Source organism: Candoia aspera, chromosome 5, assembly GCF_035149785.1.
Source record: "Candoia aspera isolate rCanAsp1 chromosome 5, rCanAsp1.hap2, whole genome shotgun sequence".
NCBI classification, from domain to species: Eukaryota; Metazoa; Chordata; class Lepidosauria; order Squamata; family Boidae; genus Candoia; species Candoia aspera.
In genome coordinates this window covers 108,205,474-108,277,562 of record NC_086157.1, presented here as the reverse complement: position 1 = coordinate 108,277,562, position 72,089 = coordinate 108,205,474, and positions in this window count along the sequence as shown.

Sequence of the window (72,089 nt, the reverse complement as noted above, 5' to 3'; positions counted from 1 at the left end):
TTAAAACCTCATTGATTACAGTGGTTCTACTCTAAAACATGACTAAATCTGTCTCCAATCTGTCTCCTTTCAAAATACATATATTTTCTAAAATATAGTTGTTCTAAAATATATACTGTAAGTTGCATGGTATTTTGATTAGGTTTTAAGCCAAGACTGCATCAGATCATTCGGAAACTACCAAAGTGGGTAAATAATTAAGTTGCTGCCAATGATTTAATCCAGAAGCAACAGATCCAGGTTATTTCATAACAGAATTCATTAAAACCAATTTTTCTAAAGACTGCAGCCCCCAATACAGAAATCAACATAGGCAGATATAATTATCTTTTATATTTTTAAGCACAGTGGAAGTCTTGATGAAATAATGCTCTTGATCATTAAAAATATCTATATAGATCTATAAAGCTTTATTTTTGTTCTTTTTCCAGTGAATGATTGAACTTTCTCAACGTTGTTATATTGACATTATTTTAATCCTGCTGCTGAAAAAAGGAAAGGGAAAAGGGTTCTATTATGAGATTTGTATTCATGTCCAACTCTTTGTCAATGCTTACATAGAAGTTTAAAGAGGGAGAAAAAATATGGGAGGGAGAGAGGGAGAGAGAGAGGGAGGGAGAGAGGGAGGGAGAGAGGGAGAGATGGAGAGAGAGGGAGAGGGAGAGAGGGAGAGAGGGAGAGAGGGAGGGAGAGAGGGAGAGAGGGAGGGAGGGAGGGAGAGAGGGAGAGAGGGAGAAACCCACAACTTCATGGAAAAGAAGATGAAAACAGCAGCTTCTGTGTTGATTCTGTCAATGAACACAGGATACATTAGCCATTGAATTTATTCAACAGATAGAAAAAAGGCCAGCAGGGGAATGTTCTCCAAGGAGAAAGTTTGTTTTACAATGTCTCGGGAGAATAAAAGATGGGTTTATTGCGTATTTTCATTGTCAAGTTATCACAAAACTCTCTGGGATAATGAACGCCATCCTGATAGCCTGCTGAACAACTAAGGCTGCCATGAATTACAAGAGACACTGCATTTTCTACAGCTGTCCGTAACCTTAGGCCTCCTATCCATCTCAGGGGCACCTGCGTCCCAACATCCTGTAATGTCTAAACTGTTCAGCCATTATAAAGCATCGCCCTTCTCTTCCTGGGTGTCATCTCTCCGTGGATCTTATTGGGCAGAGGAAGATATATGTACCAGGGTTAGCTTGGAGTACCACCATAAAACTTAATGTGCCTGAAATATCCATGGTTAATGACCAACTTGACCCAAAGAGAAATGGTTTGGGGAGAAAGACGTTTCTTTATGATCACTGACTGCCACCATTTCCAAGATTATTCAGGTCTGAAGTAGCCAAGGAAATGGGAATTTCATCCAGTCTTTGGCCTTTGTTTGCATTTCATTTATCTTCGAGGCCCCGCGTGCTTTCATATCTATATATTTTCTATACCCAGCTCCTAGTATATGCACATTTTCCAAGCAATGTTATAAATTATTAGTAATAATGTTTATTCGGTCAATGACCAGCAACATAAAATTAATAAAAATAACAAATAAAATCGAAATAGGTCAAATGAGCACAATTATATATAGACAACTGTAAATTGAAACAATTATAATATAATCTATAGATCCCCATTACAAGAATGACATATGTATTTACCTAAACATTAGTAGATCCAATATATTAATACTGTATTGCAATACTATATTGTAAAATATAGTCTCAAAACTTCATTAAAAGATAACTAAACAAAATATTGACAAAAAGAGAAAAGTAAGCAAAAATCCCTATTTCTTTAAACAGCTTTGCCTTATTATCATTACTAATAATACTAATAATAGCAATGTTATAAACAGTAACACACATTAGAAGTATTACATTTTTAAACAGCAAATTCCAAGGATTTTCAGCAGGCCCATGCATTTTCCAGAATGGGTGTTTTGGTCTACACTTGATGGATGGAACTTCTCATATTTCCCCTCTACTGCAAAGTAGAAAGTGTATGAGAAGTGCAATAAAAGTGCTTAAGAATGGTGGATTCTGGATAATTAATTCACACTGTACTCTTAAGCTGCTCCTGTCCTGTGCTAATGCAGGCTTGACTCAAGTCAGACTAAGAAAATCCTTTCTGGATTGAGAAACTGGTTGCAGATTGCAGGATATTCCGTATTCCTACCATACAGTTCGAAAACATGCAAATGTGAGTAGATCAATAGGTACCGCTTCGGCGGGAAGGTAACGGCGTTCCGAGTCGTCATGCTGGCCACATGACCCGGAAGTGTCTATGACAACGCTGGCTCCATGGCTTAGAAACGGAGATGAGCACCGCCCCCTAGAGTCGGATTCGACTGGACTTTACGTCAAGGGAAACCTTTACCTTTACCTTTACCATACAGTAGCCACCATATCCTCTTACTAGTCTCCTGGCTTTTTAAAATATATATTTCTCTTGATACCTCCATTGTTGCACAGTTTTATAATTTTTCCAATGGTACCTCCAGTTGTCCTATTAAAAAAAATAATCACAGCCCAGAAGAAGATAGATAGCTTGGGGAAAGAAAAATAATAACATAAAACAAGTACCTGCTGGATTTTGAACTGGGGACATTCTGCGTATAGGACAGGTATTACAATCATTACACCAATAAGGAAGATCTGCTGAAACTGCTACTGCAGATGTTTTTTCTGCATTCCTGCCCCTGTGAAGGATGGGAGTTGGCCTGGAACAGTGGTCTTCAAAGTGGAGATACCCGAGAAGCCCTTTTCAATGTGAAAAATCAGTGTGGAACCCATTAATATGTAATACATAATTCATGTAATACCTTTTATTGGAACAAAGTGTTACCATTAATGTTGCAAGGATACATTTCATACAATGTGAACAGAAACCGTCATGTTGAACCCCCGGATGATTCTCACAGAACCCTGGGGTTCTGGGGAACACAGTTTGAATACCGCAGGCCTAGAAGAATGTAAACCCCAGCAGGCAAACTGGACAGCAGTGCTTGAGCTGACAAAAGTAGAAAAACACCGCTTTGAGAGTGAAGCAGGAAAATGTACCCAGATGGGGCCATCGTGACATTATCCATTCCTGCTGTCCAAAATTGGCTGTGGTCCATTTTGTAAACAAGGCAACTGGCAGCATGGATAAGCCCTCAGTGCCATTATTCCTGTTCTCCTTCCCTTGTCTTGGAGCTTGGACTATTGCTTAAGAAAATAAAATGGTTTAAAGTAATCATTTCCTTTGGGAATGCTTCTATGTTTGTCTCATGGTTTCATCCGAGTCTGAAAGTGTTTGTGTATTTAGAGGTTTCTATCTATTCTATTGACAGTCTTGATAAGTTCACTATAAGTTGGGTGTAGTGGTTAAGGCATCAGGCTAGAAACCGGGAGACTGTGAGTTCTAGTCCAGCTTTAGGCACAAAGCCAGCTGGGTGACCTTGGGCCAGTCACACTCTCTCAGCCCTAGGAAGGAGACAATGGCAAACCACTTCCAAAACCTTGCCAAGAAAACTGCAGGGACTTGTCCAGGCAGTCACCAGAAGTCAACTCTGTCTCAAAAGCAGAAAAACAAACAAAAACAACACAAACTATTTTTTTAACCAGTCTTGGAGCAGATAAGCTCTATAAAACAAAGCCTGCCCCCCCCCAATTAAATTAAATTTAAAAAATCATTGTCCTAAAACATTAAGAACCGCCCAGAGTCCCTCTGGTGGGAAGGGATGGGCGGTGACAAATTTGATCAATCAATCAATCAATCAATCAAGAACAGTTTAATGGCAAATGATGTTGCTTTACCTCCATTTAAGAACCCTAACTGACCTATGGGCATGTGACCCAGGGAGAATTTATGAAGAGGCTTCAGCAGAGGTATCTTCAGAGTGTATGTGCGTTGAAAAAGTCAATATGGTGAGCACATCCAAGTAATCAAAGCCCTGCCCTCTTTTCACATGTCTGCAATGCTTGTGAAAATGGGGAGGGCTTCAATCATGCAGGCATGCCCACAAATTTTTGACATCCCTTGTGGACAGCCCTGGTCTTCAGATAGGCCCTAATTTACTAAGGTTGGCTAACTTGTCTACAGTTGGGAATGACCTGGGTGGGCAGCACAGGGATGACTTAGTTCTGAAGCCTTAAAGATGAGCATCTTCTAAGTTCCTAAGATTTAGATGAATATATATATATATATATATATATATATATAAACAAACAAACAAACAAACAAACAATATGAGGCAGTTGACAATGTACTGTATATATCTATTTTCCCATACTAGATATTATGTTATAAACTTGATCATGTTTTTCCTTGCTTGTTTATTTCTTTGGGCACACTTAAAAGCTCCAAGCCCTCTAAGTGTTTGTCACATGGAAGAATTCTTGTGGCTTTTTTGTCATTTTGATCACTTTTCTCTGCAGTCCTATCTGACAGTAAGAGCTGATCGTAACTGGCTTTTTGAAAATTTCCAGCAATTTTGTGGGCAGAGAAAGTGGAAGAGGGAAGAATGATTCCTCCATATTTTTGAAGCAGATTTTCCCCAGGGCAGATTTTTCCTTGGGTGGTTCTGGGATGGGTTCTGGGATGGTGGCCATCCTGCACCACCATTTTGCTGATTTGGACCACCCCCTGGCATCTCTGATTGCTCAGATGACACATACGGTCTTTTGCCTGAAAATGGCCTGTTTTAAACGATACACTGAAAGAAAAAGAATAACATCCATGCAGATATGAAACACGATACAAATCATTATTTTCTAGGCAAAGTTTCTTCGAGAAAGTCAAGGAGGCACTTCTTTGTTCTATTTCTGATAAGTTATTTTGCCCTCAAAAAAGTTGCTTGGTTAGATTCTTCTATTTTTCGTTAACAATACATACATATTTTTTTTTTTTTTACAAAAAGGAAACGTAGATGAATTTGCAAACAGAAATACCTCCAGGTTGTAAAACATCTTGTTCTGCCATTTGTAACAAGTTGCTATGACAAGTTGCAATATGAAACAGCTTGGCACATAGATGTTACTAGGAATTAGATGTCAGTTAAAGATAGGTTAGGACAAGTTCAGGGGGAAAAAATCATACTTATTTATACACTTAATTTTTTTTTTAGTGTCAAAATGTCTGGCTCAGAAATATGGAGCAAATGTAATTAAATAGTGGGAAGAAAGCAAAAGTAAGAAGTAAAAAAAAAAGACACAGCTCCTTGGCATATTACAGGGAACACTACATAAAAGCAAAAAATTGGGACCGTTTAACCTTGACTGCTGGTGATATAAAGTGAAATAAATTTGCATCTTTGACAGCAGGACCAGCTAGTGTAGTGCTGGCAAACAAATTCTTCTGCATTATTTTTCTAACTGTTCTCATTTAATGTACTTCAGAAATTTTGTTTAAAAAGCAGAGAATATCCAAGGTATTCATGGGCGTTTTTGACCCTATGAATTATATACGGCCACCTACTCTCCAAAAAGCTCTGGATAAGTTATTTATTTACTTAGTTAAGATATAGTCTATATGTATGTGTTATCCTACAGCTTTCATTCTAGAATGAACCTTTTGTGGGCTGTGGCCTCCCTGGTTTCTCACATTTTCATTAATCCCAAGATTAATGGAGGGATATATGTCGATGAAGATTCTCAGTCCTCCAGGTGGAATTGTCTGTAGGTTGAGTCATGGCAACTGGGTTTCTTTCTTTTTGGTAGAAATGTTTCGCTGCTTGTCCAGACTGAAGAAGCTGCTTGGATAAGCAGTGAAACATTTCAGCCAAAAAGAAAGAAATCCAGTTGCCATGACTCAACCTACAGACATTAATGGAGGGAACTCTTACATTTTTCCACTAGAGCGCTCTTGTCACGTATCAAAAGAGGTTCGGCCTTTGAGAAATCGTTGGAGAATCTCTCTTTCTTTTGGGGGTATTCAGAGAAATCATCCAACCAATTTCTTTGCCCACAAAGTTGGCTGAAAATGTTGAAAAGCCGCCTGCGATCAGTTCCATAGTGATGCTGCAGCATTGTAGGGGATGTTTCAGATGTTCATTTGGACCAGAGACCAGCACACAATTCCACTGAAGCACAAATTGGTTTATTTTGGTAACAGAACTAAAAGACAAGGCCAAAATGGTAGGGTTACAACCCTCTGTGTAGACAAATCTATCCCTAACCCTCTTTGTAGACTTTAATCAAAATATATATTTAATCAGAACAGCAAATGATTGGATTGGATTATGGCAAAACATGTTAATGAGGTCAGGATGTGAGGTTATATGGTGAATACAGTGTCTGTCCTGAATGGAGCAACAGTGATTTAAGAATGTTCATAGAAGTGTTTCTTTTCCTTAGGTGTTATCAAATGTCCTTGCTTCCTAGCACCTCCATTACCTGAATCAGCATTCCTCTAAGTGTTTTATGGCTGAGCTTATAGTTTATTTTCCTTGAGAAAGTGCATGTGTATGTGGGGGGGGGGATTGATTTACTTGCTTATACTAATTCCATTTTTCTCCTTCAGCATCCATTCTTGTCAACCCTCTTGCTCTTTCAGTTGAAGCTCCACTTCTTAGGGTGAGGGGGGATGACTTATAAGACAATGTTTGGAGGCCTTCTGTGCCTAGTTCAATTATGTGTTGAGCTGCCACTTAAATTATGCCTAAATAATTCGATGAATCGCCTTCTCCTCTACTTGACCACCAACTCTGTAGTGGTCAGGACCCACACTTAACTTTGTGGAGGAAGATGAAGAGTTTAGTTCTACTCAAGGGGAACAAGAAACAGCTCCTAGTGATGTAAACCAAGCTCCTTCTCAACCACCTCCCGAAAAGTCCAATGATGCATCTCCAGTAATGGAGGCTGATAGGTCTTGTGAACATGATTATGAGGAGAGCCAGGTTGCAGACAACAATACTATAAATGGGGAAGTCATACTTTCCATTACATTATTATCATGGTTAGGAAAGAGAAATGGCTGCTTATTGACATTTCTATGGTGAGTTGTATGTTTCCCTGAACGGATCTTGCATTTAATCTATTCTAACATATAAAGCATTCAGCAATTGGATCATTACCTTGTCGTGGTGCTGGAGCTTGAGCACCTCAATGATGCCATGAGCTAAACCGTGAAGGGCCACCCAAGATGGGAAGGTCATGACAGAGAGGTCAGACTAAATGCGATCCCTGGGGAAGGTAATGGCAACCCACCCCAGTATTCTTGCCGTGAAAACTAAATGGATCAGTACAACCAGAGATATGTCGGTATACCATCGGAAGATGAGACTCCCAGGTCGGAATATGGTCAAAATGCTACTGGGGAGGAACAGAGGATGAGTTCAACTAGCCCCAGATGTGATGACGCAGCTAGCTCAAAGCCGAAAGGACGGCTAGCGGCCGACGGTGCTGGTGGTGAATGGCGAATCTGATGTTCTAAGGATCAACACACCATTGGAACCTGGAATGTAAGATCTATGAGCCAGGGCAAATTGGAGGTGGTTATTGGTGAGATGTCAAGATTAAAGACAGACATCTTGGGCATCAGTGAACTGAAATGGACTGGAATGGGCCACTTCACATCAAATGACCACCAGATCTACTACTGTGGACAAGAGGACCACAGAAGAAATGGAGTAGCCGTCCTAATTAATAGTAAAGTGGCTAAAGCAGTGCTTGGATACAATCCAAAAAACAACAGAATGATCTCAATTTGAATTCAGGGCAAGCCATCTAACGTTACAGTGATCCAAATATATGCCCCAACCACAAATGCTGAAGAAGCTGAAGTAGAGCAGTTCTATGAGGATCTGCAGCACCTACTGGACAGCATGCCTAAAAGAGATGTTATTTTCATCACAGGAGATTGGAATGCTAAGGTGGGCAGTCAAATGACACCTGGAATTACAGGTAAGCATGGCCTGGGAGAACAAAACAAAGCAGGACATAGGCTGATAGAATTTTGCCAAGACAACTCACTCTGCATAACAAACACTCTCTTCCAACAACCTAAGAGATGGCTTTATACATGGACTTCACCAGATGGACAACACCGAAATCAGATTGACTACATCCTTTGCAGCTAAAGGTGGCGGACATCTATACAGTCGGTAAAAACAAGACCTGGAGCTGACTGTAGTTCAGATCACGAACTTCTTCTTGCACAATTTAGGATCAGACTAAAGAGATTAGGGAAGACCCACAGATCAGCTAGATAAGAGCTCACTAATATTCCTAAGGAATATGCAGTGGAGGTGAAGAATAGATTTAAGGGACTGGACTTAGTAGATAGGGTCCCGGAAGAACTGTGGACAGAAATTCACAACATTGTTCAGGAGGTGGCAACAAAATACATCCCAAAGAAAGAAAACCAAGAAGGCAAAATGGCTATCTGCTGAGACACTAGAAGTAGCCCAAGAAAGAAGGAAAGCAAAAGGCCACAGTGATAGGGGGAGATATGCCCAATTAAATGCAAAATTCCAGAGGTTAGCCAGAAGAGATAAGGAATTATCCTTAAACAAGCAATGCGCGGAAGTGGAAGAAGACAATAGAATAGGAAGGACAAGAGACCTCTTCCAGAAAATTAGAAACATCGGAGGTAAATTCCAGGCCAAAATGGGTATGATCAAAAACAAAGATGGCAAGGACCTAACAGAAGAAGAAGAGATCAAGAAAAGGTGGCAAGAATATACGGAAGACCTGTATAGGAAGGATAACAATATTGGGGATAGCTTTGACGGTGTGGTCAGTGAGCTAGAGCCAGACATCCTGAAGAGTGAGGTTGAATGGGCCTTAAGAAGCATTGCTAATAACAAGGCAGCAAGAGACGATGGCATCCCAGCTGAACTGTTCAAAATCTTGCAAGATGATGCTGTCAAGGTAATGCATGCTATATGCCAGGAAATTTGGAAAACACAAGAATGGCCATCAGACTGGAAAAAATCAACTTATATCCCCATACCAAAAAAGGGAAACACTAAAGAATGTTCAAACTATCAAACATAGCTGGCTTGCAGCTAAACCTCAAAAAAACCAAGATTATGGCAACCAGCTTGATTGATAACTGGCAAATAGAGGGAGAAAATGTAGAAGCAGTGAAAGACTTTGTATTTCTAGGTGCAAAGATTACTGCAGATGCTGACTGCAGTCAGGAAATCAGAAGACGCTTAATCCTTGGGAGAAGAGCAATGACCAATCTCGATAAAATAGTTAAGAGCAGAGACATCACACTGACAACAAAGGGCCGCATAGTTAAAGCAATGGTGTTCCCCGTAGTAACATATGGGTGTGAGAGCTGGACCATAAGGAAGGCTGAGAGAAGGAAGATAGATGCTTTGGAACTGTGGTGTTGGAGGAAAATTCTGAGAGTGCCTTGGAATGCAAGAAGATCAAACCAGTCCATCCTCCAGGAAATAAAGCCAGACTGCTCACTTGCGGGAATGATATTAAAGGCAAAACTGAAATACTTTGGCCACATAATGAGAAGACAGGACACCCTGGAGAAGGTGCTGATGCTAGGGAGAATGGAAGGCAAAAGGAAGAGGGGCCAACCAAGGGCAAGGTGGATGGATGATATTCTAGAGGTGACGGACTCGTCCCTGGGGGAACTGAGGGTGTTGACGACCGACAGGAAGCTCTGGCATGGGCTGGTCCATGAAGTCACGAAGAGTCGGAAGCGACTAAACAAATAAACAACACAACATATAAAGCAGGGTAGGCATTTGGAAGCTGACCTGGAAGCTACCCTTTGGGTGAAATCCTCCCAAATTTGGGTTGGGGGAGGAAGGGAGGGAGGGAGAGAAAACCAAGGGAGAGAGAGAGAGAGGGAAATCTAAAATTTTCAGGCCTATTCAAATTGAGAGAGGCTATATATTAAGAATGAGCTTCTGGCATGTCTGTCTGGCCCATGGATGATAATTTCTCCATACAGTTGATAGTCCGTGTATAATAAAAGTGCTATTATCATTTTTTGTGTTTCTGAAGAGGTGGGAAGCCATGACACTGTATTTTGGAGGGACTTCAGAGAGGATGTAAAAAAGATTTTCCCCTCAGAAATTCATATGACCCCTCACCCTGACCTTATTTAGATGAGCACTTGAGATCTGGATCATTTCCAGGGCGTTGGCTAGAATGGCTGGTGGGTCCCTCATGGGCTGATTTGTGAGATGTTGGTTGTTGTCTCTGGCCATTCTTTTTGTATTGTGTGGATTGTTTAAATGTTGCATATATATCTCTGAGTCACAACAGAGTCAGGTGGCTTATAAATTTAATAAATAAATAAGTTTGGGGCTGCAATCTGCAGTTCTCAGGTTGTCCGCCTTATACAGCCAAAGTGAACGACTATTTTTGTGTCAGGATTCCCCTTTGGGGAATCTTTATGACACAAAACCTTTCTTGCCTCCCACTCTTGTCTTCTTTATGTGCTAATAAAAACTAATCCTTTTATTCCCCTCCCATTCTTAATAGAATGTTATCTTGATCCTGGCTCTTACATATAACATTGATTTATGGCTGTTCCAATAGCTCAGATGGAATCCTTGCAGGCCGTGAAGATCTTTGGTGACCTCAGGACAACTGCATCCTCACATCTGATTTCATCTGAGGCATAACCAAATGAATTCGCAATGCTTGATAACAAGAAATACTTCCTTTTTGGAGAATCTTGATTCAAGTTAAACGTTTAAAACAAATGTGTGGAGAGTTTTTCTATGGGGAACAGTAATAGAACAACCCATCTTCCTCAGCCCAAGAGATCTGGGAAGTGATTGCAAAGAGATTATGGACAGACGGGTAATTTATGAAGGAATACAGCAAATTAAGTTTCCACAGACATAACAACATTGATGGTATCAGGTCCTCCCATTATTCTGCAGTTAATAAGACTTGGTAACAGTTGCACAATATTCCATTCTATTAATATATCTGGAGTGTTAAGCTTGAATCATTTATTGGCTTGTACCATTTTTATCACTCTATGAACAACAACAAAGATCTATGCGTAAATAGAAACTCATTAAAATGTCTGTCACCAAGTAATATAATCTCATCTATCTAAAGGGCCTAAAAGTATTCAAATTAGTTAGAGAGACTCTCACAAGGAATCTTAGCAGTGGTGCATTGCATTGATCCCTGGTTACTGGGTAGAAAGGAAGATAGGAACAAAAGCCCAGATACAGATTGGAAAAACCTAGGTGACCAACAGATGGCAGCAAAGAGATACAAAAGAACTTGATAAGCTGCTACCCGGTGGTCATCTGGAGATCTGCAACCCAGATCAAGTAACTCTAGTTATGACTAATTGGGCATGTAAGTATGCTGTGGGATATGCACACTCAAACTGCAGTGAAAATATAGAATCTTTAGGGGTATGATACCCATTATAACAGATGGTACAATGCAAGAGGCAGCATGGAAGTCAGCTGAAGTATATTGACCTAAGAGAAGAGAATATCTGTAGCTCAGGGTTGAATTGTGGAGTCCTTGGTGCTCTCTGAGCTTGGTTGTTTGCTTGCAGACATTACAAACTAGGCATCATCATCATCATCATCATCATCATCATCATCATCACACTGATGATGTTACCTGGTTGGCTAATGAGATTTTGCAAGCAAACAATCAAACTGAGAGAGCACCAAGGACTCCACAATGTTGATCTACTACATTGGTTAGTAGTACCTACAGTGCTACTACTACATTATGATTTTTAACAGCAGCAATACAGCAAAAAAGATGATTTTGATGAATGTAATGATGGTTTGCTAAATGATGGCAGAGCAGGCATTTTGGCAGAGTGGTATCTGAAGGCCTAGTCTGCAAGCTCCTTTTGAAACTATCCTGAGATACTAAAAAACTCTATTAAATACATAAAATTCCATAAGATTTATTAAGCCCAGCATCTCTAATGAGAGCATAGGCAACAGGTACATCTGGTCACAATGTTAGCAGGAACTATGAGCTCTCCAGATGTTCTAAATTACTTATTTTTATAAGTGTATGTACTTTTTAAACATTTGATTTTCCTGGGTTCCCTTGAGGCTGTGAATTCAAGATTTTTTTTTTTAAAAAATTCCTAATTGCAATGCACCAGAGTAGAGCTTGGTTGTTTGACACCAGGATGGGTGTTCAAACGTCTGAATGCTTAATATGTGTTTATGTGCCAACAGCCTTTTTAGAACGTCCTTGAACAATTTCTTTTCTCTGTAGCACAGACTGTATAATTTACAGAGCATATAGTCTATGCTAATGAGATACTGGAAATATCAACAGCATTTGCAAATTAAGCATTAGGAATAAGCTCTATAAATGAAGCCGCTGAATAGAACATATATTTGCAAGCATGAGCATACAAGTTTCCTGCCAGCTGCCGATAACAAATACTCCTCTTTATGCTATAGATTTTATTTAACAGACACTTATCTTCTTCCTTAAAAGGCAATTGTTACATGTTATCTTTATGGCAGTTTTCATCTGGGAAGATGAAGCTTATTGAAAAGCACATACGTTCAAACACTTTTAACTGAGCTGCAGTTCACAGGCAACACTAAGAACACAGGAAGGAAAAGCTGAAGTGAACTAGCACATCTGTGCTTTAGTGTTCAGAATTGTGTGCAAAATGGGACCCCCCATACATTAGTGTATCTCCCCATGGATGTAAAGAGATGGCTGCAAAGCTGGGCACAAAGAGCTTTTTGGAAATTCTCCACCCAATCCTTGGGCAGAGAAATAGGGTGGGAAGTTTTTCTGAGTTTTCAGGGGAAGGAGAAATTCTTTAACAATTTCTCAAGAGCAGCACTCATCTTTAGTAGCATCTGGAGTAACTGATTGATTAGGTGCCATCAGGTCAATGTCGACTCTTAGAGACCACATAGGTAGACCTTCTCCAGTATGATCTGTCCCAAACATGGCTCTTCTGGTCTTCCAATAGAGCACCCATTGTTTTTGTAATGGAAGCCATTCACCTTGCTGCTAGTTGTCTCTTCTGTCTCCTTCTGGCATTCCCAGCACTGTAGACTTCTCAAGAGAAGCATCTGGAATACCATTAGTAAAACGTTTTCTCCTGATGTTTAGGATTTAATGGAAACATGGGAAGCCAGGGAGGCTGCAGCCATTACAGAGAGATAATTGCACAAAGAAAGACAACTCGTTATCACTCATTATCCAGTTCATAAAAAGAAAAAGAAAGCAAATTTGCTTTCAACGAACTGAATAAGACCTTGCAGAAAAACACGCATAAGAATTATTTGATCGAGACAAATAATAGAATCATAGAATTGGAAAGGACAGTTAGACTACTGAAGTCTCAGTGCAGGAATCCAAATTCAGACAACCGTCTGCCTAGCCTCTGCTTGAACACATCCAGAGAAGCCCACCACCTCTGAGTAATTGATTCCCTTCTGTAACAACTCTTAACCGTTATGATGTTTCTCCTAATACTCAATCAGAATTTGTCTTTCCTATAAATTAAATCCATCATTCTATGTCCTGCACTCTGAAACAAGACAGAACAGATCCTGACCTTCTCCTATGTGAAAATCTTTCAAGTATTTAAAAATGCTCTGATATACCCCCTTCCCTTCTTTTCTTAAAGCTAAACATACCAACCCCTTCTCTCTTTCTTCATAATCTATCCATTTATAAGAGGATAAGAACAGCCTTGCTGGTGCAGGTTGAGACCCATCTTACTGCCGTATTTGTTTCACTCAGGGGCTAACCACATGTTTCTGGGGTACTCACAAGCAGGAGATGGAGATTACAACACCCTCCCATCACTGTTTCCTGCAAAAAGTATGTGGAAATGTGCTGCCCCTGCCCACACCCTGAAATTAATACTGAACCCCTTTATATACATTAGTTTTTTCAGATGTTAGTCGGTTGGGGCATTTTGATGGTATGGGAAATGTGGTTGCCAAGTGAGTGAAGTGATTAGAAATGAGTGAGAAATGTCAATGCTAATTTACCTGATATTATTTTGAGACTTGTTGCAGGATACAACTTCGACTTCAATGGAAGTTCATTGCAGTGAATAAATAAAAGGTTGCAATTGATTCAAAAAGTAATTAGGCCTTAATGTGAACTGGAACAAATGTTACATAGATTTTAGATATTATATTCTAGGTTGGTGACAAGAAAGATGAGGAAGATGGGTATGGCGCATATAAACCAAGCAAGATAATTATTTTTTTTCTTCACAGTGGCAATAATTGAAACATTGTGCTGTATTACAAGCATATGCCTCCCCCTGACTGAGACAAATGAGAAACAACTCAAGAGAAGAGTTGGGATTATCTGATTTGAAGCTGTGGGAGGACCCTGATTCAGATAAAGGTAGTCATGCTTTAGGACCTGCTGAAATCGTATGTAGCCAATATGACCAAACATAAAAGAGTGCCTTGAGTTAATCATGACTTCTGACAACTCCTGAATCAACTAGGTCAGACAGAGCAATAATTCTCTGAGATATGAATTTTTCCCAGCCTTACCTGGAGTTTCTGGGGTATGATTTATCTAGGGATTTGATTATGGAGCAATGCAAAGCCCACCAGAGCTTGGTTACAAATAACTGGATGATCACTAGATTTCACCCCCAAAAATGTCTAGTAGCTATTTGGATTTGTGTAGACCAAAGGAAATGGCCATAGTTTACATGGCTATCCCTGGCCCACTTAAAACATAATATGCAAGTTCTTTTCATGGAATAAAGATACTGTGGGAGGTTTTGGTAGAAAGGGGGAAGCTAGAAGACATGGAAGAAATCCATCAGCAGAAGAAATTTAGGTATAGAAGGCTGAAGGACCTTCTTTCCTGGAACCAACAGACACCTAGGCAGGCCTCCATTCATATATGTGGGCCTGGAGTCCTACCATCAATAACGTGCTACTTTCTTTTATGATTCTTTCTCCCCATTAGTAGGAACATTGGAGATAAGTGATGCGGCTTCATGGGCAAAGATTACTTAGTCCTGCTGTTGGTGTGAATAATTGAAGGTGTATCCATGCTAAGGATGTCCTCCAGGACTGGATTTATACATGGTGAGGCCCTAAGCTATGGGAAGCTATAGGAGCTCCATTTGGTAGACAGAGAAGAAGGCTATGCAACTTGGTAAGAATGCTGCCAAGGTGCATAGCAAACCTATGATGGGGTGAGGAGGGGTCCTCTTTGAACAGAAAATGTGAATGCATACAGAAAAAAAACCTTAATTAACAAGGGTCATGTGAACCATACAGGAGGGCTTAATTTATGGAGACATTCATATATTATATTACAATAAAACTGTAGCAAACAAATAAACAAACAAACAGCCTTGACATTTTGAGAATCCCTTTCTACGCTGTAGCTTGCTTAATTTATGCCTAAATCCAGCTCTGACACTCTCCTTTTATAATAGAAAAAGGAACTTCACAGTAAGATTAGTTTCCCAGTCACTGAAAGTAGTAGGCTGTAATTGCAGAATTACACCTAAAGTTCTTATCTTATGTGAGAATCAAATTTCTGCAATATTATACCTTTCATATAATTTTCTTGGTGGGACTATCCATCTAAGTAGGCGATTATGTTTAGAAATTTCTTTCAATAACATATGGATCTAGACTATGAATAGACCTTAATGTAATACTTTAAAATGGATGCCAGTGAAGGGTAATATGAGCAATTCAGTTACATGTTATTGTTCTTCTTTATTGTCTGTTGCTGAGACTGCACCTAGTACAGATTGCATTCAGTTCTGGAAACAGCATTGTGCAAGGGGATTGGCAAAGTGGAGCACGCCTAGAGGAGAGAAGCTGAGATGGTAAGGAGTCTGAAAATGAGGAATGTTGGAGGCATTGGGTATGCTTAGCTTGGAGAAGACAAGACTGAGGGAGAAGGAGAGCTGTCTTTAAGGGCTATCACGTAGAAGGGGAAGCAGATTGTTCCTGTAGAAAGTAAAGAAGATAATATGCAGGAACAGTTACCTAGGCAAAAAAGGCTGAAGCATTTTTAAAGCCCAGAATGTCCAGATAACATTCAGAAGCAGATCAGGCAGATGCTTCCCTAAGTCACTGAACTCTAAGAAGGACGAGGAGGAGGCACAGCTCAACCAGACTTGCAAGATTCTGTTATTATATCCAATTTCATTGAAACTAGTTTTAGCCTTCCTGTGGAGTTGGTTTCCTGGTCTAGTCTGCCTGGTGGCCTGACAGTTCCAGATGACAAGACAAAAGCCAAGGTGTATAAATTATATGGAAGAAGATTTAGGTTGAACATCATGAAAATTTCTCAGTGGTAAGACCAGACTGCCTCAAGAGGTGGTGGACTTTCCTTTGCTGGAAGTGCTTAATGGAGGCTAGATGGTCATCTATTAAGGGTGCTATAGTGCAGTAGTGGATTCCTGTGGGTAGGAGATCAGACTAAATGTTGGAAGGTCCCTTCCAACATTACATTCCATATTCTCTGAAAATAGAATATCATAAAATTCTGGTCAGTGCCTCATTTCACCTAAAGAAATATCACATGACCAGGTTCAGGCATATGTTTGCCTCCAAAGCGTCACGTTGTCATAGGCAGAAAAGCAGCTGGAAAAGAGTTTCAGCTTTCTTGAGGCAGAGCAAAGTTTCAACTTTAGCTACAGAGTAAGAGGTGTCAGATGCCTCCTCTCAAACTGTATTCAGCCAAGTAAGGTGGCAAGGTTTTCATACATGACACCACAAGGATCATCAGAAATTCCCCAGCAGATAAAATCTATGCCTACCAAAAAAAGAAAGAAAAAGAAAAAGAAAAAGAAAAAGAAAAAGAAAGACAGGTTCTCCATCCATCAAGTTACACAAGGCCCAGGTGATTTTGGGTAACCAGGAGGACATTCCTCAATTTTTATTTATTTTGGGGAGCTGAAGGGTGACATTACTAAAGCAAGGCGGGCTGGGACTCCTGGAAGAGGTTAAGGAGACTAGTTTTAGTTTGTTTGTTCGTCTGTGAAGCCTAAAAGAACGCTTACATATCATTTTCTTTTACTGAAAAAATGAAGGCCTATGTATCTCAGCCAAAACTTGATAACACTGCTTCTGAACATTGTGAAGGAAATGCCAAACAAGAGAATGAGAAACACTCATAGGAGATGCTTTTTAAAGTTCTTCTGCATTTTAAAATGCCCAGTGAATACTCAAAGTACAGCATCCAATTTTCTTTCTTTTTTTGACTGTGTAATGCAAGTCATTCTTCTTCTGCACCATTTGCACACACTTTCTCTTTAGAAGACCCTGCAGAACTTGGGGGACCCAAAAGGGTGTCATGAAATCAACACTACACACTGCAACTATACCCTAATGTCTAGGCTCAAGGCTGGGTTGTACTGTATCCAACTGCAAATGGAACCACTTGCATCTGTATCCTTTCTCCAAGCCAGAACATATAGGAGAAGTTAATATTCCTTGCACGTAACAAAGTAATGTAGCAGGGAGAAGGCACGGAGTAGAGAAGAGCATTCAGGAATCCTTCAGGCTTATCTAATTGACACCCAGATTGCCTAAAAGCAAAGAGATTAAGACATTCAGTGGCCATCCATGTTTTTTTGCATGGCAGGATGTTGCAGAAAACAGGGAGGGGGGAAACTTGGCAGAAATAATGGGGCAGAAATAATTGGCTTGCCCCTAAATTCATGATGCATCCTAGGTTTTTCAGGTGAAGAAGAAAAGGCACCTTAATAATACCCATCTACTGGGCTCAGCAGCATGAAATGTCAAGCCAAGAAGCATTTCCGTAGCATAGAAAGAGCAAGGAGGGGGATATAAATCTCTACATGGGAGTTACTTGATCACTAAGAGAAAATTTAAACAGCCCTCAGAGAAAATGATGTATAGGCAGAGCAACACACACACACACACTCACTCACATGTCCATCCACCCATCCATCCAAACAGGGAAGCATCTAATTTCCCTCGCTTTCATTCTTCCATGGATTTCTAACCTCACACGTTATACATTCCTTCATTAACATCAGTAAATGAACCCCAAAGCCAAAGGTTGGCCCAATTCAGTGGCACAGAAAATGCCACTGACCCCCCACTTGCATTTGTGCAAAGTCTCAGCTCCAGAGGGAGTGCAGAGTTGAGAAGAGGTCATGGGTTGGATGCGACAGGGCACAGCAAGCTGCTCACCCCACTGACACGTTGCTCTCCAAGCCGCATCTTCTACGGTGATCATTCCCTCCCTGACCTTTTAGTTAAGCAAATAATCCTTTGCAGGGGGCCAATGGAGAGGGGGAGGCAATGGCTCAGCTATCCAATTTGTCAGCCACTAGGCTGGTCTGCAAAGGGCACATCAGTTTTTACAATAAAACTCTTGTGGGCTGGTGAGGATGCTTTCTCTGTTCTACCATCCTCCTGGTTGCACAACCACTTTAAGGTGGGTGGCATACTTCCAAACAAATCACTGAGCTTTTAATTTCAAAATATGCCTGCAGGGTCCAAATGAAATGAGGTAGGATGGGATACCTGACACTAGTGCAGTCCAGCTAGACTTCCATTTCAAACGAATAGCATCTTTAAAGTAAAACTGTGCCCAGTATTCCATGTTGCCTACCAAATGCATTGAAGAAACTCACACATAGGCATAGCCTTCTGTCACTGTTGCTGCCTATCAGCTGGTATTTAAACCAGCCATCCACACTCTGAAGGTAGCATTCAGCCATCAAATCTAGTAGCCACCCATATGCTAACTCCTCTATCGATGGTGGGTCCATTTTAATTGCTGGCCATATTTTAATGGAAGTTTAAATGCAAGTAAATGTGAAGATTCTATCTATTTATTTATTTATTTATTTATTTATTTATTTATTTATTTATTTATTTATTTGTCTATTTATCAAATTTTGCCACCACCCATCTCCCCCCAAAGGGAGGACTCTGGGTGGTTTACAACCAGAATAAAACATTAAAATACCATAACAATATAAATACAAATATAATATGCAAATAAATACAATATGAAATCCAGATGACGAGGCTAGTTGGAAAATTGCTCACATATATCTAAGAGGCCATTTAGGGCGCTAACCATCTCCAGGAGTGATTACTCCCCCTCCCGCCCCAAGCGAGGTAGCAAAGCCAGGTTTTTAGCTGTTTATGAAAAGCCGCAAGAGATGCAATCTGCCTTATCTCTGGGGGAAGAATGTTCTAAAGGGTGGGTGCCACTGCAGAGAAGGTGCACTTCCTGGACCCTGCCAGATGGAACTCTCTTACAGATGGGGTCTTACAGATGGGGTAACATATGCTTTTTTACAAATTAAGATTAACCTTTTTGAGCCTTAATAGTTGAAGCACTTGGAAGCTAAGCATGATAAGGTATGGTTAGTATTTAGATTGAGATCACCAGGGAATCTCAAGGCTGAAGGCTAATCTAGGCAGAGTAAAAAAAATCCTGGAAGAAGACAATGGAAAATACCTTTGTACTGTTGCAGAGAAACTGTATGGAGGTGTCCATAAAGTCATCAAAAGTAAAGACTGACTCAAAGGAGATTTTACCATCTGATTATCCTTGTGGAGAACCTATGCATTAAAGCTACCATGTCAGACATCCCTTTGTGTAGAGGAGTACAGAGATAGCCTTGAAGAAAATATGCAGCAGCTTTAGGAAAACATGCTCTTAGCCCAGAAAGACAGGAAGGAGTGAGGAAGAGACTCGAGATTACCCTGCCTTCTCTCTCTTGGGTATAAGAAGGAGGAAACGAGAGACTGAGTCTGGCTTTCAAGATTCTGTTATTATAACCCATATCAATAAAGGAGACTTCCAGTAATTCATGTGGTGTCTGTTTCTTGACCTGGCCTACTTTGAAGCACTGACATTTCCTTTTACTAGACTTAGGTACCTAAGATACAACCTTCCCCGGGTAGTTTTTGATTAATTATATGTCATCAAGTTGGGCTCAGCTCTTAGTGAAACACATAAATAGATTTTCTCCATGACAATCTGTCCCTAACCTGGTCCTTCAGCTCTTTCAACAGTGCACTTATAGCAACTGTAATGGAGCCCATCCACCTTGCTGCTGGTGATCCTCTTCTTCGCTTTCCTTCCACCTTTCCCAGCACTACAGCCTTCCCCAAAGAGCTGGGTCTTCGCAAAATGTGTCTGAAGTTGGATAACTTGAGCCTGGTCATTTGTGCCTCATCCTATCCCCAGACAGTTACTGTCTGTCTAACCTGGACAGCAAGGGAACACTTGTTGAGGGGATCAACATACCAGGAGATGTGGTGGAAGGGAGCCTGGTGGTGGGCATTCTCTGTGGAAGCTGCCCTCTGATAGAAGAACCTGTTCTTTTGAGGCGGGGCATGGTCCCACTTTTATAGCCTTCAGAAAGTTAGTAAATCCCTGGTTTTAATGGAGGGCATTTGGGGATTAGTGGGGAACTAGCATGATTCTATTGGTTAATGTCTTAACACTTTATTATTGAAAAGTAATAAGTCTCCTCCTCCTCCTCCTCCTCCTCCTCCTCCTCCTCCTCCTCCTCCTCCTCCTCCTCCTGCTCCTCCTCTGTAAACCACTTAGATTCTCCCCATAAAGATAAATCCCATAAATTTAACACATAAATAATTGTAAGAATAGGGCTATAGAAAAGTCAGGAGGAACTATCTTATCAAACCCATCTGCAAAACTGTGAAAGGCATCTTCTCCGTTGCATCCAAAGCAAGGTTGCATTTTAATTGGTAGTATAAACATTGAGCTTTCCCAATGGAAACATTAGATGGAAACTGGAGTTCTGGGGCAGAAATGGAAACTCTACAAGCGCTGGGCTGTTGGACATCCATTCAGAAATTCCTTCTCATTTCACCAAGGAAATAAAAATTGTACAGCTGAGGAATTTTTGCTCATTTCCAAATTCCTTTTTCAGCCTACAGACAGCTTGTTCAGAGAATTTAAATAGGGAAGAAAGTCCAATCAGCTGTGGGTAAACTGGATCCTAGCCAAGGAATTAATAGAAACAGTTTAGATGCTGCCTTATTTTCATCTCTAATTAATATTTATATCCCAGTTCTAGCGAGATGGTTGTTTACGTAGCAGCAATTCTGTCGTTCTTTATACAGCTGGATTCTGGTGAGGGAATTATAACAACAACAACAACAATAATCTTCACTCTGTTTATGGCCCTGAATTGTTTGAAATGAGTTTTTAGAACAAACTGCCAAGGTGGCTTGTACACCATTTTTATATGTCATTGACATTGCCACTATTTTTTTTTTTCAGCCAGCATAAAACTCCCACTATGGAAAAGTGCCCATAGGAAGCTCCGTTGTTATAATCTGGTCACGGAATCTGCTTGTGTATGGACATGCAAAGTCACCCTTAGTAATATAAGGAATGTGCCGCATTTATGGTTCAAAAAGTGCTTCAACTTTTTAAACTCAATGCATTTTTTCCCCCAAGATTGTGGCTGCAGCTGCAGAGGGCAGCTGAGTGTTCTGGGGGGAAAAATACAGCTGCATTAAACAGTTGCAAAGAAGTTCTCTGTTCATATCCCATTGTTCTAAAGCAGTGTTTCTCAACTTTGGCAACTTTACAATGTGTGGACTTCAACTCCCAGAATTTTGAAGTTTGAGAAACATTGCCCCAAAGCTCTGCTAAACCCAATTGATATATTGATTCCACAGAATAAGGGATCAGTCAGGCATAAGACCTTCCAATCAGATATAAGATCTTATTAATCTTTCTGAACTGCACCATTTTCCACTGCATATTCTTCTAAACCCAGCACTGCCAAAATATTCTAATATTTACTAATGTTATTTTACTTGATACCAGTGTTTTTCAAACCTGGCAACTTTAAGCATGGCTGGCTGGGGAATTCTGGGAGTTGAAGTCCACACACCTCAAGTTGCCAAGGTTGAGAAAACACCAGTTTAAAGTGTTTTATGCCTCACTTTCTAGCAACGCAACAACAAAACAACACAACTTACAGACCCCTGTGTCCCTGAAACCTTTTGTCTCCCAATACTCCCAACCTGTCTTGTGCCAAGTATTCTAAGCCAGCCTAGTAAAGCATGATTCTGAAGGGTGGCATGTGTAAAAATAAAATAAATATAAAAAAATAAGGTTAGGGCTGAAGGTCAATAGCTTGGATGGCATTTTTATTTTATTTCTACCGATGTGCCATCTTCAGATTCATATATGAAAATATTACAGGCCTACTTCACCTTTGACATTGTTGATTTCAGACACAGAGAAGAATCCCTGCAAGGTACAGATATACTTTACTAGAGTAAAATTACGGTCTCTGTTCGCCCAGGGCCTCAGGTCAGATAAGAGAGGAGTCTGTGCAATTCACCGTTTAGGAGATTATCTGTCTCGGGAATCCCTTTTCCGATCTCTCACTGCAAAAGCTTAGGAACCATGGATCACTGAGCCAAAGAGCACAAGAAGGTCAAATGTTAGAATAATAGAATAATGAAGCATTTGATAGTGTATGCCAGCTCAGCGTGCAAAATGAGAGTACCTGTTCTGGTGGGATTTTTAGATAGCTCTTCTCAGAATTGAGGATGTCAGCATTCTAATTCTCTATTTTGCTCAGAGTATCCTATCTTTATACCAACATGTCAAACTCTGAAACACTCCAGGATGTTTTGGCTTTAGATGAACGTGTCAATGATTCAATTTTTGTAATGTCCATTAAGGGCATCCATTTCTTCTGCCCACAAAGTTGGAGGGAATTTTGAAAGGCCATTTGCCACCAGTTTAAACACAGATGGAATAATTCATGCATCTGGAAGGGTCATTCTTGTCTTTATACTTGCACTGTCCACTTAAAGCTTCAATTGCTTTTTTTTTTTAATGAAGATTCATCAGGCATTCTGGGTAAAACTCTAGATTACAAGATGCAGCCTGATGGTCTGTCCAAACCAATTTTCTTTGCAGACATTTTACAAGTAAACACTGAGCAAGTGGCCACCTGAAAAAAGTAACATTCCTGAAACATTTATTTGATTTATGGATTTATGTTTCTTGTGTCACGTCTACTTTACTTGGACTCATTTTTTTTCCTAAAAATCATTTGTTATCTTTAGATTGTGACCCTCAGGCACCTGCAGGAAGTGAAAAGATTGCCTTTATATTTTTTTAAAAATAACCCCTCAAGCATCTAGATTGAGCCAATATTGAGCTGTCAGTGATCATCTGTGCCTTCTCTCCTAGGATTCTGGAAAGGTCTTAAAACCTGGCTTTGGTCCAGGCCTGGGGTTGATGTATCAATGTATTATAGTATTTCTGGAGCCCCTGTTTTGTTTCATTTGTGTTGTTTATAAACATTGTTTTAGTCTGGACTGTTTGGTTTAATGTTGTGTCTGTTTTTATGGATTTTACAGTTTTGTGTGCCGCCCAGAGACCATTGGGATTGGGCAGCTAATAAATTCAAACAAACAAGCAAACAAATACATACATATAACTTCCATTTGGCCAAGAAGCTTGACACTCTCTCACTGTGACTCCATTGGTGAAAGAACTGGAAAAGAAGGAGACAAGAGCAGGTAGATACCTACAGGGGAAGCATAAAGCTAGTGCCAGCTACGTGTTGACAGAAAAAATCAAGAAGAAGCTTGAAAAAAAATTAATAGGATACAGCTCATGGCGAGAAGCATCAACATGGGAAAGGAAGAGGTGAAGAGGGGTTTTTTTCCCCCTCAAGGTTAGGCAAGGAGATCTCTCTTAGTTGGTTCTCCATCCATGATAGTTCTTTGGTTGGTGATGGCTGTTTCATTGTTTGCAGTAATGGTGGATGGGCTGAATGAGAGATGAAGCCATCTAACATCACAGTGATCCAAATATACGCCCCAACCACAAATGCTGAAGAAGCTGAAGTAGAGCGGTTCTATGAGGATCTGCAGCACCTCCTGGACAACACGCCTAAAAGAGATGTTATTTTCATCACAGGAGACTGGAATGCTAAGGTGGGCAGTCAAATGACACCTGGAATTACAGGTAAGTATGGCCTGGGAGAACAAAACGAAGCAGGACACAGGCTGATAGAATTTTGCCAAGACAATTCACTCTGCATAACAAACACTCTCTTCCAACAACCTAAGAGACGGCTTTATACATGGACTTCACCAGATGGACAACACCGAAATCAGATTGATTACATCCTTTGCAGCCAAAGGTAGCGGACATCTGTACAGTCGGTAAAAACAAGGCCTGGAGCTGACTGTAGTTCAGATCACGAACTTCTTCTTGCACAATTTAGGATCAGACTCAAGAGATTAGGGAAGACCCACAGATCAGCTAGATATGAGCTCACTAATATTCCTAAGGAATATGCAGTGGAGGTGAAGAATAGATTTAAGGGACTGGACTTAGTAGATAGGGTCCCGGAAGAACTCTGGACAGAGGTTGGCAGCATTGTTCAGGAGGCGGCAACAAAATACATCCCAAAGAAAGAGAAAACCAAGAAGGCAAAATGGCTGTCTGCTGAGACACTAGAAGTAGCCCAAGAAAGAAGGAAAGCAAAAGGCAACAGTGATAGGGGGAGATATGCCCAATTAAATGCAAAATTCGAGAGGTTAGCCAGAAGAGATAAGGAATTGTTTTTAAACAAGCAATGCGCGGAAGTGGAAGAAGACAATAGAATAGGAAGGACAAGAGACCTCTTCCAGAAAATTAGAAACATTGGAGGTAAATTCCAGGCAAAAATGGGCATGATCAAAAACAAAGATGGCAAGGACCTAACAGAAGAAGAAGAGATCAAGAAAAGGTGGCAAGAATATACAGAAAACCTGTATAGGAAGGATAACAATATCGGGGATAGCTTTGACAGTGTGGTCGGTGAGCTAGAGCCAGACATCCTGAAGAGTGAGGTTGAGTGGGCCTTAAGAAGCATTGCTAATAACAAGGCAGCAGGAGACGACGGCATCCCAGCTGAACTGTTCAAAATCTTGCAAGATGATGCTGTCAAGGTAATGCATGCTATATGCCAGCAAATTTGGAAAACACAAGAATGGCCATCAGACTGGAAAAAATCAACTTATATCCCCTTACCAAAAAAGGGAAACACTAAAGAATGTTCAAACTATCGAACAGTGGCACTCATTTCACATGCCAGTAAGGTAATGCTCAAGATCCTGCAAGGTAGACTTCAGCAGTTCATGGAGCGAGAATTGCCAGACGTACAAGCTGGGTTTAGAAAAGGCAGAGGAACTAGAGACCAAATTGCCAATATCCGCTGGATAATGGAAAAAGCCAGGGAGTTTCAGAAAAACATCTATTTCTGTTTTATTGACTATTCTAAAGCCTTTGACTGTGTGGACCATAACAAATTGTGGCAAGTTCTTAGTGGTATGGGGATACCAAGTCATCTTGTATGTCTCCTGAAGAATCTGTATAACGACCAAGTAGCAACAGTAAGAACAGACCACGGAACAACAGACTGGTTTAAGATTGGGAAAGGAGTACGGCAGGGCTGTATACTCTCACCCTACCTATTCAACTTGTATGCAGAACACATCATGCGACAAGCTGGCCTTGAGGAATCCAAGGCTGGAGTTAAAATCTCTGGAAGAAACATTAACAATCTCAGATATGCAGATGATACCACTTTGATGGCTGAAAGTGAAGAGGAACTGAGGAGCCTTATGATGAAGGTGAAAGAAGAAAGTGCAAAAGCTGGTTTGCAGCTAAACCTCAAAAAAACCAAGATTATGGCAACCAGCTTGATTGATAACTGGCAAATAGAGGGAGAAAATGTAGAAGCAGTGAAAGACTTTGTATTCCTAGGTGCAAAGATTACTGCAGATGCTGACTGCAGTCAGGAAATCAGAAGACGCTTAATCCTTGGAAGAAGAGCAATGACCAATCTTGATAAAATAGTTAAGAGCAGAGACATCACACTGACAACAAAGGCCCGCATAGTTAAAGCAATGGTGTTCCCTGTAGTAACATATGGCTGCGAGAGCTGGACTATAAGGAAGGCTGAGCGAAGGAAGATCGATGCTTTTGAACTGTGGTGTTGGAGGAAAATTCTGAGAGTGCCTTGGACTGCAAGAAGATCCAACCAGTCCATCCTCCAGGAAATAAAGCCAGACTGCTCACTTGAGGGAATGATATTAAAGGCAAAACTGAAATACTTTGGCCACATAATGAGAAGACAGGACACCCTGGAGAAGATGCTGATGCTAGGGAGAGTGGAAGGCAAAAGGAAGAGGGGCCGACCAAGGGCAAGATGGATGGATGATATTCTAGAGGTGACGGACTCGTCCCTGGGGGAGCTGGGGGTGTTGACGACCGACAGGAAGCTCTGGCGTGGGCTGGTCCATGAAGTCACGAAGAGTCGGAAGCGACTAAACGAATAAACAACAACAACTAGTCTTCCTACTGAGTTTGTTTCCTGATCTGGTTTACCCCAAAGTGCTGACAGATACTAGGTTTCCTTACTGGCAGATAATGGAAGTATAGTTTGGAATGTCCAGGTGCTCTTGCTGGTCAGTCCCCAAATTTAACTGTTCTCAAACAGTTGTATCTTTCAGCCCTTCCAGGTAAACCAGACAGGAAACACAACTAGATGAACTAATTCTACTTTATTGTAAGGCTACATTAACAGAATCTTGCAAGTCAAAGTACAAATCTCCCACTGTCCCTTTTTACCACCTGCCAAGTTAGGGCTGATCCTTTCTAAGTTTCTTTCTCTGTCCGTTACTCAGTTGTGGGCTCCTCCCCCTTTTATCTGATTGTTCCCTAGGCAGCATCTCTTCCCTCTGTTCTCCAAGGTCACCCTCACATTCCATCATAGTATCTAAGTCAATTGCTCTCCATTCTGGAAAAATCCCTAAGGATATCTTTGGTTTTGACCCCCCCCCCACATCCCCAAGAGTAAAATTATTAATGTTTAGAAACTTGTGTATTGCTGCGTGAGCAATGAGATGGAGCGGGAAGCAGTAGAAAACAAGAGAGCCAATAAAAAAGTAAATAACCTCTACCATAAAGCTGATTAAATTTTAGGGAACTATTGCTGAATTGTCATTTTTTATTTTAATCTGAATACAAGCTTTGTGTGCTGCTAAGAAATGTGCCTGCGTTATAATTTGTCTCCTAAGTGCATCTTCATTCTCATTTTTAACACTTGTTTGGAAAAAGCAAAAGTGAAAATTAAGTGGTAATTAGGGAAAACAATATCCACCACTGTAGGCTGCTTCAAATCCTTCAGATTCAGGCCAATGGAAACAATGCCCTGAGATTTTTTTTTAAGGCAAAAAACTGTAAACATCAAGCATCTTTAGGTTCAGAAACATTATGTTTCCTCAGAATGTTTAAAAAGTCTAGCGTTCTAGTTATCTGCCAAACTCTGTGGAAGATGGCATATTTGCCAATTTTACATTCCTGAGATGAAGGCTGAGAGCACCAATAAATGACAAATAGTTTAATTTTCTTCCTTGCAGATAAAAGAGTTTCCTATGTAATATAGTGGATTAATTTGGCCAGTGAGCACTTAAAATATGAAAAGCTGTGAAACTCGTGAAGCATAATTCTCTTTGATGCAGGCCCTTGAAAAATAAATATCTTCTATCCCTAAATATACATTTGATCTGTAAAAAGTTTTCATCTCAGTTTCTAAAATGTATACCATAAATCACTTGTAAAGATATTCAAGATTTTGTTGATAAAAACATGATAGGATACATCCTGTCTGGCAGCCAGAGGAAAGGAAGAGGAGAAAAAAAGCCTTCCCAGATATATAATCTAAAGAAATAACTCAATTTACCAAGATTTGCACCAAGATCTCCCACATGCCCCAATGGAATTAGAGATCCAGAAAACAAATTGCTGAGCTTCTGCAGAATGAGCCATGTTAATAGAAGATTGAACTGACTTCCAAGTCTCCTTGTTTTGGACAGAAACAAAAGACGCTTCTGGAAGAAAAACTGAACATAATCATTTCATTCCAGAATGCTAGATCTTTTGAAATATACTTCTAAAGATTAAAAATGACCACCTCCTTTACACCAACATTGTTATCAGAACAGAAATCAAGGTTCTTAATCTCCACCATAACTGCCTCCTCCTCGCTTCCTGAAAGTGTTTGGCAGAATATTAAAGTAAAAAAAAAAAAGTTACAGAAATATTAGAAGTCCTGATTTTCATTTCCAAACCAGATAATGTATGGAACAGAGTTGTTGTTGTTTTTTTTTAAGATGCCCACAATCCTAAAATCTAGATAAGGTGAAAGGATAAGTGATAAATATATTGATCAGTGAAGCTGGTAATATGGTTGGAGGGATCATTCTGAAAATGGTAAAAAGGGAGTTACTTCACACATATTCTTTGTCTGTTGATTTATGGCAGAATTATAACTAGTTGACTCCCTCCCTCCCTCCCTCCCTTCCTTCCTAGTGGCTGGAAAGAAGAGGGCTATAAAGCTGCATGGACTTCAACTCCCGGAATTCCCCAGCCAGCATGGCTGGCTGGGGAATTCTGGGAGTTGAAGTCCGCACAGCTTAGAGTTGCCAAGATTGAGGAACCCTGCTATAAAGGACAGAAGAAAATGTTTCTTTATGAACAATTAAATATATTCCTTGGTACTAATTTTATTGGAATCCTTATTGGGTCAGGATTCAATAAAGCATTAGCAATAACTTGGCATGGGTGAAACTGTCTGAATATTGGACCATTTTTGCACTGTTTCTATTTTTTTTTTCACCCAACTTCCTACGAAAGTATTATATTATCTGTCTTGGGCACCTAGTTATTTTAGGAAGGAATTAGAAAGCTAATTTCTGAAGATGCAGTGCTCAGAATGCAAATGCTGGTTTCTCTTGTGTGGTCTTGACTTATAATGTCTCCTTTTTAGTGAGAGGTTACTTCACATACATATTCAGGTTTGGAAGACTCATTCATTTTTCTGAATGCTCATGTTCTTTTGAACTATATACCAATGGGGTAGAAATTAACAAGAGTGCAAATCGGATGGATGATGCAAGCTTTAATCACAGTAAAGAGCTTGATATTAGAAAGACGGAAAGAAAGAAATCCATTGATCTGACAAATGTACTTCTCTTTCCATACTTGAAAACATAGTTTTTCAGCAGGAATCTTGCCTAGAAGATGATTTAGAACTGTGGACTGTATCCTGCTGTTGTTAATCATCCATATATGTTCTCTTTTTTAAAAAGTTACAGTAGGTATTGCCCAATATATGAACACACACAGATTAACTGAATTGTCTATGAGTGATGAATATTCATATTGATCCTCTTACCTGCCTGCCTTCTCTCTTCACAAATAATTTTACAGAAGTGATTTATTCCTATTTCTTTATCAGTTTGTATTTAAAAAAACCCCTTCTTTATGAATATTCACACACACTTTTGCAAGCATGTTTCCCTAATATACTCATTTTTCAGCACATATGTTTGAGTTGCCAACTACGTCCCTTGAGCATAAAAAATATTTTGTGTTCTGATTTGTATATAGGTTCAGGGAACACAGATTGCATTAAAAACATCACAATGCAAATGGAACAAGCTTCTCCTCAATCCCAGCTAACAAGAACAACATTTAGCAAACACAGCCAACTTTTATTGTTACAAATGTAAGTTTATAACTTCATGGTCAATGAATGAGTTATGACGATTCTCAGGTGGGTGAGAAAAATAGCTATAATTGCCTTCTTCCTTATGTTCTCCTGATATCCTTAAAGATGCATGGCTGCATGATCCTGCAAATATAATATATCATCGTTTATTTACTTGGTGTTGGCAAACTATTCCCTTTGTTAATTGAAACCATTTTTATTCAACTTGGTGCTTTGCTAACTAAATTGTTAAATTGAGATCAGGGAAACTAAGTTTAAAAAACGATACAAAATGACCACACTACAGAAATGTTACATTTAGCAATAGTCATGGAGCCTGCTTCTTCCTCTGAAATCAGGTGCATCCTTGGCAAGGGAGTCAAAAAATTGAAGATGGCTGTCATAACCATGCAATAGAAGCCCCACCCCTTTCTATGTGCATTATGATGCACGTTAAAAGGGGTAGGGCTTCCATCACATGGTTGTGGCTGCCATCTTGATTTTTTTAACCCCTGCAGAGCTCCCTGTCTGAAATGAAAGGGAAGCAGATAGATAAGAACTGGGCAGGTTTCCTTCTTCTAATGTTTGTAAGGCACTTGTGGATTTGATGTGGCCTGTAATTTTTTTCAACACACAGATAGGAGGTAAGGTCATTTTTTTTTCACTCTTGTAGTATAGGAACCCAGGATCAGAAACAGGAACCAGGATACTCCAGTTCAGAATGCTTTCCTGTTGTGAACCTCAGAAAGTGATCTGAATGTACAATTAGAACTCTGTTGCAGGCAACAAAATGTTTCGTGCCAATACATAGAGCAGTGAGGAAAGAGTTAAACCCAGTCAAGAAGATGAGCCTGTAAAAGTACTAAACAAAATTATTTATTTGCAAGTGCACTCCAGCTTTCTTATTATGCTGAATGCATTTTGAAGAGAACATGCTGCTTGTTGGAGCCCACAAAAGATTTTGAAATTAATACATGATTGTTTCATAAAATTTAGCACATCAAGATTAAGTACAACAATGTTTTTGACTATATTTTTAGCTGGCTGTAATGTATCTGCACAGTTCTGATCTCTTCTGAAAGGGAATTGCCACCTGCAAAGCATCTACTTTGCTGCTGAGCTGTGGCCAAGGGGTAGAGTGCATTTTATCTATTCTCTTACAATCATGGAGTTGGGGGTTAGGTGTTAGGTGGCATGTTGATTAATTAAATAATACTGAGTGATTACCATAGGTGGTGCCAGTCTGCCTCCTTCGCAGTGGTTGGGCTTAATGATGAATTTGATTAGTCAACTCTGTATTAGACTGAAGAGTGGAAGTCAAGACACTGGGGCCTCATTCAACTGCCAGAGAATCAAAGACTCCTCGAAGGCTGCACCTTCCTTCCTTCCTTCCTTCCTTCCTTCCTTCCTTCCTTCCTTCCTTCCTTCCTTCCTTCCTTCCTTCCTTCATCAGGGCAAAGTGGAGATCCCATTTGGCCCCTCCCATCAGACAGAGAAGGAGGAGAGTAGAAGGGCAGCGCACCCTCCTTGCATCCGTTATTGAAGGGCTAAAGGGCCACCAGCTGATGTTCAATCAAGCACCTCATCAAAAGAAGATCAAAATAATTCCAGCAGGATATAGATTTCAATGTATAGCTTACATTCTGTTTCAGCCTTAGAGATCTGATGTTCTTCCTTTTTGTCTCCATTCCCTATCCCTTGGGAAAATGGGGGCAGGCCTTTCTCTCTTTTTTTAATTAACAAGAACAGCTTTGGGGTTGTTGTGGATGTGAAAGATGGAGCACAACTCTGAGGAGGAAGATCACCCTGTATTGAAACAATGATTGTTAGGTTCCAGCTTACAAAGGAAGAGGAACAGAGAATAATAGATAGGAAGATCTTTTATCAGGATTTTGAATTGTGGGGTGGGACATCCTAGGGCTCCGATTTGCTGTCAGGATCTTGAGACCATGTAGGGAAAACTGGGTAAGTTTGATTGTGTAAGGAGAGGCGTTTTATTGTGAAGAACCACTATACTTTTTCGAGGTGGCAGAGCTCTGGAAATAGCCACTATTTCTTGTCAGCAAGTGGAGAAACCTTGATGGGATTAGGTGCCTATTTTGTGCCATTTCCTTATTAGTCTTGCCTTAGTCAATCACTGCCTCTAGTCAATTTCATTTGGCCTTTGTTAATGGTGAGCAATACTTTTTTCTTCTCAGCAAAGAAAGGATAAGGGGGTAGGGTTGTTTAGGGACAGGAACAGTTCTTTGGGTCTAGCAGGATTACGCAAAGTGGGAAACTGAACCTGGTCTCTTTGAAGTTTGCAAGGTAAGGGGGAAGGGTCCTGGAAATAAACCCTCATTACATTCCAGCCATAACAGTTTCCATCTCTGTCAGACGTGTGGAACACAAACGGAGTACCTAAAGAGTATAAATTAATGTAATGGTCAAGTTGGACCATTCTTCCATATTTGGTGGCCATGTTGTAAAACTCAACCACTTTTGAAAATGATTTATAACAGAATAAAGAAAATTCTAAAAATTGAGTTTCCTTTCTAACCTGCCAACTTTCTATTAAATGTCAGTAAGCCATACATCCTCAAAATGTACAGGGAATTGCCCTTGTATGCAGTAACTGCTGCAAGGATATGTCATGTTTTTCAGTAGAAAGTATGCACATTTCTCTCTGTAGAAGAATGGCAAATCAACGATGGAGTACTCCCTGATAAATAAAACAACATTGCATTTGAAAAGCAAAATTGCCTCGGACTTTAACACAACAAGGAAAGCGTTTCTGGACCATAGTTTCATATATAGACTTGTACCACATCTGAAATTCGGTTTCTCTTAAGGTAAAGTTGCAATATTTCTATCCCCATGATCTGCTAAATAAGGACAGAGCTTTTACTAACGAGAGAAAAATTACTGTAACTTCCTAATTTGCTTTGTTTTATATTGTTATTATAAGTAAAGGTAAAGGTAAAGGTTTCCCTTGACGTAAAGTCCAGTCGTGTCCGACTCTAGGGGGCGGTGCTCATCTCCGTTTCTAAGCCTTAGAGCCGGCGTTGTCCATAGGACACTTCTGGGTCATGTGGCCAGCATGACGACACGGAACGCCGTTACCTTCCCGCCGAAGCGGTACCTATTGATCTACTCACATTTGCATGTTTTCGAACTGCTAGGTGAGCAGGAGCTGGGACGAGCAACGGGAGCTCACCCCGCTGCGCAGTTTCGAATTGCCGACCTTCCGATCGGCAGCTCAGCGGTTTAACCCGCAGCGCCACCGCGTCCCTCTTGTTATTATAAACATAAACATAAAAATAAATCATTATATTTTTCAGTATGATATTTTATATATTTTTATATCAGCATTACTATGTACTGATTTGATTTTATAATGAACTGTAGTTTTTTAAATGATATAAAGAGGTTTAGCTATGAAAACCAAACTAATACTATACTGAAAATTCTTAATCTAATGTATTCAATTTTATTCAGTTTCATGCTGTTTATAAATATATTGTTTATTCATTATGTCTTTTATTCTTTTTCAGTCTCCTTTTTCTTTTCTTGTTTTTTTTTTCCTTTAAAGCTGTGTTTTTCAACCTTGGCAACTTTAAGATGTGTGAACTTCAACTCCCAGAATTCCCCAGCCAGCATGCTGAAAAACACTGCTTTAATATATTTAGTAAAAAAATAATAGAATATAAATTAATAGGCATGAAAAGCAGCTGTCCATGGAATCCTTCACATCTTCAGTGATGTAACCAGAGGAATTTCCAGTTCAGCTTGGTCTTTAGTATGTCTCCACTCCACTCCTAATCTGTGGGTGAGGATCTATAGCATTCTTTTTACATTTCCTGGAGCTCTTAACTCCTGTTCCTCACTTTTAAGGCAAAATGAAGACTTTCACCATGGGCCATACTTTCTGGTAGCAACAATCCAACATGCAGGTTGAGACTTACTTCTGCAGAACATAGGGAATTCTGGGGAAGTATGTGAAAGCATGTCAATATTGTTTCACAGATGCCTTACAGTAGTTCGACATTGCCACAAATCTACTATAGAGGACAAAGTTTGACCACTCATAAGAAATGCTCATTGATAATTCTGTGTCCCCAGTTATTTTTCTTACTGCTGCTTTATTGTTGACTATCACAGGTAGCTTTGAATCTGACCCTTCTATGTCCAGCTGCAACACTAGAGTGAATTGGTTCCCAGCAATGATAACCTATAATAGGTGTCGTTGTATTTTATAATTTAATCAGGCAGGACACTACAGTCCTTGTTAAAGCATTGCAAACTGAATCCAGGTCCTGAATTCCTGTCACTGCCTCCTGCTTACAACCTCTCTTTATGCCCTGTTTATGTGAGTTGGACTCTTTTCTCTTTCTTTTTGCACATCTCCACCACTGACCCCCGTGAGAGTCTTTTACGCCAAACAAAAGCTTGTTTTCTTCTTTTGGATAAAGCAGGGCTGTTGAGTGACTGCTTTGCTATAATTGGCTGGTTTGTATTGAAGGTTGCCAAAACCAATGGATTAATTTGTTTCTTCTTTGTTCTGCAAAATGAGGAGTGTGTATATGGTAAGGTTTGGGGGTGGTGATTGGTAGTTTCATCCCTTCTCCCCCACCCTATCTTTCAGCTCTTTCTATTTCTTCTTAGACACACAAGAGCTGTCGTGAAGAGTTCAAGCAATTATGGCATGGATTGTCTCCAGCGGTGCACTTAAGTGGTTCTCAATCCAAAGCCATGGTTGCTCTTGGAGGAAAGATCACATGCTAAAATGCCAACATTTAAAAATATCCAGCACAGCAAAGACTGCAATTGTGACATTGTATTGCCTCTGCTGCTCTTCACAGCTTGGAGAAGATGTGCACCAGCTTGTGACACACCCTCAGAGAAGGTGAATTAATGTTCAAGGAGGGCCAAAGACAAACTACTAACAACCACAGTCAGGTGGGAGCCCTGCAAAGTCAAAAAGGACTTGAGAGTTTATGTCCTGTTCAGACTATGAGGCGGCTGGACAGCAGTATTATCAAACTCTTTATTAAAAGCAACTATTTACAACAGTAAAGTCTGTGAATGATTAAGCTGTCCTGCTCCCTGATCAGCTGTTCCCAGAACGCCTTATCGGACTTGCATCCATCTTCAGAACAACCTGTGTCAGGCTGCGAGTCGCCCGTTGGGAGGGGGAGCCGGACTGGAGTGTGAATAACTTTGTTTGGGCTAGATGCTCTTCGCCCCAGGGTCAGTGAAGAAGAAACCATTACAGCCATCTGCTGGCACGGGGAGAGGAGGGGCGCATACCTATGAGGGGAGTGGGGGGGAATTAGAAGCTCATTTTAAACTTTAGATTGCAGGGCTAATGCCATTCGCTACTTTCGTTTTGTATTGGACACTTCGCTTCATTAAATAGATTTATAAGCATTTGCTTGTGAGTGGTTATTGAGTGAAAGCTTGAGTGGTCGGTCACTGACATAAGCAAGCAATTCCAATCAAGACCACCCAGGCAATGATGGATGAACAGGCAATGCTGTGGTGTCAGACTGAGGCAGAACCACAAGACAGAATTCAGCTAACTGATTGAAGCTGTCAGACTTGGTGAGGCTAGAGTGCAAGGCAAGGAGGGAACGGAAGGCAAGGTCCTGTGGACTGGCATGCAGGAAGGATCAGACTGGAGCGTGGAGGCTAGGCAAGACTGGGCTGGAACCTGTAGACGAGGCTTGGCTCTGGAGGCTAGGATGGACTGGGCTGGAGAGTCAAGGCAATGCTGATCTCTGGAAAAAAGGCTGGGCTGGACTGGAGAGTCTGGGCAAGGCTGAGAGCTGGAAGTGAAGGCGGTGACTGGAAAAGCCAGTGTTGCAATTGTGAGGCCTGTTTGATGTCTGCTAAAGAAGATGGTACAGTGGTACGGTAATGCTAATTTATGTTTGACAGTTCAAGATAATGCTGAATAGAGCATGTTACTGAGAAGATAATAAGGTTGAAATGGAAACAAAGCCAGTAGTTTTTGGGAAAGAGTGCAAGCATGCACATATAAGAAATATCTTGTCTGAAAGTAACCGGGCAGATGGTAATAATCATGCCTTCCATTAGGTAATTTCTGTCCTAACAGTCAGAAATCACGCTGAGACGAGGAGTAGGTCTCTAGTGTTTATTACTGCTACATAAGACAGAATCCTAACAAACTGAAGAAGCGTGGGAAAACCCAGACAGATAAACCCCGAAAGTTAAGGCGGGTCTGATCTCTGTCTCTCTGAATGGCTGCTTAATTCCTCAGTACTACGCGTGCGTTCTCCCCCCTGGATAGGGGCCCCCTCCTGCTCGCCATCAGTACTCATGACAATTTCCCACCTTAAGGTGGAGGTGATTCTTAGGAAGTAGAAAATATGACTATATTAGGAAAAATCACAAATGTATGCATACCTGAGAGATACCTGAGACTGCTGCAGCAAAAATTATCCAGTTATGGCTTTTTGCTTGTAACCACTCCTTCTTGAAAAAGTATAAAATGCTTGGTTTTTGAGAAGTTCAGGGTTCGTCTTTTGGGAGAGGAATCCCATTTCACTTGGTACCAAATAAAATGGAGAAAAGTTTTCTCGTGTCCAGAGTCTTATTGGATTGAGCTTTGGGCTTATATATTTTACCACACTTTGTGGCCAACAGAAGTGAGACAGAACTGGACTGGAGATCCTAGGCAAGGCTGAGAGCTGGAAGCAAGACTGGACTGGACTGGAGATCCTAGGCAAGGCTGAGAGCTGGAAGCAAGACTGGACTGGACTGGAGATCCTAGGCAAGGCTGAGAGCTGGAAGCAAGACTGGACTGGACTGGAGATCCTAGGCAAGGCTGAGAGCTGGAAGCAAGACTGGACTGGACTGGAAGTTCTAGGCAAGGCTGTGAGCTGGAATCAAGGCTGGACTGGACTGGAAGTTCTAGGCAAGGCTGTGAGCTGGAATCAAGGCTGGACTGGACTGGAAGTTCTAGGCAAGGCTGTGAGCTGGAATCAAGGCTGGACTGGACTGGAAGTTCTAGGCAAGGCTGTGAGCTGGAATCAAGGCTGGACTGGACTGGAAGTTCTAGGCAAGGCTGTGAGCTGGAATCAAGGCTGGACTGGACTGGAAGTTCTAGGCAAGGCTGTGAGCTGGAATCAAGGCTGGACTGGACTGGAAGTTCTAGGCAAGGCTGTGAGCTGGAATCAAGGCTGGACTGGACTGGAAGTTCTAGGCAAGGCTGTGAGCTGGAATCAAGGCTGGACAGGGCTAGAGATCTTAGGCAAGGCAGAGAGCTAAAGGCAAGGCTGGATGCGCACCTGGATTGTGCTGAAATGCAGCGATGAGGTGCAGAGCTAGACGCAAGGCTGTGCTCAGCAGGGATAGCAAGGAGAGGCTCGGCTGGAGCAGCTTGTGCAGAAGGCGGTTCTGCAGAGGTAGGAGATGCTGGCGCTGGTTCCACTCTGGCTACAGGCAAGGCTTCTGATGCCAGTAAGGACTCTCCCACAAGGGCCGTGAGCTTGAAGGGTCAGTTGTCTCTGGCAGCTTGCTCTTCGTGCGTCTGCCTTTTAAGACAATTCTTTCCGCACCTTTTCTCTCTAGCCAATCGAGCTGCTTTCTGATTCGTGCGCTTCTCAGCAATCCTGTCTCACGTGCTGATTGGAGAGTTCAAATCCCCTTCTAGAGTTTGTCCAATCCGGGTTTGCCAATTCTCCCACTCTGCTGAGTCACTTCCTGGTTCAGCTTCTCCAACTCTCTCCTGATGAGTTTCGTTTTCCCCTTCTGACTCAGGATAAGTTTCGTTTTTGGAGTCAGAAGTGGGATAAAACCTCACAGTTTAAGGCAAATTTTGTTAGAAAGCTTTGAATATAAGAGAGGAACTGATGAGAAGACACTGGTTATATGAAGGGTTGAGGTCTGATATTCAGTCCAGTGGGACATCAGTGGTAAAATTCACTCTGTTTCATTATTTGCTTCTGGATGAGGACTTTTGCTCTGATGTTTACTCTCTGAGGTCTTCCCTTGAAAATCTGGAGAAACTGTAGGTGAACTTCAGTTTAGATTTTTGGAGGTTCTGTCCACATTTGCACAAGTCCTGCACATTCTTCCCTCTTGTGTTCTCTTGATATGTAAAACAGTATGGCACTTACAGAAGCATGGAGTTCATCACCAGAATGCTGCATCTCTGGCTGTGCTTCTTGGACTGATCAAATTCATCCTCCTATTCTTCTTTTGTTTACAACTCTTTCTCTTAACCTGGCAACAGATGGATTTAGATCAACATCTTAGAAAGTTTAATTTTTAAGCCAGGGCAACAAGAGATAGTTATTAAGATATGTCGGGAGGCATCACTAACGCACAGATAGGGCTAGCCACAGTCCTTTCAGAAACGGATGCAACTGATTTGTTAGCGCCATCCCTCTTAGCTGGGACCATGGATTTAGATGGCATTCCAACCTTTTGGGAAAAGAGGTGGTATCTCTGATAACTTTGCACATCCATGCAGAAGAAATGAGGCAGTGTTATGTGATTAGGAGCAGCTTCCACACTTCTTCATAAGTGAAGCAAGGCTTATTAACAACTCTTCTCCACAAGGATATTATGGCACGATGGGGAGGGAGGCAGAACACATTGAATTTAATTAATGTAAATACTTGGATGATTTGCAGCCTAGAAGAGGGCTTAGATTAAAAACAGAGTAAAATTGCAGAAGATAAAACTAAAAGACCAGGATCAGAGAGTAAATCAATCAATATATCAAAACTTACCAGTCACTAAAATAGTGCCATCATAAGAATAAAAACTGCAATAGGATGTTGTTATTATCACTGCTATTATTTGTCAATAGTATTTCACTTTCATGGCAACTGAAAACAGCTGGCTACAATGACACCAACCCATGCACAAGAAGAAGACTGCAGAGTTCAACTGGGGAAACCTTAGGCTTTTAGAAGTGGTTATTATTTCTTAAAAAAGAGAAAAGAAAACACAGACCTATCTTCAGTTGGATAGTTTGATAAGATTAAACTCAAAGATATTTGGAAGCATCTATTTGTGCAAGAATGTTGAGATAATTTGGATGCATATCCATGCTCCATACAGTACTACTTCCCTAGAGATGAAGGAGTTCTTAGGAAAAAAAAAAGAGAGATCTGAGCAGATTGGTTGAAAGTAGAAGTTGCAGTTTTCAAAGCAGGTAGCTTTCTTGCCTCTTGATGGTGAACTTAGCATCAAAAAGTCCCTGATTCTCTGTCATGAACTCCCATCATGGTAACACAGTGGTCATCGTATCTCATCAGCTTAAGATGACAATGATCATGACTACTCTTATAGGGCTGTCATAAGAATTACAAAAAAAAAAAAAGGGAAGATTTAGAATTCTCAGAGATTCAGTGCCAGTGTTGATTAATAGTTATTAAATACTAATTTATAATGATGATACTAAGAGTGGTTTAAAAAGTCCTCTCCTCCCTGGGTCAATCTTCTCCTTTTATTCTTATTCTTGGCAGGCTTCAACCAGCAGGCAGGACTGAAACCAATTAGGCAACTTCACAAGAATCCAAGAATTTTTGATAAATAATTTTTATTTAAGGAAAGTTAGAAAGCCATAATGAAAGAATTCTAGTGACTTCAGTGTTCCAATAGCTAGGCCTATTCACTGAAGCAATATTGAAACCCCTTTGTGCTTCCTTCTTTTACCTGTCCTATGTAACAGAGTGCTCATTCCTGTCCTAACAACCAGGAAACACACTGAGACAATGAACTGGTCTCTAATATTTATTGCTAGTACTTAACAGGAATCCTAACAAACTGAAGAAGCGTGGGAAAAACCCAGACATATAACCCCCAAGGGTTAAGGCGGTCCCGATCTGTGTCTCTTTGAATGGCTGAACAATTCCTCAGTGCTACGCATGCGCTTGACAGTCTGGATGGGAGCCCCCTGCTCACCATCCTTACTCATGACAATTCCCCTCTCCTGGAGGCCCAGTTTTGTTATGTCACCTGTTTCAATAGCCAATAGATATGATATAAACTTGCTTCCCTTGGGCTATGTGAGAGCTAATTCTCGCATTTTCTTTCCTTTAAGTAAACTGGAGAATCAGAAAGATGAAGTACTGAAGGGGGTGGCTTATATTAAAAAGTAAGTTTGCACTAGCTTCTAAATTAGAAGTGATGATCATCTGACCAGCAAGGTGTAATTTTGTGGCTGTGAAATCTTGACTCATGAGAAGGGGAATTCCACACCTTTCTAAATGTACAGTAAGGTAGGATTATGAAAAAAAATATTAAAATAACACAAAGTAAATTCCTCTACAAGTAGTCAGCACATCTGAGAAAAATATTAAAATTATACATGGTAACCTATCAAAAGTTTTTTTTTTAATTTGATGGACAATTTAGAGCTTGTTGATATATGGAGGCAATTCAAGAGACTATACTTATTTTTCTGAAAGACATAGATTTTTTTAGAATAAATATGATTTGGGTTTCGAAGAATTTAACGACTAAGTTTCATAAAGTAGAGATATTAACAAAGACTTTTTCAGATCATAATCCAATGAGTTTGGTTTTTAAATGGAAACCCAGTTCTTTTAGATGGAGGTTGAATGAAATGCTGTTATGGAAAGAAGCAATACTGGAGGGCTGTGAAAAGAAATTAAGAGTTTTTTAAAAAAATAATCTTTAAAAAGGTACAGATATAAGAATTCTTCAGGACGCAAGCAAAGTTTTCATGAGAGGTTATTTTATACAACATAATCTTGAACTCAAAAAGAAGAAGCAAGAGAAAACACAAGCTATTTTGGATGAGATACAAAGAAAAGAAGAGGAATTAAAGAAGTTTCCAGAGAAGATAAATATTTCCCAACAAATTAAACTTCTACAGTGACAGTTATCTATGTTAACACTAAGAGAAACAGAAATAAAAATGAAATATGCAAAACAAAACAAAAAATTGAGTGTGCAAATAAACCAGGAAAGTAGTTGGCATACAAATTATGAAAAGAAAATGATGTTGAAATTACAAGAGGGAGATATTGCAATAACAGACAATGTGGCTATGCAAAAAGCATTTTATCAATATTATTCCAATTTATATAAAGGAGAAGAAATTTCCCTGGGGAAAGTAGATTAAAATTTAAAGAAACAAAACTGACCAAAGATTACAGAGAAACAGAAACAGATTATGAATGGACCCATAAAAATAAGGGAAGTTTGCGAAGCTATAAAAGAAAACTAAAATGGGAAAGATGCCTGGATGAGATGGGTTACTGGGTTCTTACTATATATGCTTTGAGGACGAACTTTTACAACCTTTACAAAATGCAATGAATTCTATTTTACAGACCGGAAAGATGCCAGAAGGCTGGAAAGAAGCTAATATTAATACCTAAGGAGGGTCAAGACTTCAACAAGAAACTATTGGCTGATATCATTATTGAATAACGGCCAATAGTTTCTTATAAGTTCTTTATAATGATTTTGGCTGAGAGGTTGAAAATAATTTTGCAAGACTTTATTCTTGAGGATCAATGTGGGTTTTTACCTAAAAGACAGTTAAGGGATAATACTAGAAATGTGTTGGACATTTTGGAATATTTAGAGCAACATAATGGAAAACAAGCCACATTGATTTTCTCAGATGCGGAGAAGGCCTTTGACCATTTGAATTGGGCTTTTCTGTTCAAAGTTTTGGAAGATATGAACTTTGGAGAGAACTTTTTAAAATGGGTGTTTTGCTTATTTTGGTTCTTGAAATACTGAATAGAGATATAAGACAAGATGAGAGAATTGTGGGAATAAAGATTAAGAAAGAAACAAGTTAAGGGCATTTGCTGATGACTTGATGTTGGTTTTGGAGGATCTGCTAATGGGAACAGAAATATAAATTGGAAAATTAAAAGAATTTGATATACTAGCAGGTTTTAAGATTAATAATTAGAAGACAAAGATGTTACCAAAGATATGAAAATAGAGGAAAAAATTAAAATATCCTGTATCACCATGACAAATATGAATTGTATGTTATTTTAAAATAATTATATTAAACATGGAATGAAGTTAAAAAAGACATGTTCAGATGGGAGAAATTACAATTGTAATTGCTGGGCAGAATTTCTGTGATAAAAATGAATGTTTTGCCTAGAATGATGTTTTTGTTTCAGACAATACCGGTTTTGACAACTGATGCACCATTTAAACAGTGGCAAACGGATATATCTAAGTTTGTAGGGCAATGGAAAAGAACCACGAGTTAAATATAAGTTGTTACAAGATGCAAAGGAAAGAGGAAGATTGGGCTGACTTGTTCTGAAATTGTATTTGGCAGCTTGATGTTTGGTTGGATGAAAGAGTGGATATTGCCGAGAAATAGAAGACTTTTAGAGTTAGAAGGACATGACCTGAGATTTGAGTGGCATGGAGATTTGTGGTATGATAAAGTCAAGATTAATGTAGATTTTTTTTAAAAAAAACACTATGGTAGATGTGCCATATTGAAAATACAGAATAGCTACAAATCCAGGTTGTGCCCAAAAACACCTTTGTGGATCTCAGCACAAGAAGCATTTTACAGACAAGAAATAATAGGCAGACACAAATGCTTAACATACCATGAGATATTAGAATTCTGTCAAGGGGGAATACAAAATAAAATCAAGAGAACAACTGATGGCAGAGGGATATAGTTGTCAACGGTTTTCCTACTTACAGTTATCAGAAGGATTGAAAGTAGACAAAAGAATTTATGGTATTGAATATTGTCAGCCTGACTTTGGAATGGAAATGCATGCAAATGATGAACAGGTGATTGCTAAAATGTACAAACTTTTATTGAAATTTGAAACAGAAGAACAGAAGAAGAACCTTCCAGGTGCAATTCAGGGTGCTGGTTATCACATTTAAAGCTCTACATGGCACAGGACCTGGTTATTTGCGGTACCGTTCTCCCTGAGAATATCTGTCCATCCCAGTAGACTGGATAAGATAGGCAAGCTCCAGATCCCTTCCCTGAAATGCCTTTTCTGTGACTGCCCTGAAGGCCATCAAAACCTGGCTTTTTACCAAGGTGTTGATAGGATAGGATAGGATAGGATAGGATAGGATAGGATAGGGTAGGATAGGATAGGATAGGATAGGATAGGATAGGATAGGATAGGATAGGATAGGATAGGATAGGATAGAAAGAATGGAATGAGGGGAATTGGAGCTTGCTGTGGGCATCCTAAGGGGATGATTAAGGCACCAGATTTTTGGTTTTGTTTGATTGTTTTACTGTTTGATTGTTTTACAGTTGTGTTTTATAGTTACTGGTTTTACTGCTGTTGTGAGCCACCTAGAGTTGCTTAAGATGGGCGGCCATACAAATCTTTTAAACAGACAAACAAAGAAATAAATCTTTTCCATAACTTATCTTCAGTGAAGTGATGGCAGCTGATCATTGTCCAGTTCCTGAACTCACTTAGAATGGATAAATCTGTCACATTAGTTTCATTGAATTCAGACGAGTGCTACCTGAGGCTTCAAGGCCAGCTGCAGGTTGAAGGCCTTAAATGCAACCGTTAGAGACCTCCAAAAATCAAGTTGTAATTTATAATATGATACAAGGGGAAAACTATTAAATGCATGACTGGAGAATAATAATATTAATTTTAAAATGAAATACAGTTGTATAATGAAATGTAAACGCACATGAAATAAAACTATATTTAACTACTAAGTTAAACACAGTTGTCTAATCAAATGGAAATAGAAATGAAATTAAATCAAATGTTTCTGTTTCGGATTCACTGACTACTTTTACTGTAGGAGTGTGTGTCTCCCTTGACACATCTTTCAAAGGTCAAAAGTGCCTCTCAACTCAGAAGAAGTTACAAGTCCATTTTCTGATTTTTTTTTCACCCACTCCATTCTGTTTTTGTACTTGTTTCTGAGCACATTTCTCCAGTTCTGGCTATCAGCGGCCTCCTTGCACTGGGCCAGAAATGACAGGCTAGGCTGAGCTAGACTCTTCTTATGGTCAGCTGTTCATAGATCCTATGGTGACACCTTCCAAGAGTTGAATAACTGATCCATAACTAGGAACGCTGCTATTGCAAAATAGCAATAGAAAAAGAAGAGATTCCCTTTTCTTACTAAGGCAAAACGTTTTTGGTAGCAATACCTGGGGGCAGAGGATCAGCTTGGAGGTAGATACATCATGCCCTTGAGCTACAGGACGGGCATCTCTGATCCAGACACATGGAGCATGTGTGCTTTTCCATGCACGGTTGTCAGTTATGATGCATTGCCAAAACATGTCCTCCAACGAATGTGTCTTGTTTCCACTCAGTGGGCTCCTGATTGTCAAACCATCAACTTCTATTAGTTAAATTGGATCAGAGCACTGATGTCTGTTAAGCCTTCCTGGGAACCTTATTTTTAACTGCCAATTGCTGCTGCCCACATTTTTCTAGGGCAGTGTTTTTCCATGTCTGAGAGCTGGGACACACAATTTTTTGAAGCAAAATTAGAAGCACACGTTAAAGATGATTTCCAGAGCATATAAGTGCCAAGCACTGGTGAAGATCAAAGTTGTGTCAAGTTTAATTTAATTTAAGATTAGAACTCTTATCCAGCTCTACAATATCTTTTTTTTTTGACATGTGGCAAGCAAAACTATACACAGTACAGGTAGACCCTATTATTCTTGGGGTTAAGCTCCATATAGAAGTACAGATATCAAAACTGCAGGCAATGAGACATTGAGCCTGCACAAATTGAGAAGTTAGGTTTGTAGCTCCAGAATCTGGCTGTCACCTCTCAAAAAAGCCACCATCCCACCCCACACCAAAAATACAAGAAAATGATAAAAAATAAGGATATTTTAGGATACTTTGTGAAGAATAAAGGATATAATCAAACACTCCTCTTCCTCTTCCTCAAAGCTACAGAAAGTGTTGAGATCATTGCTGGATCCAACCTTGCTGGATCTGCACTGTTAAGAAATATCCATTTTGATCCTATCCTCTCATCCCATGATTAAGTTTCATAGAGCTTCGGCTGGCCGTCTTGGGCTCCTCCTCACACATACACCAATGTACTCTCTTCCTGTTCCTGAGATGGGAAGAAAGTATGTTGCTTTCTAAACAGTGGCCCTGACAGAGATCTTTTCACTAGATTCCTGCAATGAGGCTGGAAAAGTCGCTATCTGCACAGAAAGTCATGTGTGTTACTGTCAGCCTTGCGAGGTCGTCCAGACAAAAAGCACACCAAGATGGACTAATTCTACTTTATTGTAAGGTGACATTAACAGAATCTTGCAAGTCTGAAAGTCCAATTCTCTGCCATCTCTTTACAGCCTGAGAAACTAGGCAGGGTCCATTCTGAGATGTTTGCCACACCCCCATTCCTTCTGTGGGCTCAGCTGCCTCTTATCCAACTGTTCCCCTTGCTGTGGCTGTTCCTCCTGTCTCCCAAGGTCATTCCCACATGCCATTACATTCTGTGTTCTGTGGAATGTATGTTACCTTCTGTATTTCTGTGTGGCAATTGGTTATTCTGTCCTGGGAGAAAAACAGTTATCTGCAATGGGAAGGGGGTTTTCTGCCACTTTTCCAAATGCCCTTTCGAGCTGAGAAAAAGTAATGCAAAACCTACCTCCCACTGCAGCTGCTACGTGCAGAGCTGACTCAGTTCATTTGACCCTTTCACTCATATTCCCTAAAATATTCTGTTTCGTGCCCTGTCAAAGTACACTCAGAAGTCAAGGAATACACTTTAAACCGAGGAAGTTAATTCAACTTGGAAAGAAGGCAGCCAAACCTAAGTATGTGGATTTCCCAGTTCTGAAGGCTCCCATTTCCATTCCCTCTGCCCAACAGTCCTGACTTCCTGTTTCTGCCTGCCGAGCCTCCCACATTATCACTGAGTCTCTGCACAGGGCTCTTAGTGAAAATAAGCACCACAAAACATATCCAAGCAGATAAGAATACACCATTTCTTCACAGCAATGTAACCCTCACAGGCCATGTAGTATGAGCTGCATTTATTTTCCCCAGCTGGAGGTTACTAATGGGAATATTGACCTTGTAGAAGGGGTTCCCCAAGGCTGATATTCCATTGGGAGAGAAGGAATGCCAGGTGAGGTTCTATTCTCCCTGGCAGGCAAAGCAGAAATGATCATGTAGGAATACAACCTCATGGCTGGATGGAAGGGGGCATTGCAGCAGTGAGTCCTACAAGGTGGCAACCTCCATCAGGCTCCTCCATGTGTATCACAGTGTTTACATAGGAGGTTGTATGGTGTTTCTAGTGGAAAATGCTACTTTTCCCCAGATCTGGTTTCAACATGCCTCACCATGGGCTGCCAATGTGATAGAAGCTCCATTGTAAGGAAAGGTACTGAACAAACAGTAGTGCACCATCTTGAAGCCAGGAGAAGGAGGATGTGTGGGTGAACTTTTCATCTAACACTTTTGGAAGTCCAGATGAAGGATTTTTAACAGACCAGTTTCATTCATATACGTTGACACTCTCAAAAACTCTAAAAGCTTTGTTAGACAGGACAAGAAGTCAGAAGTCATGCTGATTCTTCTGTAATGGTTGGTTCATAGACAGAAGGATTCAGAAGAAACCACCACCTGCTACTCCCTCCATATCAGTAGAAGGTACCACCACCTTGCCAGTTTACAAGAAATCTACTGGAAAGAAACTGAAAAAAGTATCCCACCTAATGTTTGGGGGGAATAAATTGTCCTAAATTGGAAATCGCTCACTTGCACAAATAACTGCAACACTCATCCCTGTAATTTCAATACATCCTATTGAAGAAACATTTAATCCTGTGGAAGAATTAATTTGGGATTGAGTTATCTTTCATCTTCAGTGAGACTTTTTGCTGAGTCCCTAAATATATGTGATAGTTGATTACATGAAGTTTTGCATTCTGGTACACATAAAGATCAGCAGAACTGCATGGGGACCAAATCAAGATGGCCAGCCCCTCTCTGGCATGCAACCTTTTTCTGTCTCTACTGCCCCCACCCCCCTGCCCCCAGGAAAAAGGGGTTAGTTTGCTTTTGCCATTCATTGTTTGCAGAGGACTTTGGGAATTTGGTTGAGGGCTTTAAAAGAAAACAGTTGAGCTACATGTGATTGCAGGGTGAAAAATTGCTTAGTTCTATCTATCCCTTTAGGCTTCTTGGAATCACAAAAGATGATATTTTATTCGAATCGTATGCTACAGTGTTTTGAAGTTTCATAAATAGGAAGAGGAGGGGCATAAGATAATATAATATCTGAAGACCCTTCCCTTAATGCCATCTATCCTATTATGCATATGTTGGACTATCCAGTCCTTCAGCCAAACTGAGTTCTCAATCATTCCATCTCAAAAATTCAAATTTAGCTAAAAGAAAAGAAAGCAAAGCATAAATACAAAGCTAAAACTACAGTAGTAACTGAGTTTACCAGGCTAAATCAAGCTTCATTGTAACTGTTGAATGGGTTGTGGTTAGGTCTGTTGGGTTACGAATTACGTACGGTAAGTCTGAAGTTTGACAGCCAAGGTGGGTGGGTGTTAAACCTAATCTGACAGCTCTTGCACATGTGAGAACTGAGTTTAGCAGGGACTGGCCAGAAGTTAGAACCAGCTTGAGATCTTTTAAGTCTGAAGGAGTGGGAGGAAAACAGGGAGTTGAAATTACCATTCTTTGCCTGGCTTACGTCAAAGTAAACTTACTGAAGAGGAAGAGGTTGGTCCAGTGGGGCTCATAGGCTGCTTGAAAAAAACCCAAACAAGATAATTCTTTCCTCTGATCCAAAAAGCAAAGGCACATTCCCAACAGCTGACTGCCTGTTTTTTCTTTGCTACTTAAATTTGATACTACAGATGTTTTATTAAGTGAATTGTAATATCCTTTTACCTAGAAAGTAAAACATCAGGTGGTGATGTAATGGGAAACTGGGCATTTTATGTTCCTCCATCTCACTATTTCTTGGCCTTTATTCTTTTAAATGCATCAACAGGTGTTTTGAATAAGACAGGCACACAGCTTTTTATGTACTTTGAATCTCACATTCCTTGTTGCACAGTTTATCCAAGCCATATATTAATGGACTTGGCATGTCTAGCCCCTACTGCGGGGGAAGGCAGAGTGGTGCAAAGGGCTTCTATTTTTCTTGAAAGTTCAATTTTTTGCCATGATTCAGTCTTCATAAGGATCTGGAGCCTTGAGTTGCTTGTGGATCAGACTCATGAAGGGATGATCTGTGGGACCAGTTACCTCTGTACAAGTTTGGGTCACTAACCATTTCTCAAGGGTGAGAACACACATCATCATCCTCTACCCACTCCAGCCCACCAGGAAAACAAAACTCTGCAAATTATTCAAGATTGGAATTTTCTTGGGGGTGGGGGCAAATTTCTCCACTCCAATTGGCCACTTGCTCTCTTACCATCATTTTTTAAAATAAAGTCCCCAGTGGAACTGTGAAAAACTGTGATTTTTTTTTAACATATTCACTGTCTGGAAGAGTGAAAGGACAGAACTGATTTTCGTCCTTTTTTTAACCAGGTGAAATTGACAGGAGCTCTGCTACTTTCCCTTTCTAGGGAGCAGGAATGACAGGAAAAATGGTAAATGCATGCTGTTTTCTTTCTTTTTCTTTTCCTCAGAAGGAGGAAGGGAACAGGGAAATCAGGGGCCTGGTAAATGCATTCTGGACAGACCATAAGGCCCAGCACATGCGTATAAAAGGAGGGGGGCTTGCATCCTGATGCCATGCCTACCTTCCTTCAGATTTTGAGCCCCACTCCCCTTGCAGATGCTGCTGAACATGGTCCATCTCCATGGCCAAAGTGGATTAAGGGATTTCCACTCTGGAAAAGGATTCCTTAAACCAGCTTTATTTTAGGCCAGTTTACACACCGAAGTCAAGCAGCTAAAGACTACTGAGCTGAAATGTCCTCAACCTCCCCACCCCCAACATGAAAGGCTTGCCATGAAGAACCCATCTGCCAAGAACAGGCAACCTGAAAGCTGATGACCTCATGTAGACCTTAGCCTCCTGTATGTCACCTCTGGAGCCTTGCAGGATCTCATATACTTGCATGAAACTGCAAGTATATGTGATCCTTCCATCCCCTTTGGCTCTAAGGTGCCAAAGCTGCTATAGGCCCCTGAACCTGTGAAACAGTTGCCTGGTGTCTCCCCTGATATTCCAAGTGTTTTCCAAGCTCCAAAACTTTGCCATAAACCAAATCTTCTTCCTCTATTTCTCTGCTTTTTAGAGGGAGAAGATAGATGGACTTATTCTATCGCTACCACCTATTTTGGGCCCTTTTTCAATAATCACCAAGTGGTGATTGTGCTACTTGTAAGAAGAACCATAAACTTTAATAAGTTGTGCCTGAGCTTGGTTTTTTCCTTTAACCTCCCTGACCTGTTTTCCTTGTGTATCATGATTTTTAGACTCTAAACCTGAGAGGGAAGAATCATTTAAATTGCTCTGGAAACAATTTTAGTAAAAAAGTTGGAGGAAAACTTCAAATAAATATTTAACCTTCAAATAAATATTTAAGTAAATACATTAGAATATGGAATGCCCCTGACAACAGAGTTCTAACTTCTCAGTAAAATGATAAATGCATTAAAACAAAAAGCAAAAACACAGAAAAGAAAGAAGGGAAAGAAAATCACTTCCCTACTCCCCAACTTTAACACTTTTCTTCCAAAGAATTACTCCTGGATTTTTCTGAAATTATATTGGTTTCTTAGCTAGTACTGCTAGTGCATCTTTTCTGCAATAATTTAGAACCAAGAAGCAGAACGAAAATAAGTACCCTATTTGGTGGATGAGGCATTACCAAATAATCCAATCAGTTTGTCACTATTTCAGTGACCCACCTAACACAAAATCAGTCAAACAAGAAATAAAAAACACAAAAGATCATTTCAAGAGACTTCCTCGAGGTAAGCATAAAATATTGTGACAATATTTTATTAATACTAAAACTTTCAGCCTGAAACTTAGTTCCTAATATAAATATTAAAAGCTGCTCTTATACTACAGTGAAATTTGAAGGCAGGATCTAAAGGAGCAATTTGTCTTGCAAATTTCATCCAGGTCTATCCAGAAATAAATAAAAAGCAATAAAAGTTTCTTTACAAATATATTTTTGACAATCCTGATTTGACTCAACATTTCACAAAGAAGTCTTCAGGTAGGACTCAAACAAATTGCTTTGTTTTTCAAATGGACAAACGAAACTCTGAAACCAGAGGCTTCCATGCTGTGGGCATATTTGTGTGTCAGAAAAGTCCAGATAGTGACTGTGACCAGTGTCTTAGCATTCTGATCCCCTGGCAGATGCCCCTGCCTTTGCTTGTTATAGATATCATGTGTTGCACTTGGTTTATGCAGATGGGCAACAATGTTATTCATTCCTGTTTTTGCAGAAAGAACTTACCAAAGTTCATATGCTTTTTCATAAACAGAATGGAAGAAACCTGATTTTTTTGTTCAAAAAAATGGAAAATGAAAGTAAGAGTTGCTGCTAATTTGTTTGTCAATGCTTAATTTAGGATTTGCAGGACAGATGCCAAAGAACAAGAACACCAAGGGAAACACCAGGACGGCAACGAACTTTAAAGGAAGTTAATTAAGAAATTGTCCCCAAATATATCCACAGCACCAGGGGTCTGTCCTTAATCTGCTGGGTGAGCCCAAATGGAATTTAACTTACAAAGGGATTGATTTCACTGGGCAAGTTGTATAGGCCTACAACCTCTCTTTCCCCTTCCACACCCAGAGTTGCTCAGTTTAGGCATCAGCAAAGGAAGGTTAGATATTAATGAGGATTAAATGTTTGGCAGGCATTGGGCTAGTAACATATGGCTGTGAGAGCTGGACGAGAGCTCAGGAAGGCTGAGAGAAGGAAGATCGATGCTTTGGAACTGTGGTGTTGGAGGAAAATTCTGAGAGTGCCTTGGACTGCAAGAAGATCCAACCAGTCCATCCTCCAGGAAATCAAGCCAGACTGCTCACTTGAGGGAATGATATTAAAGGCAAAACTGAAATACTTTGGCCACATAATGAGAAGACAGGACACCCTGGAGAAGATGCTGATGCTAGGGAGAGTGGAGGGCAAAAGGAAGAGGGGCCGACCAAGGGCAAGATGGATAGATGATATTCTAGAGGTGACGGACTCGTCCCTGGGGGAGCTGGGGGTGTTGACGACCGACAGGAAGCTCTGGCGTGGGCTGGTCCATGAAGTCATGAAGAGTCGGAAGCAACTAAACGAATAAACAACAGGCATTGGGCACCTGCTATGACAAAAGGGAAATTATTATTTGATTGGTGTTAGAGCAAAAAGTTTGTTACCCCACAGCTTGCAAGAGTAAATAGGAAGAGAGCGCTTGTCCAAGCAGCTTCTCTTCCAGATGTTAAGTGAAAAAAAGCAGGCCAATCACAGGACAGCAAGCAACCCAAACCAGTATACCAATAGCTACATTTAACAAGAATATCACAACATTTAATTTATTTATTTTTAAAATCTAGACGAATCATAATTGTACAGCATATCATTGCATTAACTGCCTTGGTTTTTTTTTTTTTTTTTTGCTGATTAATATCTGAACAGACAAAGCTGTCTTGTACAATGCAAAGGCTGAGCTTTATGTGTGCACTCCTTTCCGAAATATGGGTTGGGGGAGAAGCCATTTCAGTTTGATTACTGGAAGAATCAGACAACATCCAAGGGGTAATTTCCAAAAAGTGCTGGGGAGACCAGCAAACAAAGGGAAGAGCCATTCTGGCAGGGGAAAATGTCTATTCACTCATTCCCAAGTTTACTCCCAAAGTCACAGTGAATTAATAAATTTTGCTCAATGGGATAGATTTGGCAGGCTGTCCAGCAGTCATCTTGTGATTGACAAGGCTGGTGGGCTTGTTAGCCTCTGCGGTGTTCGGGAGAAGCATTTCCAGGCAGAACCTCTTGTCTGAATGTTGTTCTCCGTCAGTGACTTTATTGTCCTATTTCTCCTCTAGATATCAATCAATAATCTATGGCTGCAGTTGGTGCTGCATACAACTTCAGAGAAATGTGAATGTCTGAGGATTTTCTTCTCTTCTTAATGAACTTTTAGCAAACTCCTCCATCTCTTTCTGTTCAGTGGTGAAGACTGCCGATCTGAGGGCAGAAGGCACATTCAGCTTCTCTTCTGGGTGGCCCAGTGCTCAAAACCAGCCACTGCGTTGATTCATTGTAGTGGCTTCTGCCTAGTTGTGCCAGTTTTGTATATTGTTGGATTAGACCAGGGAATTGGGTGGCCATAGTCATCATTCTGTGCCAGCAAATCCAAACAAACTTCTGCTACGCACAGCCTTCTTTTCTCCTTTCCGTTAAGGGTGGCATTTAGCCAGACCACCCTGCTAAGAGATGAATCAGCTTTTGAGTCCCTTTAGACAAACCTCTAGAGGGTGGCTATTAACCCAAGCATTGAAGACTCAATTTCAGTGGTGTTAACTTCCAGATTCTTATATCCTCAGTTTGTAGAAAAATGCTGTAACTTGGAACTGCTCAACTCTCTATATTTTTTTTTAATAGACATTTTAACCTGGCAAGCCAGACTGTGGATATTTTGGACAGGCACCTCCCGGAATCTCTTATTTGGGAACAAACATGTTAAAGTAATTCTGATTGGAACTCAGTTACAACCGAAGTTTGAAATCCACGACTGTCAGTCTGGCTGATGGTTTGCTAATCTACCGATTGTATCTCCGAAAGTAAACATTTCCCAGGATAAACATAAATAATTGAAAAGGGGGATATTTGCTTTTTCACTGGGTTCTGTGTGAATAGAAGCAAGCCCATGAAGACTACCTAGATACGGATGCTTAATGTCCAAAAGGCTGTGAAATTTATGAAGAAAGTTTGATAGAAACTCTGTATCTATAGGTTTCCTATCCTCAGAATAGAAAAGGAGGTGCTTTGTCCTTCCCTAGGAAGTAGGCTAAGGGTATCCAACTTCCAATCAAGGGAACGCAGAGCAGAAACTGTTGCAAAATTCCAGTGGGTGACTTTCAATTTAGTGTGCACCCAGCACACTTCCTGTCAATCCCTCCATCCAGATCAGAGTAAGCACACACCCCACAGCTAGCCAAAAAACAGAGCTTCATGTTTATTTGTTAAACATCAGCAAACATGAAAACAGTTAACTCCATGGTTAGCGCCATCGCTGTTCATCTTCCAGAAGTCCCTCAAGACATGGTTATGTCACCAGGCTTGGGGGGTCCCAGGGAACCGGTAAGCTACGGACCCCATCAGCAAAGGAATTTCATCTAGCGGGGTCCAGGAGGCGAGCCTTCTCTGCAGTGGCGCCCGCCCTTTGGAATATCTTGCCCCCGGAGTTGAGACAGATTTCCTCACTCTTGGACTTCCGGAAGAAACTTAAGACCTGGTTCTGCTGCCTTGCTTGGGAGGGGGAGAGCGATAGCTCCACCTGGGGGTGGCTGGCGCCATAGCATCGCTTAGTGATCCATCTCCACTTGGATTTTACGTTTGTTTTTATGTATATTTTAATGTAATTTTTATCTGGCTATGTTTTAATGCTATTTATTGTAACTGCCCAGAGTCTCCCACTGGGGGAGATGGGCAGTGATATAAATTTAATAAATGTAATAAATAAATAAACATTTTATATTCATTCCCTCCGTGCCTTGTGGTTTGTATATTTTGATTTTTAATAATATTTTAATTTTCAATAATCATTGTTTTACATTTTACAATGATTGTTTTATATATCTGTCGTTTCATATGATTGTTGTACACCGCCCAGAGTCACTTCTTGTGAGATGGGTGGCCATATACATTTGACAAAGAAACAAATAAATAAATAACTGGCCAAATGGGACAGAAAGTAGGCAAAAGCGAGGAGAGAGGAGGACATGAGCATCAGGCAAGGATTTACATTATCTGTATCTGTAAAAGGGCAGAAGTTTCCAGAGCTTCTGGAAACATTATGGTGGACAATTAGCATGGACAGTCACAAAAGGACCTTTTGTTATTCCAGCTTCAACTATTTACATATTGCAACAGAATAGAGATGGAAAATAGGATACCAGGTGATCCCTCCTTTATTCTGCACAATGAAAGACACAATACAGTAGGGTGGATGGGGATGAAGTACCCCCCCAAAAAAACAAGAGGAGAGAAGGGGGGGTTCCCTTGTTTGCTAACTCTATTCTTAATCTTCCTAGTGGTGAATAAGATGAAAGCTGTAATAAATCCAATCTTCTGGAGCTGCCATCTCCAACATTCATTTGAACTGTAATACAGGTAGTCCTTGCTTAACAACCAATTGTTTAGCAACCATCTGGAGTTATGACGGTGCTGAAAAAAACTGACTTATGGCCATTCCTCTCATGACTGTCACAACGTCCCTGTGGTCACGTATTGCGATTTGGGTGCTTGGCAACTGTTTTGCATTTACGACAGCTGCGGTGTCCCACGGTCACATGATCACCACCTTCCCAGTTGGCTTCTGATAAGCAAAATCAATAGGGAACCTTGTGATTTGCTTTATTGACCATGTGATTTGCTTAATGACTGTCCCAAAAATGGTCATAAAATCGGGTCTGGATTCACTTAATGACCTAAATTCCAGTCCCAATTGTGGTCATTAAGCGAGGACTACCTGTAAGGCTATTAGAAAAAACACAGATCTCTCAAAGAACTTCATTCTTACATTCACCTGAATCTGTGGAGTAAGGTTTTTTTTTTTAATTTTAAAAAAATTCATATCTTGCCCTTTTTGCTAAGCCTTATGGGGAATTAGTGCAATACCATATGAGAATGACATTCTGCTGCAGAGCAATTTATTAAAAATAGACAAGCACTGACAACAGACTAAAGTAAAACTCAGGTTTTATTTGTGAAACCATTTTCTTCTGGTCTGCAAGCACAATGAAGTGTGAATAAAAATGCATGAGAACACAAGGGGAATGTAAAGTTAAAATAAAGTGGATAAAAATACAGCTTATAACATTCTAGTCTGTTTCCTGTGATTCATAGTCTTTCCTTCTTCTTCTTTTTTTTGTAATCTTATTATTTTCAGCCTGTTTATGAGCATTGCTTTATTCTGTAGAAACATCCCATTTCTGGGCTCAACCATATATAATTCCAAAAAGATAAACTGCAGAACAAAAAATAACAATACAATGTTTGCTGGTGCTAAACCAGTTATACTGTATATCCCAAAAGCTTATTTGCCTATAAGGCTTAACAACAAGGACATATTAGCACATGTTTAAATATATACCACAACACCACACAATAGCACTTCCATTCCAGTTGATTTCTGAAGGTATTGACCACCAATCTGGCGGAGGTTTTGCTATATACCTATCGTAACTCAGCAGAGACATATTCCCTGCTTAAATATAAATAATTGGGAATGGAGGTTAGTTATCTCATTTACATCACAATGCAGTTTGAAACCTTCTGAAAGGAAATTTGGGGTCTTCCTCTTGGTAAGTAAGGGGATAGCACCAAATACTTTCCTTAATATTATACCAGACTGGAGACATTTCATAGGATTCATGCCGCTGGGGAAATTTCTACTGATAGTAGCAATCAGTAGTGACAAGTATGTAAACCTTGGGTCTGGCTCAGAAGGAACATTCTGAAAGGGAAGTGTGAACCATTAGAAATATAACCAGTTTTGGGGAAAAGCATAAGATGATGATTACTCGATAGAAAGAAATGCAAAAGGCATAACTGTATGTCTTCTTCTTTTCATTCCTTTTTCCTTTTCCTTTCTATCTTTTTTGTTTTGTATACTTCTACTGTGTTGAAAAATTCATATATACAGTGTGTGTGCATGTGTGTGTGTATTAATTTGTTTTAATCTGTTATTGTTTTCTTTTTTAATTTTGCTGGTCATTGACCAAATAAAAACTTACTTACTTACATACATACAGATATATGAAATATAACCTGCTTTATATCTTTAGGTAAAACAGTTAGCTATGTCACATGCATGCATTTTACATTTCCAATTTCCTCCAGTTGCACCCTCCTCTAATTTATGTAACTATTAATGAACAAACATACATTTTTAATGCAGATCTCTCTGATGCTCTTCTTTGTTGCATTAATTCCTCCAGGCAGACTTTTAAAAAGTAAATCTCCGCTCATCTAAGTGATGGCTCTGAATGTAACTTGCTTGTTAAACACCCCTCAAAAGCGTGCATTCCATTTCCGCATGCTGTTTTCAAGAATCTTGTGCCGTTGTGCAACCATCTAAAACAAAATCCAAGCAAAGCAAAGCTAGGCAAAGCAAAGCAAACTCTTTTTTAAAAAATACCAGACACACAAACATATTAACTCTACAAGGGAATAATCCCATTAAGGTTTTTTTAAAATCAATTTAAATATATATCTTATATTTATATTTTTCCCCTTGGCCCTGTTCACTTTTTTTTATCCCAGTCCATCTATTTTGCAACTCCAATGTACAGTATCACTCAAATGCTAAGCTTGGGCCCCTGGGGCAAAAAAATATTGCATATTCAGAATAGGCACCCAAACAAGGCATGAGTTGGAGAGGCTGGGGGATCTATATTTAAATCCTGTGTATTATTCTGCAAGGATTCAGGATTTAACTCCCCACACCTGCCAATCTGGGGTTAGTATAGTTAATTTTGATTTTGTGCTGAAAGGAATGGGAGATACTATATATAAAAGCTAGCGATGACAATCCATCAGTGCAATCACTCGGGTAAAACTCAGTCTTCATCTTACCTTCTCTGAGTCGTCAGGCAAAGGAGATGGAGACCCCTTCACTTCACCTCCTTAAGATTACTTTCTTATTCCTCTTTAAGTGTGATCAGGGCTCCCCTTTGGCTTGCTAAAAGCTTTGTATCTGGAGAATTTTAACTACAGTAAGCCCTAAAGAACAACTTTTCCAAAAGGGATCTAAAGGTTTGATAAGAAAGATGTTAGTTAAATTATCTGGCATTGCTCTGGGCTGTTTTTCAAGAGATGAAACAGTTTGAAATAAGTCAACTATTCCTTTTTAATCAAGATGAAAGAAAAAATAATTCATGGCATCTGATTATTACAACTGTATTGATTAGCAAATGAGTTCCATACAATTCTGTGAATCATACTTCTGGGTAAAATTTTATTTATTTATTTATAAACCAAATTTATTACCGCCCATCTCCCCCCGAGGAATAACAAATGAGTACATCGTGCCCTTCATAGAGAGAAGTTCCTCTGAATTCAATTTTTATTTTATTTTTATTTTTAAGTAGCAACATAGAAGATGCAGAATTGTCCTTAACTCTAACCCTAACTCCCCATCTTTACTCTAGTAATTTAATAAGTGTCTTAGCAAAGTATTTTTCTTTGGAAGTTAACATAGGCTTTCTGCATTTTCCTGGAAATAAAACATTACAATGATTTGCAAAATTTCTATGTTTCTTTTCAGCTCTTTAAATGGCAATGATCAATTTCACTTACTGTGAACAATTTCACAGGAACCTTTTTTGAATTGCTTCAGCAGGGTCATCCTAATTTGTACTTGAATATGTGCATATGTATGTGAAGTGTGTGTGTGTATATATGGAGAGAGAAAGTGAATACTGTTTATTGACCCTAGATCCATCACAAAATTTGGTATTTGGAACCATAGGTAGATTTCAAGATTTGTTGTTGTTTATTCGTTTAGTCGCTTCCGACTCTTCGTGACTTCATGGACCAGCCCATGCCAGAGCTTCCTGTCGGTCGTCAACACCCCCAGCTCCCCCAGGGACAAGTCCGTCACCTCTAGAATATCATCCATCCACCTTGCCCTTGGTTGGCCCCTCTTCCTTTTGCCTTCCACTCTCCCTAGCATCAACATCTTCTCCAGGGTGTCCTGTCTTCTCATTATGTGGCCAAAGTATTTCAGTTTGGCCTTTAATCTCATTCCCTCAAGTGAGCAGTCTGGCTTAATTTCCTGGAGGATGGGCTGGTTTGATCTTCTTGCAGTCCAAGAAACTCTCAGAATTTTCCTCCAACACCACAGTTCAAAAGCATCGATCTTCCTTCTCTCAGCCTTCCTTATGGTCCAGCTCTCGCAGCCATACGTTACTATGGGGAACAACATTGCTTTAACTATGCGGACCTTTGTTATCAGTGTGATGTCTCTGCTCTTAACTATTTTATCGAGATTGGTCATTGCTCTTCTCCCAAGAATTAAGCGTCTTCTGATTTCCTGACTGCAGTCAGCATCTGCAGTAATCTTTGCACCTAGGAATACAAAGTCTTTCACTGCTTCTACATTTTCTCCCTCTATTTGCCAGTTATCAATCAAGCTGGTTGCCATCATCTTGGTTTTTTTGAGGTTTAGCTGCAAGCCAGCTTTTGCACTTTCTTCTTTCACCTTCATCATAAGGCTCCTCAGTTCCTCTTCACTTTCAGCCATCAAAGTGGTATCATCTGCATATCTGAGATTGTTAATGTTTCTTCCAGCGATTTTCACTCCAGCCTTGGATTCCTCAAGCCCAGCATGTCGCATGATGTGTTCTTCGTACAAGTTGAATAGGTAGGGTGAGAGTATACAGCCCTGCCGTACTCCTTTCCCAATCTTAAACCAGTCCGTTGTTCCGTGGTCTGTTCTTACTGTCACTACCTGGTCGTTATACAGATTCTGCAGGAGGCATACAAGATGACTTGGTATCCCCATTCCACTAAGAACTTGCCACAATTTCTTATGGTCCACACAGTCAAAGGCTTTAGAATAGTCAATAAGATTTCAAGATAGTTATCATCTTTCTTTAAATGACAGTAATCTAGTTTTGACTCTGTACTCTGAAAATGTTTTGGAAAAAGTGTTTTGGACCTCACGTGAATGTGGTACCTCTCAGCTACTACTTAAAGCAGCCTCATCTTTTTCAGACTAAAGTAGAACTGCTTTGAGGAATAACAGAGGTGCTGTGTAACTTTGAAGAATCTGGTACAAGGTCCAAAGTACCTCTTTCTGATCATTTTCAAAGAGCACATGGTCTGAAAAACAGTGTACTGAGATTAAAGGAAAGCTTACACAGATCTGTTTGGAGATTGTAGATAAACCTATCTATTCATTCTCTTCTTTTTGACACATCCCTTATCTCTGCTTTTCTTTCTTGCTGTTTCTGGCACTTAGCACTTCCTTCTTTCTATCCCCCACTAGCAAAAAAAGTTGCACTTGCCAAATATATGAACTGATGGACTGCAAAGAGCTCTTGAAACTGGGCTGAGGGCCACAGGTTTCCTACACCTGATTAAAATAACAGCCATGTCCCCGGATACCTTGGGATCTCATGTGTGGCTTGATCTCCATGCAGGTAGAGCTCTGTGTGAGAACAGCCTGGTCTGTTCTAGGATATAGCTGTGGTTATTAACAATTTCAGAGGCATTCTTCAGTGGTTTGCTTCCTTCTGAGAAAGCAGGCTCCAAAAGACATCTCAATTAAAATAACAGGCTTGTTGGGAACTCAGGGGATCCAGATGCATGCAGCTAGATGCATCTTGTAAATAAGGACCCAGTTAGTGGCCTAGCTTGATTTTCCCTGGCTGTTCTTTTACATTCCTGTTCTAATCCAATTACATTAGCTGAACCAGATGGTCAGCTGCTGTGAATAGCAAAGCTGATTGAAATCAGTGGAACTGCATGATTTCTACCATTGGGGAATCTAGTTCCACTGAGCATTGAGAGTAAGGCTTATTTGAAGAAGGCACTGTTTCCAAACTCAAACACATTTTTGTGTTACATCTGTGTCCTCATCCAAACAAAGAAAACTATTTTACATTTCAGAAATGTGATTACGGCTGTTAAGCATGCTTCTTCTGAAAACGAAATGAAAGAAAATGAGGTTTGTTGCCCTAAATATGAATTAGACTCTATTATCATCCATAATGTCAAGATCCATTGTAGCTTAGGCATCAGAACACATAAGATTTCCCCCTGTAATAGAAGAATATCTTATTAGTTTTACTATATCAATTAATTTTGTGCTGAAGTCTGTTCCCTGACTTTTCAGAGCTTGTCTTCCCCTGAGAAAGAGGCTTTCATTTTTCTGCCCAATTCTCAGGCATGCTTGATAATATCTCTCATGTTGCTCTTGTTGCCATTTTTTGAGCTTGCTTTATTTTAGGGACAGTGGAGGATCAGGGCATCCACAGACCAGGTCAAAATGGCAATCGTTAACATGCAATCAATGCTCCATCCCTTTTTATAAGCATGCAACAACACACACACACACAAAGGGAAGGGACTTTGGGTGACAGCTGAGACTGCCCACTTCTGCTGGTCTTGTTCTATATGTGTCCCATATATTTACATCCTTCTGAAGCTCTCTGGAAGGAATATTCTCACGCTATCTTCCCTTGGAAAGCCAGGGAGACTGCAGACTGGAGAGATAATGGTACTGTAAAAAGTAGGACATTTGTACAACTGTTTCCTGCTTATCTGAGGATTGGTTGTTGGAGAAGGATGCGGCCTCTTTTTTCCTTCCTTGAAATTTGGTTATATCTTTTAAAGGTAGGTAGGTGCCATGTGTTTGTTGATGGCTGGTTTGTCAGAATGCTAAGCTTCCAGGAATCCCCTAGTATTTTTGGTTGATTTTTAAATATTGATCCCAGACCAGTCCATCCTGGACTCTTAATGACCAAAGTGTGTGGCACAATGTTGGTGAGCAATTTGTCAAGGCAACTGCTCTACCACCATTCCCAGTGGCTGCCCCAATCCACAAGCCCAAAAGCCTGTTGTTGACAGAAAAGTGTTGGTGACAATGATAACCAGGAGGGCTTGGTATGGAGATAACATGTCGCCAAGCGGGGCTCCTGTTCAGCAGGAAAGGTCACCAGAAGAGCACAGGAGAGCCTCCTTCTCCATATCTAAGAGTTCACCCCAAGCAGCCTCTGACCTTGGCTCAGAAGTTCCTCAGCATATAGACTGGAGAAGGAGGTGGCAATGACTTGATTATCTTGATAACCTTAAGCTGGTTACCTAAAACTATTCTCACCTTTTAAAAATGCCTCATTCCAGGGATAATAGGAATCTCCCTTCTTCTGGCTGATCACCTGCTAACCCCAACCTGTTCATGAGTCCCACTGAAATTGGGAATGGCCTCTGTGTATTTAGCAGAAAGAGAGATGAAATGCCACCTGCCACCCCTGTGTGAGAGCAGCAAATCTAGCAGCCTTGTTCCTAAGGTGCACTAAAAGGACCAGAATAGTTTTGATAACAACATTCCTTCTTTCCATTTTAAGAACAGGAGGAAAGTACACTCATGAGGTTGTGTGGATTAGCCCTTTGATTGCTTTTGAAATAGCTGAGATATTTTTTCAGAGGAGACACTTCTCCAGTTCATTTTAAATTTCACTTTAGATCAGCCTTTCTCAACTTTTGAACTTCTCTGCAACGTCTTTAAAAAGAAACCATTTTCCCTGTTCTTGACAGCTGGAATTTCTGTTTAGGATCAGGTCACAGAAGTTGATTTGATTTATGGGGCGCTGTTTAAAAATCATCACTGCCAAAATATTTCATGGCTGTTGTATGAAGAAAAAAAAAAGTGGTTGCCTTAAAGAAAAAACGCTGGATGGCAGCCTTTAAAAAAGAACAAAAGAAAACAATGACGGGAAGTCTGGTAGTCATTCCGTCATATTAGGATCAATTCAGGTAGCCTTACAGCTCCTGCTTGAAAACCTCCAGGGATGTAGTTACATTTAAACTAAAGGGGCCAACTGCAACTGAACACATCATTAATATTTTTCTTCTTTCCCACCACCATCATTCCATTTGGGCAACTGCTAGTTATGGTGGGGTTTGTTGCAGATGCTGGGAAAGCCTTTAGCCCAGGAGAGGTCAAAAAAGTCACACACCAAGCATTTCTATAAAACTAATTTATTTACAGAAAACAAAAACAAAAGCAAAACATTTAAAGTACTTAGCTCCGTTTGGAGCAAGCCTTGCTGAGCTACATTTCCAGCAGAGAGAAAAAAAAAGAAGTGAGAAGACAAGTCCGGGCAGGATTCTCCCCTCCCCCAGGCTATTTGCATGAAGCACGTGAGAGGAGACAATCACTTGCAACCTTTCACCCGGCCAAATGATTAGGTATAATAGTAGCTTAATCTGTTAGTAGGGAAACCTTAACACTCCCCTTTTTACACTACAGATTAAGATGCAAACCAATCTTCTCTGACTTTATATGTCTTTCCATTCACATTACCATTATCTCCCCTTTGGTTTAACAGAAAGCTACCATTCTTCTTCCTGTGTTTTTCCAAACCTAGGTAATTGGTCACAACTCCAAGGCTTTTTAATATGAAATGGCTTTTTATGCAGGCTTCAAAATCAAGCCTTTGTTTTTCTGTTGATGTGAACAGCAGCAAATCATCAACATAAATGCACAGATACATACAGCCTTGTTTGTCCTTCTTCATATATACACAGGGATCTGCTTTTCCTTTTTCAAAACCAAAATTCTGCAGTTTTTCATCTACTTTTTGGTTCCAGGATCTAGCAGTTTGTTTTAACCCATAGATTGACTTCTGCAGTTCACAGACTAGATTCTCCCCTTTTTCATAGCCAGGGGGTTGCTGCATGTATAATCTGTGGTCTAAATCACCATAGAGAAATGCAGTTTGAATGTCATAGTGGTTAACTGACATTCCCTTGAGTGCAGCAACTTTTAACAGTAATCTAATTGATTCACCTTTAGTAACTGGTGCAAAAGTCTTGTCAAAGTCTAAATCTTTCCTTTGAGTGAACCCTTTTGCAACCAACCTTGCTTTATATTTTTGGATTTTGCCATCAGCATCCCTTTTCAGTTTGAAAACCCACCTACAACCCAGACACCGTTCATTGGGAGGTAGATTTACCAGTTTCCATGTTTTATTTTCTTTCAAGGATGCTAATTCCTGTTGCATGGCAGAATGCCAATTTTGTGCAATCTCAGGTGGTAAAGCATTCACTTGTTCTAAAGACTCAGGTTCTGTGAATATGTGAAAAGCCTTTACTGTTTCAGCCTGAAAACGTGATGGAGGAACGCCTTTATTACTCCTCTGAGATCTGCAAGGTAATACAGGGCTTAAATTTTGACTCCTATCACTTTCCTGAGAAGCATCTGTCTCATCAGACAGATCTTCAGTTTGCTTTTCTGATTTAATGTCCTCATCAGGCAAAAGATCACCATCAGCAAGTCCTTGCTGTTCTCTTGTGGTGGTCAGTTCAACTGGAGAGCTAGAATTTAATCTCCCCCAGTTTTGTTCAGCAAAAGAAGCGCTTTTGCTAATTATTAATTTCTCTCCCATTATGAACCTGTAGCTCCTCTGGCTTTGTTCATAGCCAACAAAGATGGCTTTCTTTGTTGTGGGGCCTCCTTTCCTTCTCTGCTGTTTTGGAATGTGAACCCATGCAGTGCTACCAAACACTCTAAGATGGCTTACCTTTGGTTTCACACCATAAAACAAATGGAATGGAGTGTCCTGAATCATAGAGTTATACAACCTGTTCTGAACATAACAAGCAGTCGATAAAGCTTCTCCCCAGAACTTAAAACATAATCGTGAATCTTTTAACATGCATTCCATCGCGTTTTGCAAGGTTCTGCCCTTTCTTTCAGCAACACCATTTTGCTGAGGGGTGTACGGGTTAGAAAGAATTTGTTCTATCCCTTTTTCCACTAGGAACCTTCTGAATTTGTGAGAAAGGTATTCTCCTCCTCTATCACATTGGAGTGCAGATACAGGCCTAGGGAATTTTCCATTTGCCCATGTCACAAAACCTTTAAATTTCTCAAATGCCTCATCTTTATGTTTTAAGATGTAGATAAATGTGTATCTTGAGAAATCATCAATGATGGTCATTGCATACCTTGCTTGTCCAAGACTTGGAGCAAAAGGACCAATAATATCAGAGTGTACAATTTCCAAAGGTCTAGTTGTAACTCTGTCACTGTGCTTACTCACAGGAGCTTTTAGTGTTTTGCATTCTTTGCAAACTACACAATCTAAGTATTTATCACAGGGTTTTATCTTTAGGTCAGCACACAGCTGTTGCATTTGTGCTATATACTTGTAATTAGCATGACCAAGTCTCCTGTGCATCAGGTGTACACATTGGTCATGATATGGTGTGTTGCCAACTGCAGCCTTGCAGCTTGGCTTCCTTGCATTTTGCACAATGTACAAGGAGTCTTTTAACATACCAGTAGCACACAATTTCCCATTTTTACGTATCTCACAACCATTTTTCTTAAATGTTATGATATACCCTGTTGCAGCCAATTGTGCCACAGATAAAAGGTTTGATTGTAAATTTGGCACATACAACACACCTTTTACAGTTTCTCCTAAGCAGGATAAATACAAGTCACCTTGTCCCATAATTTTGGTCACAGACCCATCAGCCAAAGATACACTTTGTCTTTCAGTTTTAGACAGTGACACAAAAGAGCTTTTACAATTACATAAATGACAACTGGCCCCAGAATCTAACACCCATACATCAGAATTACCCTTCTCAGCAACCTGTGCAATCTGGGTTGTCTGAAGAGCCTTCTTCTGTGTTGCCCTTGTGTTCTTCTGCTCTGTCTTTCTACTCTTGGGTCTCATGGCACAGTCTCTTTGCAAATGTCCAGCTGAACCACAAGTGAAGCATCGCTGGCTTGCTAGTGCTGTGGCCTCAGGTTCCTTTCCCTTCTTTTCCTTCATTTTCTGGTCTTGCAGCTTTCCAGAAGAGATGGGGGGGGATCTTTCCTCTCTCTTCTCCCATTCAGCGAGTAAGTGCTGTGTAACATACGATGGGGTGAGGTCTGCTTCAGGCATAGCCTCCAGGGTACAAATCAGCGTGTCCCACGTTTCATTTAGTGAGGACAGGAGGATATAGGATTTTGTGAGAGGTGTAAATTCCATTCCTCTCTCCTGCAACTCAACAAACAGCTGCTGAATATAATGCAGGTGCTCAGGAAAGCTTTCTCCTTCTGCAAGGTAGGCTCTGTACAGCTTTTTCGTCAGAGTAACTTTACTCCCTGCTGTTGCCTTTACATGTAAGTCTCTCAAAGCGTCCCAAAGTTGCTTTGCAGACTGCATGCCTCGCACGTGGACTAGCTGATTGTCCTCAACTCCCAAGATAATGGTGGCTCTAGCCCGCTCATCCTGTCTCAGCCATTCAGCATTGGGATTTTGGGGGGTTTGCTCACCAATTGGCAGCCAAAGATCCTCTCTGCGAAGATACATTTCCATCTTCAGGGCCCAATTCAAATAGTTGGTCTCTGATAGGCGCTCCAGAGGCATCGCTGAGGGCTGGGAGGCAGCCATGGCTTCTTCCTTCTTTTGCAAGTCACCTCAGCTAGCTTCTTTGTCCTGCAGACCGGCAGTTGCTGGAAAATCTCCAGGTGGCTCCAAAGAAAATCTTCACAGGTCTTTGCTACCTGCCTTTAAATTGTGCATGAGGTGTGGAGTTGATCTCTCTTTTCTCTCTGGGTTTTACTGCGTTGTTTACTGGGCACATAACCTGTTGCAGATGCTGGGAAAGCCTTTAGCCCAGGAGAGGTCAAAAAAGTCACACACCAAGCATTTCTATAAAACTAATTTATTTACAGAAAACAAAAACAAAAGCAAAACATTTAAAGTACTTAGCTCCGTTTGGAGCAAGCCTTGCTGAGCTACATTTCCAGCAGAGAGAAAAAAAAAGAAGTGAGAAGACAAGTCCGGGCAGGATTCTCCCCTCCCCCAGGCTATTTGCATGAAGCACGTGAGAGGAGACAATCACTTGCAACCTTTCACCCGGCCAAATGATTAGGTATAATAGTAGCTTAATCTGTTAGTAGGGAAACCTTAACAGGGTTGAGTGGCCTTTTGCCAAAAAACCCATTTAATCCCTGGAATTGTCCTGTGTAAACCATAAAAGAGGCCTGTATCACCCTGGAAAAAGAACTAATTGCTGCTTTCAAAAGTTTCAAGATGATTGTGCCTTGAACTGCCACTGCAGGGACTAGCTGTAGTCTCCCAAAACATTCCAAAGGCAGCCTTGAATGCCTGAATGGCCTTGAGCTGGTGATTTTTTTAGCAGCATTGCTTTAAAAAAGTGTATTAAAATAGGTGGGTTCAGTCTGATTTTCTCCCAAAGGGAACGGGAGCTAACTCTCTCTCCTCTCATTATGGGCAACGTTTGGTCACTTTCATGCTGGAGGGGCTGTAAAACATAGGAAAAAAGTCTAATTCCTGAGAGCAAAAAGTGGCTTGTTCCTCTGATAGAGTGCAGGTAATTACGGCATGGCAGTGGGGAAAGTGGTGTGCTTTGGGCTGCACCAGTAGATCAGTGTTTTTCAAGCACGGCAACACCAAATCTGTGGACTTCAACTGGGAGGGGTCAGGATGGCATTATACATGCTGGCTGGGGAATTCTGGGAGTTGAAGGCCACACATCATAAAGTTGCCAAGTTTGAAAAACAGGGTTGTAGATGAAGCCCAGGTGGAATATCTTCTCCAGTCAATTAAATCACTCACCAGTAGTGCCTCTTTTGTCAAGTTTCAACTCCACTTTATTGGTCTCCTTCCCTCCCATTACATTATCAGCTCTGGTTACCATCATTATTAACCTTTGATATTATCCTTAGCTGGCTCAATTATCTGTTTCTCTCAAAGCACCCATTTTCAGTATCTTGCTTATGATTAAATGGTTACCCTGGACTGTCCTTCCACTGAGAACAAGGAAGAAAGAAAAAGGGGGGGGGGAGAAATGAAAGAAGAAATTGCTTTGTAGCATTTATTGTCAGAAGATGGCTTCTGGGTTCGCTTAGGTAATTTATGTATCTGATACAGTGCTGCTTGGCTGATAACCTGACATATAGTTGCAAATGCAGGTCTTTTCAATTGTTATATAGGCATAACTGATTGAATATTTTGGTTGGTCTATTACTGTTATATCACTCATTTATTTATAGATTCAGAAAAATACAATGAACCCTATGGGACATTTTGTCACTTAGCGTCCAATGAAATCCTACATAAGTCTACTTACGTGACCTTAATTAGATTTATTCTCAGGTAAATGCATAGAGTAGCAATCTTCCTTGGCCATAATGCCATACTGACTTAACTGGGACAGTCCAGATTACTGTACTTGGGAAATGAAAGCACTGAGAAATACATGACATTTCTGGGGAAGGCCATCTGGAGCTTTAGAATGGAGCGCTGTCATTATATTGATAATACCTAGTGCTGTTGCTGCTTATATTTAATTCCATGGCACCCTTGAATGTTGCTTAAGATCCATAGAAGGTTGAATGAAAGAGAAGAAGCTGAAATTAAACCTAGGCAAGATGGACGTATGACTGGTAAACAGGTAATTAGCCTTGAAGATTGAGATTCAGCTTGCTTTCACTTGTTGAGAGTGCTCCTTGGATCTGGGTTGTCGGAAGGATTCATAGCTGGCAGCTGTGACATGGGGCACCTTTGCCCAATAACCTCCCTTGTGCCACCAGCATGCCTTCTTGAACCAGAGGCATTTGGTTATGGTGGTCCACCCCAATCCTGACTTGACTACTGCAAAAGGGTCTCCATGGAACTGTTCTTAAAAAGTGCCTGGAAGTTACAGTTTATGCAAAGTTGGTGCAAAGTACAGGGATCTTTAGATGCCTCTGCTAAAAAAAAAACCTGCACTGTTACCATTTGCTTTCCAGGCAAACTGAAGTATTGATATCATTTCCCATCATGAACCTATCCAGTTGTTAAGACAGGTAGGACAGGCTCCCTTGAAATTGCCCTGCTGTCCAGCTTCTTTCTGACATGGAGAAAAAAGACTTCTCCTGTATTGCCCCCAAGCTATGGAACACACTTTCTTGGGAGTTTCATTGAGCCTCTGTTTGTCACTGTATAGGAAATCTGTAAAGATGATTTTTTTAAATGTGTTTTTTAACTGCTGGGTGATTTGAGTGATTTTATTGTTATTTTAATCTGTATTTTTAATTTTTATATTCTGTCCTGTTGTTGTCAACCTTGAGTGCTCACCAGGGGTGAAAAGTGGGATGTCAGCCTGGAATCACCATGTGTGAGTTGGGCAGTCATACAAATTTATTAAACAAACAAACAAACAAATAAATAAACATACAGGGCTGGCTGAAGGCTTGCCCTACTTGGTATGTATGATCTACAGATCAATGTTTAGTAATGGGATCGAGGAAATAAGACAATACTTAGCTTGACAGTTGCTCTGGCTAAACTGGCAGAAAATATTAAAATTATCAAGTATATAGAAAGAGGACTTATCTGAATCAACTACGATACTGAACATGGTAAGAATTCAACTCCTGTAAAGAAAAGACTGAGTTGAGCTGGCAATTTTATGGATAGTACATCCATGTCTTTTTCTTTGCTACAGTATGGAAGTGGTTCACCATGGCTTTCTTCTGGGATGGTTTTTCAACTTCCTAATTTTTGTTTCAGCCTTAGAATTTTCTTGGTTGTTTTCTATCCAAATACTCACCAGGGCTAGTCCTACTTAGCTTTGGGGAGATTGGCTAAGGATTGCCACTTTCTAATAAGACCTAATCAGTATTTAGGTTTCTCCTAGTTATCAAGGAAAATCCACTTGACACTTATAATTCCGTTTAGTTTTTCCTAATTTTCTTGAAATTTAACATTGGCAAGAAAGTTAGTTCTGAAAATAGAATCAAACAAGGATTCTTACAGAGAAATCTTTCAGCCCCAATAAAGTGGAGAATTTCCACCCACACAGACACTAACCTTGACATCAAAGCTATGTCAAAATGAGCATTCATTTAATAGGAAGATTGTGATAATTTTTTTCACTGATTGCCAGGAGGCAAAAGGTTGCGAGGAAACAATTGTTCCTACAGCATTTTTTAGCAGAAATCTATGCTGCATTTTTGTTACAACACAAAAACAAGACTAACAAATGGCAGCCTTTTAACATCTATATAAAAATCAAAAGAAGCTATATCAGGAACTATTAAGAAGGCAGGAATGTCATGGTAAAACTGGAGCAGCTATTCATTATTTTGGAACCTAAAAAAGCGATGTTTCATAACACCATCTCTTTGCTGTTAAAGCTATTGAATTCAGTGGGCATATCAAAGCTGCTTTCCTCAGAAGGAAGAGAAGCTGTGCCAACTTGGGGTTTATAATAATGGTTCTCCATTGACATCAAAACATGTATAGATCAAACTATTTCCAAATCTTAAAAAAAACCATACTATCAGCTTCATCTACCAGTATGCTCTACGGGAGACTGGAGAACATGCCACAGTTCTCATTGTCCAGATGATGATGTGGCAAGATTAAAGTGGTGATAGCCATGATGACTTCTTCCCAACCTTTGCCACGTTCCCAGCTCTCTTCTTGAAGGAAAAGATGGGGCTTCTTATTCTATCTTTTTTATTTTATTCTAGCTAATATCAGAACATTTTAGCTGACATAATCTGAATGGGGATGAATATTAGTTTTTCTAAATGAAATGAAGGATATCTGCATTCCTCTACCACCACCTATTTAAGGGGTTATGTTTCAGATTGAAAGTAGGAAATGAATTCTGGGTCCCATTCTATTTTCCCTATGAACATTGTCTCTTTGCTGTGTAGGAAAGAGTAATCAGTCATGCATTGAAAGACAGAGCTGCATTATGAATTCTGGTTAGGAAGTAGATATTACTTCTTTGGGGCAGAAACTGAAAAAAGGGTCAGCTGGTGGCTTCTGGCAGCCATTCAAAGCCCTGTTGTGCTGGGTTCACTGATTTATAATGATTCAGAAGATAATTTTGTAAACAGCCACCTGAAATTTCCTTTTACCAGTGGAAAAAAAAGCACCTTCTTGACCATTCATAGGGAAGACTTTAAAAAGAAACTAAGGAAGTGTTTGCCGTCATATATTGGGAGGTAAACTGGTTCTGTACTGGAAACAGTTGGATTGCTGAAGTTCTTGTTACACTCCCTTCCATCTCAATAAATCTTGCTAAAAAAGACTCTGTGAAAATCTTGCTTGGAAGAATGACTTGAGTTAGCTGCCAAAGAATTTGACACCAGTAGTTGCTTTTGGCATCCTTGCATCTGAAGGAAGCCTAAATCTCATGTGTGTGGTCATTTATGTATTTGAATACCGCATTAGACTTTTATTCACATCTTACTAAATAAAACAGATATGAATTAATCCTCTCCCTGTATCATATAAATCATTAGGAAAAAAGAAAACTAATGCAACAACTATGATTTGCCCATTGAAGCATCTATGAGCTCTTTCTGTGTCCAAAGCTAGCTAAAAGGACAGAACTATGCATGAATGCATTGTACTGGGCAACACAATTGGGAAATAGTGTTGCCCGGTACAATGTACAAAATAGTGTTGCCCAGTACAAAATAGTGTTTCCAGGCAAGGCTTGGAAATAGTGACATCCCCACCTCCCAGGTGCTCTTACCGATCGAGTGCAAAATGCAGTTTGCGTTCTCCTGGCTGCAAGCCTCTGTTCCAGAGGACAGATGGGATGATTCCAAGTATTCTCCTTAATCCGGAGAATGTTGTTGGGCTTCAGGAAAGCCTGCCTGAGACCCCCAACAAAGCCGCTGCGCTGTCCGCTCTGCCCACTGAAATAGTGGACACAGCTGTTCAGTCCACCATTCCCACCGGAAGCCCACAACCACTCTTACCTCAATGAGACACTTCATCAAGGAATAAAAGAGATGAATGGCAAGTAAACTGCAGCACACTCTAAAGTTTGTCTGTTGAAAAAGAGATAATGGGCAAAAAATGCTACAGGAGTTAGACAAGGTAAACAAGGGAACTGCAGCTTGCGAGAAACTTCACTTTTCTGCCTCTTTGGCTTATCTGTGAGTTGTTCAGTCAATAAATTAAGAAAGTCAATGAGATAACCCATAAAAAATACCAGGGACTATGTGACTTAGACAGCATTCAGACATCACCTATAATTAATTATTTCTAGGTTGTTGTTATCTAGTCTTTTCTGCCAAGCTGCAGAAAAAAAAAATCTCTCACTCTTTGTCCTTATTCCTAGGCATCTTGAGTGATTTAAGCACAATAACTGGATATATAGGATGAAAAGGTGGAATTGAGTTTGAAAGCTCTCATTCTGCTGAATGCTGATTATATTACAGGGATTTTTTGAAGTAGAATTCATATAAGCATGGGTTGGAGAACCAGGGTTGAATTGCAAAGGTGGGATAAAAAAAAAATGCAGGCAGAAAAGTCCAGCTGGACATATGTAGCTTGGTTGGGTATAGGAAAATGGAAAGTTTGTAACTAGTTTTTAACAGTTGGAAGAATAAAGGATATGAACTCAGGATGAAGTCTTATTGTCATTTAAACAGTAGTCTAAGTATGTGAAGTATATGCTGGTGAGGGTTAGGGTTAGGGTAAAAAAAATCCAGAAAAAAACAAACCATCCAGCGCATCCTTATGAGAAGAGCAGAAGGGCAGGGGTTCAGAATGCCATTAACACTCCTGTCCTGGCCCCCTTCCTCTTCCTTCCCAGGCACATGACCCAGAGCACAGCTTTTATTAAGGGGTTAGAAAGAATTCCAGAAGTCATGCCCTGAAAGTGTTCCCTATCTTGTTTTCCTCTGGATTTTTAGCCATCTTGCTGGACCATGGCTTTTGGAAGCCCAAAAGCATATATACTAACATGTAAAGCTTCAGTTCTGATAGAGAGAGAGATAGATGATTTTTTTAAATCTGTTCAATCATGTCCAATTCTCGGAGACTGCCTGGACAAGTCCCTGCGGTTTTCTTGGCAAGGTTTTTCAGAAGTGCTTTGCCATTGCCTCCCTCCTAGGGCTGAGAGAGAGTGACTGGCCCAAGGTCCCCCAGCTGGCTTTGTGCCCAAGGCAGGACTAGAACTCACAGTCTCCCAGTTTCTAGTCTGATGCCTTAACCACTACACCAGACTGGCTCTCAGATAGATGATAGGATAATATATAACCTTAACAATTTTTTTGTGGGAGAGTACCTAAAGATGCCATGTTATGAGCAAAAGGAAATATTGGAGAAGACTTGCAAGAGCAGAGAAATCACCTGCTCTCTATTGATGCCTTTTATGTAGACATTGGAGGTTTAAGAGTTCCTCTCCATTAAGAAGTTGGCAATCTGACACAAAATGCATTTCCGAGACTTCCTGGGCTGAAATCCGTCCTCTGATTTCCCACAAGTTGCCTTCCCCTGTGAAAAGAGTTTCTCTTGTTCTGGTTCCTTTTCAGGCAAATTGAAAGTTACTCGATAATGTTTTTGAGGTGACTTCATCGTTGTACTGTTCGAGCACATTGGTTTTTTCCTTTGCTACACATTGCTCTGCCAGTCTAAAGATTCCCTGGCTGCATTCATTTTTCAGTCTGAAGGGGTGTCGTGTCTTCCCTTCAGTTTTAACAGAAAGATGGGAACCCAGGAAAGCTTCAGACTATTTATTTATTTATTTATTTTATTTATTTATTCGATTTCTATAGCCACCCATCTCAGCAAGGGACTCTGAGTGGCTTACAACAATTAACTATTAAAGATGGGACACTGTTTTCTCTTTTGGCTACCTTGTAAGAGCCAAGACTGTATATGCCACTTGTGACATGTTCCCCCCAAACTTCTCATGGAAAAAACAAAACTCC